The sequence below is a fragment of the Ceratotherium simum genome, chromosome 9, assembly GCF_057802395.1.
Source record: "Ceratotherium simum simum isolate JZ-2026a chromosome 9, ASM5780239v1, whole genome shotgun sequence".
In the NCBI taxonomy this organism is placed as follows: domain Eukaryota; kingdom Metazoa; phylum Chordata; class Mammalia; order Perissodactyla; family Rhinocerotidae; genus Ceratotherium; species Ceratotherium simum.
The window spans coordinates 61004742-61076830 of NC_141908.1; the positions used below are offsets into that span (position 1 = coordinate 61004742).

General features: G+C 36.5%; 1 protein-coding gene across 1 annotated transcript; it reads left to right on the plus strand.

The window, feature by feature from the left end:
• The first annotated feature begins 11562 nt into the window (after positions 1-11562).
• On the plus strand, positions 11563-51687 carry DNAJC10 (DnaJ heat shock protein family (Hsp40) member C10). Its single transcript, XM_087435461.1, has 22 exons — positions 11563-12169; positions 13293-13642; positions 15073-15238; positions 16814-16864; positions 21635-21717; positions 21959-22090; positions 22685-22778; positions 23890-23967; positions 26234-26277; positions 26959-27096; positions 30178-30267; positions 31027-31140; positions 32999-33113; positions 37816-37943; positions 38244-38360; positions 41727-41828; positions 43074-43229; positions 44208-44341; positions 45307-45360; positions 45629-45776; positions 49287-49406; positions 51478-51687. The coding sequence occupies exons 2-22, from the start codon at positions 13439-13441 to the stop codon at positions 51670-51672; spliced, it is 2463 nt and encodes an 820-aa protein (XP_087291587.1). The 5' UTR covers positions 11563-12169; positions 13293-13438; the 3' UTR covers positions 51673-51687.
• The last annotated feature ends 20402 nt before the right edge of the window (positions 51688-72089 follow it).

The following is a 72089-nucleotide window of genomic DNA, read 5'->3' on the forward strand; positions in this document are numbered from 1 at the left end:
CACCATGATCAAGTGTGATTTTTTTCCCTGAGATGCATGGATGGTTCAACATATGTAAATGAATAAATTTGATACACCACATTAAGAAAATAAAAGATAAAAATCATATGATCACCTCAATTGATACCAAAAAAGAATTTGACAAAATTACATCCTTTTATGATAAAAACTCTCAACAAACTGAGTATAGAAGGAACATACCTCAACATAGTAAAGGCCATATATGACAAGCCCACAGCTAACATCGTACTTAATGGTGAAAAGCTGAAAGCTTTTCCTCTAAAATTGGGAGCAACACAAGGTTGCCCACTCTTAACACTTGTATTCAGTGTAGTACTAGAAGTCCTAGCCAGAGCAACTGCAACAAAAAGAAATTTAAAAAAATCCAAATTTGAAAGGAAGAAGTAAAATTGTCTATTTGCAAATGACATGATATTATATATAGAAAACCCTAAAGACCTCACCAAAAAACTTTTAGAACTAATAAACAAATTCAGTAAAGTTGAAGAATACAAAATCAAGATACAAAAATCAGTCATGTCTCTATACACTAACAATGAACTATCAGAGAAATTAAGAAAGCAATCCCATTCACAACTGCATTAAAAAGAATAAAATACAGGGGCTGGCCCAGTGGCGCAAGTGGTTAAGTGCACGCGCTCCACTGCGGCGGCCCAGGGTTCGCCGGTTCGGATCCTGGGCGCACACCGACATACTGCTTGGCAAGCCATGCTGTGGCAGCGTCCCATATAAAGTGGAGGAAGATGGGCACGGATGTTAGCCCAGGGCCAGTCTTCCTCAGTAGAAAAAGAGGTGGATTGACAGATGTTAGCACAGGGCTGGTCTCCTCACACACACACACACACACAAAAACAGAATAAAATACCTATGAATAAATTTAGCCAAAGATGTTACTCCCATTTCAAAAGAGCAGACTCTAGAACCAAGCTGCCCAGATTCAAATTCCAGTTCTGTTCCCACTGGCTGCACAACCTTGGGCAAGGTAGTGAATTCTCTGTGCCTCACTTTCCCTTCTATAAAATGGGGACAATAATATCTACCTCAGAGGATTTTGTAAGAATTAAATGAATTATTACTTGAAAAGCACTTAGAACAGTGCCTGGCTCATAGTTAGCACCCCAAATATGTTAGCTATTTTCTGGTTTTCAATTTACTTGTTTCTCTTTATCTTTAACAAATTTTCATTCTTTTCACATTTCCTTCCCAGTGGCCCCTCAGATGTAGAAGATAATAGGAAGGGAGCATTTTCTCAGAAAGTAGAAAGAGAAACAGTTGAGAATAAGGTAAAAAGGAGATCGCCTCAGAGACCTGTCATATTGGCTAACCACAGAACTTACTTTTCCAACTTTGCTTTTCCCATCCAACAGGATCTGATATGTGCTCTGGATCTGGATATATGTGTTTATGTGTGTGTTTCCCATTACACATTTTTTCAAATATGAATTTTCACTGAAGCTATCTTGTGCCTTTTTCACCCTTGTATATTGGATGTTTGGGGTTCCTAATAATGATGCTCCCAGAACTCACCCCAACCACTTGTTATTCATTCTAGGCCCATAACAAGAGTTGGATCCCTACATAGTTCAAAGTCTCATAGCAATATAAGACCTGTTGTAGCAAGAAATAGCATGCACGCAAAAAGAGTTAAATGAACTCCCAATTATTAGCGGATAGCTGGTGAAATCCAAATAAAGTCTGTAGTAGAGTTTAACGATACTGTACTAATGTTAAAATCTTAGTTTCACAAATGTCCCATGATTACGTAAGATGTTAACATTTGGGGAAGCTAGGTGAAGGGCATACAGGAACTCTCTATCTTTGTACCTTTTCTATAAATGTAAAATGATTCCAAAATTTTTTAAAAATTTAAAGAAAAAAATCTTAAAAATTAAAAAGATAAAAGACTTCCAATTCATACTGACAGGACCCTGGGAAGCATGTAGAAGAATGAATTCTAAGGATATTTAGACCAAGAGGTCCAGAATATACAACTTAATAGGGCCAGATTCATTGACATAAGCGCACTCACTTAGGTTTCACATTTAGTATTTTGGTTCAGCACCTGAAGTGGTGTTAATAATCTGTTAGGTTAGCTAAATGAAGCCTAGATTAAATGGTGGCTTGCAGTTCATGAGGTCAAAATTCCAGAACTTTCCTGGAATAGTGTAGAGGAAGAAGTCTAAGGCTCAGGGAAAAGGGTAAGTTAAAATGGATCTATTATGTTCAACCAGCTCTGCCACTCCAAACCATCCCTTTAGGAGGACCGAAAGGACATTACCTTCACCAAACTATTAATAAATGCATTGGGAAGAGGGGTGTTAACATCCTTGAAGAGCTCTGTGGTGGCTATCTTCCACTGGTCAGAAATGGTGGTGGGGAATGTTGCAGTAGAAATGAGTTTCTTGATCTCATTGAGAATTATAAGATCCCAGAACTGTAGAGGCCAGGCGGTAGAGTTCAACTGGCAGAAATAGGAGAGTGAGATTATTAAAGAGATGGAATGAAAATCAAAGTGTTTTGACCTGCAATGATCTTTAGCAATGGCTAATTGACTACAGGGTCCCAAGAAACGTAAAAGATAGGCAGCTATTAAGTGCTGTTTGACATATGTAGAAGGAAAACTTTTAAGTCTGCTGGGCAGAAAAATAACTCAAATCACCCTAGTAGGGATTCACAGACTCTTACCTAGCTCTCAGACCTAACCAGCTTTCAGACAGAGTCCCTCAACTGAGAGAGAGGCCTGTGACATGACAATAGGAATATACTGTGACTTTTCCCCTTGAGTCTTCCCCACGGGGACCAGAGCCCTTTTGCCAGACTGACACTGCCCTTTGGAAAGGGAAATAACCAGACCTTCTAGGAATTTTTAGATACTAGTTCTGAATTTTTGCTGGTCATTGGAATCCCAAAATGGCACCATCATCCACTAAGCAGAGTAGGACTCATGGAGTTTTGGCCTGAGTCTCATAGGCCCAAGAGGATGCGGACCCAACCTGTGGTTATTTCCCGAGTCCTAGAATGTATAGTATAAATAGATATGCTTAGTAACTCACAGAATCTCAGCATTGGTTCCTTGAGGGGAGGTTGAACTTTTATGATAGAAAGGGCCAAACGGAAGCATCCAAAACTGTTCCACGCAGACGCAAAGAAAGTAAACAAAAGCAAGATCACATTTCTGGGTGAATTTCAGACAGTGCCACCATTAAAGGCCTGAGACATGCAGAACTCATGATTCCTAATGCATCCTCATTTAACTTGCCCTTTTGGCTGGGGCAAAAATCATTGGTTCTTGGAGAATAAAATTGTGATACCAAAGGAATCATTTCCAAATATGTTTTTTCAGCTGAAAAAATAGAGCACAGTCTTTGGCACCTGGTATGCAGCTATTAAGTTGTTCATTATTTCATTATTATTTTTTTAGTTGGATAAGAGAAAATAGAAGCAATTTGCGTGTACCTTGCACTGACAACAATATATTTTTATTACCTTATTCCAATACTATGTCAAACCTCTTACTATCATAATATGGTTTGGAGGCAACTTGATCATCCTGATATCCTAAAGACCATCATACTGATCCACCATATTGATGTGGAACAGATAAGCAGAATGTACCAAGCCTTACTAAGGTATACATATGCCAGAGAACAGGAGATAAAACTTCAGGATCCTGCTACATTGGTAAAGTTTCTAGAGATCCAGTGGTCTACAACATGTTGGAATATCTCTTTTAAAGTAGTATAATAGTATGAGTTGATATAAATTATAACAGTGTAAGTGGTTTAAATGATATGATAGTATGAGTTGCTGCATCTATCGTGAAGGAAGAGGTTCAACATTTGGTGGCTTCTTGAATTTTGGAGGCAACATCTACAATATTTAGATATGTTGTTCCAATTCATTTACCAAGTAATTCATGAGACTGGCCATTTTCAGTTGGACCTGAATTATGAAAGGGTCTGAAATAAGTAGATCTGAGCTGTCACTTGGACCTTACGACCAGCAGACACAATGATATTGAAAGTGCCCAGACAGAGATAGTATAAGGTGCTTCTGATATGCCCCAATAGAAGAATCACAGCCTAGGCCTTCAGAGTTTTGTTATATGGCAATGGTATCCTCTTGTAACAAATATTATCAACATGAAAGTAGCTCTCAGCTTTCTAGTAGACCCAGGCAGACACTGAATGCCCGACCTTGGGCTACCAAGTGTCTATGCAATTCTAACTGAATCATAAACTGAGTGTTATCTGATCTACCAAACCATAAACCAATTTCTCTGGAATCTAAGACTTCCCCTGTTGCCACCACTCACCCACCTTTCATAGAGATAAGAATGAGTGCATGAGTTATAAAAATGATAAGTGCAGTGTCCACACAATGGAGTGTCTGTGCCTGGAAGTGCAATATTTCAAGGGACAAGGTAGAGAGGGTAGACATGGCTCTGGTTGTGTGGCCACAACAGTGAGTCAGGAGATAGCAGTGCCTCCAGGTTGGTGTCCACCCACCCACCGGCACAGGATGCAGTCTGGGCTTCCTCACTGATTGATCAAGTCAGGGTAGGAGAGAAAAGGAGAGACTGTGAAAAGTCATATGTAGTCTTGGGTCCTGAACTGTATTTGTTCCACTCCAGATACTTCCATACCCTCAATTTTCTGGATCACTAAAAGATGGTTAAGAACAGATAAACCACTAAGGAGATATACTACAGCAGATACAGCATTAGGCAGGAGGTCCAGCCAGTCTAGCAACGGGATAGTGAGCAGACTGGTGAAATTTGTCTTTTTAAGGGGCCTGTTTCAGCACTTTATTGCCACACACTCTTGAGGTGATATGTGCTTGGAATAGCCATAGAATCCTACGCTAGGAGGCCCAGCTTATTATTTCCTGGGCCATGAAGTGTAATCTACTGTCTCATTGAAGGGTCCCTGGACAGCCCCAAATTAAACAGCATCATACCTCCAGTGCTTTAACTATGTATGTGAGCATCTGCAACTGGACAGCCAGTGCCTCTGCTTTAATATACGAATCATCAGAAGACTCTGGGGTCATGGTGGGGTGGGAGTGGTTAGCAGCTACCCAGAGGACACCCACCTTATCAGACAAACCATTTTATTATTTAAATGTCATAGGAGGGGATATAATTTTTAGTTCCTTCTTGTTCTCATCCTCCAAATTGTCTGGGCCCTCCCCTAATATTCCCTTTATCTCACACACTAAGCACTCAATCTGATTATCACAGGAAGGGGCCCCTATATCCTAATTTTTTTATAGAATATAGTTGGGGACACCTTCAAGGCTATTCTGTTTGGCCCCTTTATTTATTTATTTATTTATTTATTTATTTATTCCCCCCCAAAGCCCCAGTAGATAGTTGTACGTCATAGCTGCACATCCTTCTAGTTGCTGTATGTGGGATGCGGCATCAGCATGGCTGGATAAGCGGTGTGTCGGTGTGCGCCCGGGATCCAAACCCGGGCCGCCGGCAGCGGAGCGCGTGCACTTAACCACTAAGCCACAGGGCCGGCCCCTGGCCCCTTTATTTAAATGCCATAACTACATAGCCTTCCAAGAGGTGGCCTCATTGTGGAGGCCCACCCAGCAGTTCTGTCAGTTCCCTTGGTATGATTTAAGGTTATCATAAGGTTATCACCTTCATGGCGGGGGGAGGTGATCATAAGAGCCACACACTTTATACTTACCCCTCTTCTTGCTCTACATAGTGCCCCTAGCAACATTCTCTGTCTCATACTGTGTAGTTTTGGCAGAACACTATATACCCTGGTTACATGACAACTTACATTGCTCTGGTTATAGGAAGCAGATTAGGGAAATAGTCCACTTACTTGGTCTTACTTTATCTTAAATTCTTTATACATTCCACCCATCAGAATATTCAACTAGTGGTTTCACCTGCAGTTCCAGTTTACCCTTTCACTTCTACTTCACCTCCTATGCAACTCCTTCAAAAGCCTTAATAACAGCCATGCAATACTGGCAACCGATATCTCCCCAGGTCTTGATATTCTTAGCAAATTTGTTGCTTAAGAAACTTAGGACTTCAAAGGACTAGTTCCTGCAACCAGTTAGTAACTACCCATCCCAATCCTTGAAGCTAGTCATGCTGCCCTCTTTGGGCTGTTTCCACTTCCAGAGTAGGTCTTTGATCTGTGGTACCTTGGTAGGCTGGGCCAGCTGCCCTACTTTTGGCACCAGTTGTTAAGCAAACAATGTCAAATAACCAGGCATCAAACATGCCAGGCCTTTGATACAACTCCGGAGGAAGAAGTAGTAGGTGGGCAGGGCCTCCAGTGCCTATTACACTCTGGGCTACTACCCAGGCATTTAGAAGGCCAGACATCAGACTCAGAAAGAGCATCCTGGCCCTAGTGCTATGAGGATTTTGATTAGGAAAACACTAGCCCCTCTCTGTCATGATCAGCATTCTGGATTGAAGTCTTATGGCTGCAGATGTTGGACCAGTGGCTTGATCTATCACCCCAGGAGTCTACCAGCATTGAGGTCCTTAAATGCTCAGCTGTAGCTGATTTCCATGGAGCTCAGTAAAAGACATACCTTGAGTAAATCCAGTTGGTCATAGTATATTTCCGTTTTATATTTCCTTTTAAAATAGCAAATCTGAGACTGCTATCCCTGGGAAGTCCTGTTTGGAAGGTTGGTCCTTGCCTAGTGTCTGGGAATTTGGCTGGTAAACAATTTCCTGATTAGAAAAAACTTTCCTTACATGACAAGAATGGCTCACTGTGCCTTAACTCTTAAAACAATTTGGCTTGTGCTGAACTTCTACTTTCCTTCTGGGAGCCTAGAATTTTGGTGCCTGCTAAGCAGAGGATGCCTACATGTTCAGCTCCCAATAAAAACCTTAGTCACTTAGTCTCTAATGAGCTTCCCCTGTACACAACCCTTTGCACATGTTGTCACAACTCAATTCTGGAGTTGTGCACCCTGTGTGACTCCACTGGGAAAGGACTCTTGGAAGCTTCCACCTGGTTTCCTCCAGACTCTGCCTATGCACCTTTTCCCTTTGCTGATGTTGCTTTGTATTCTTTCCCTCTAATGAATCTTAGCCATGAATACAATTATATCCTTAGTCCTATGGGTCATTCTAGTGAATCATCAAACCTGGACATGGTCTTGAGGACATCTGACACAGAAGCCAACCTGCACAGCTACCCTCAAGGCAGTGCCTCAACCAACCAACATCTCCAAGTTACCTCATTCCCACGTCATTCTCTTCTTTACTTAAAAACATCCTGAGCCATTCTCATCTTTTGCAGCATTCTTCTCCTTTGTGATTTGCTCAGTGATTTCTTTTGTCAATTCAACACCTTCTGTCTCCCAGATTCCAGGGATGCCTCAAAATTTCTAGTCCATTGAGGGCACTTCTTGCTCTGTGACAATGATCTGGATTTATGTTTTTAAGAAAATAAACTTTTCTGGGGCCAGCCCAGTGGCGTAGCAATTGGGTTCACAGGTTCAGATCCCAGGTGCGGACCTACACACTCCTCATCAAGTCATGCTGTGGCAGTGTCCCATATACAAAATAGAGGAAGACTAGCACAGATGTTAGCTCAGAGACCATCTTCCTCAAGCAAAAAGAGGAATATTGGCAACAGATGTTAGCTCAGGGCCAATCTTCCTCATCAAAAAATAAAAAAAATAAACTTCTCTATCATCTCTAAAGATTTGGGATGTGAGTAGGCTGGCAGGCACATTTTATCAATTTATAATCTGATCTCCTGGTCCTTCTTGTTTATCCAGTAAAATGGAAAAAAAAATTCACCAGGACTGTCAACTCATATTTGCTTTTTGTTCACTCTCAATTCAATTTAGTAAGTATTTATTTAGGAGTTAGTGCCAAGGAAAGCCAGTGTATACAAGATATACATACATATATATGTATGTGTATACAAGCCTATGTCTCCTTGACTTTGACTTTTGTTAAAGTGTTTCATTACCACATAGGATTTTTTAACACTAAAGATTATAGTGTCAAAATAACTGGAATTTAGGGAAATAAGCATAAAAGAACGGTCAGTTACAGCTAAACGTAGACCTGTTTATTGGTTATGAAAATATGAAATTACAATTATCATAGAAATACAATCAATGCTGCAAATTCAACTTAATTCAACACATATATTGAATGCCAACTCCATTAGTAGGTGCTGTAGGTGACTTTAAGACATCAATCAATTTGTCTTTACAAATTAGGTGTGATCTAATAAAATATTACAATTAACCCCCCAAAATCAAGCACTTGTGATAGGTTATTATGTTAAGAAAAAAATGCTACGAAAATAATACCTTATCTAGCTTAAATAAACGCTGTCAAAAATACTCCAGGGCCAGCCCAGTGGCGTAGTGGTTAAGTTCACGCAAGCCGCTTTGAGGGGCCCAGGGTTCGCAGGTTAGGAACCCCAGGCACGGACCCACGCACCACTTATCAAGCCATGTTGTGGCAGGTGTCCCACATATAAAGTAGAGGAAGATGGGCACAGATGTTAGCCCAGGGCCAATCTTCCTCAGCAAAAAAAAAAAAAAAAAAAAAGAGGAGGATTGGCAATAGATGTTAGCTCAGGGCTAACCTTCACACACACAAAAAAAAAATCCAAAAATATTTCAATTAACTGATTGCAGTGTTCCTTATGGACTCCAGATCTAGACTGGATTGCACTCCAAATTCTACCACTTACTAACTACCCAATGTTGGGCAAGTAGTTTAACCTCCCTTTGTCTTAGTTTCCTCACCTGTAAAATTGACATAATAATCCCACTTACCTCACAGAGTTGTTGTGACAATTAAATGTGTTAATATAAGTAAAGTGCTTGAAACAGAGCCTGAGACATATAATAAATATGTAAGTTTTAGTTATTCTGATTATCATCATTTCACACTGGCTAAGAAAATAGCAGACAGGTTATACTTCATTTCATCCATTTACACTTGAATGTCTTTAGGCAAGTCACTCATTAACCTTCCTGGGCTTCAGTTTCCTCCCCTATGCATTTAAGAAATGAACTTCATGATCTCAAAGATTCTCCCTGGTTCTAAAATTCCAAATCTATTGAGGAATTCTTCTTTTATTTGGAAACACCTATACTGTCCTCTAATTCTACTTTAAGCACTTCAGCTCAAAATTAAGTCCCCATGGAACGTATTGTTTATATCACTCATTGCACATTTACTACATTATATTTCTACATGTGAATGTGTGTTCTTCATGCACCTCCCTCCAGGCCAAACAATAATGACTTTAGACACAAAGGGCCATTCTTTCCTCTTTTCACATAATAAATATTGATTCTTCATTCCATCATAATACATGTATTGAACAGATGCCAAACACTGTTCTAGCTAGGCATTGAGGAAAAAAATAAATAAAATATGATTCCTGATCTCAAAGAATTCATTATAGCAGACCAACCAATGAAATATAATTATAATATGGTGTGATAAAGGCAATAATAAAGGATGGAGTGATCAAATATGCTTGAATGGCTCACAGAAAATTATTTTTCAGAAGAAACATGAACTGGGTCTTGAAAGATGAGTAGCAATTCCCCAGGTGGAACTAAAAATGAAACAAAATAGTCCCTTGTTATAACACATCTCATGCATATATGATGGAGCTGTTGTATCAAGTTTTGATTTATCATACCAATGCTGACAAGGCTTTGGTTTCCCGGACGCAAGTGGTCATCCCTGATATCAATTATCTGAAGTAGAGATGTGTCTTCAAAGCATCTTTCTCTCTTCCCCATCATGACCAATTCATCACCAAATCTTGTATATATCACCTCTGACATTTTGCTCGAATTTGTTCGTTTCTCTAGATCTGCAGGAACTCCACCCTAATCCAAGCCATCATCATCTAACACATAGACCATTGCAATAGACTTAGCCGGTTTTCCTATATTTACTATTGCTCTCCTCCATTACATTCTTCAAACTATAGCTAAATGATTATTAAAAAATAATCATGGCCCTTCCTCATCCTGAACAATTCAGCCCAAAAGCCACTAGCTGGGGCTGGTGCAGTTGTGTCCATATTGGGCAGGGGTGGAGGCATCGGAGGGTGAGTGAGGACACATTGGAGCCTTTCAGGGAGATGTGGGTGTCCCTGTGGGAGGGCAGCCTGGCATAGGTTGGAACCTGAGTGAAGTGAGCAGAGCATGTAGAAATTGCGGGAACCCAAGTGGGATGAGGAGGGCGACAGCACAAGGGAGGCGACAGCACTAGCAACATTCCCTAATTCCTTCCCTATATACACTGAATTTCTTTTTCATTTTGTTTTATTTTGGTAATACCGTTTTCAAAACCTTTGCCCCCAGGAGTAGGTCAGTTCCCCGTTATTCATTCTCACAGCACTATGTATTTTCCCTTCATAATCATAGATTTGTTTGAATAACTGATTAACTGTTATCCTACTTCCTCAGGGCAGAGCTCCGTCTTTGCTCACCACAGTATGCCAAGTAGCCCAGTGGACGGTAAACAACTTTAATGAATAAATGAACCGTTTAAGATCAATCCATCCACCTGTGCCCCTGACTCTGTCCCTCTCTCCTATATCTGCAGCCTCCCTGTGTCTTTTTTGGCTCCTAATCAGCTTTTAAACACGTTCAAGTCATTTAGATGTAAAGGTGGGAGAGAAAGAGGAGTAGGGATAACTCCCCAGTTCTAGCTTGGATGACTAGAAAGCCAGGTAATACTGTAGAATGCTCAAATGTTTGTTCACACATACACACACGCTCATAAATATTTTTATTTCTCTCCAGTTTCCTACTGCCTCTTCAACCCTATAGTCTGACACTAGAATCAATGTCACTTCAGTCAAGCTTCCCTTTTTCTGCAAAATTTCACCTTTCTGCCCCAACCACCCACCAGAAATATGCCCTGCAGCCCTTCCTTTTAAGAACAGGGTCACAGGCAAATGGCACGCCTACACCCGCCCTCCGGGGGTCCCCGTCACCATAGCAACGGCAGCAGGAAGGGGCGGGCTTCGGCGCCCTGCATCCGGCCCGCTGCGTGCACCCTCCGCATTGGTGTGGGGGCGCGGGCTTGGCGGCTACAGCGTGTCCCTCAGCTCAGGGTTGGAGCGGAGCCGGAGCCGGAGCCGGAGCCGGAGCCGGATTCCGCGCGCACGGCCACGTCAACCTAAACCTACGCCACCCTCCCCAGCCCGCGCCCGCCGCCGCACCCGCTAGGCCTGCCGGCCGTCCTCCCGGGCCGCGTCCTCGACTCATTCCCCACAATGCCCCGCGCCAGGCCCCGCCCCAGCTCCCCGGGGAGACCGGCGCGCGAGGAGCCGACCGGAGGTGGCCGCGCTCGTTGCTGCCGGGGCGGCTTGTCCTCCCCCGTCCCGGGCGCGGCGGCCCGGCGATCGGAGAGCGCGTGTTTCCCTCCCGCACGCACGGCTTGCTCTCGGCCGGTGGGGTCAGACGCCGGGGATTGAGGATGGGGCAGTAGCTGCAGGAGGCGACCCCGCAACACCGAGGTGGGCATAGGCCGGGGACAGGGGCTCTGTTGGAGCCGGCAGCCTTCTTGGCCCTCCGGGAAGGGAGGGACGAAATGCCTGTGCGCTTGACTCTCCCCTCTTCTCCGCTCCTGCGGCCGGTTTGTTGTATTCTCGTTCCCCGTCGTCGTCTTCCCTATTACCTACACCACCCTTCCTCCGCCCAGCGGTTCCCCTCTTCTTGCTCCAGTTTCTGACTTCAGCCTCAGTTACTCAGGCTCCTTTTTCCCTTAGTCCAACCTGAGACTTCACCGACTGGTATACTTGACAGTCTGTTTCACCCCGTGTCTCCACCTTTCCCCTCTCCCCGCATCCGGTTCTGGAGTGATGGCAGCGAGAAGGCGTTCGATTTGCATTTACCTGCAGCTTCCCCCTGTCCCCGCAGCTCGGCGCAGAGCAGTTCAGCCACACCCACGCGGACAGAGAACCACCGCTAGGCAGGAAATGCCACTTGTCCCAAAGTGATGTTTGAGAATATGTTCTCTATTTTTTTCTAATCATTTCTTATCATCTAGTCTGGATATTTGTTAATCTCCATCACTGTGTTTACAACGGTATTTTTTGGTGGCTTGAAAAGGAGGGATTAGATATTAGCCAAAGCCTATTCACAGGTAAGGAGAAAAATTTTTAAATTTCATTCTAAATGAATTTCAAAATTCATTTAGAATTAAATGAAGAAAGTTTCTGGGAAGGTTAGATTTTTCAAAGCATTATGAGATCTTTGGAACTAAGTTTAAATGTGATCTGATGAAGTGGAGATTATTTTCGTCCTACAAAGGTGAGCGTGTCTAAATAACTGATTCCCTTCTCTTTTTGTTTCTTTTTCTATTTTGTTTATACCAAAGATAAACTTTGCAATAAAATTGCAGTGTTAACTTGCAGTTATTATTCTGCTGTTTTTATAAAATAGTCTCTACTTAGATGTAATGTAAGGGGCTGGCCCCGTGGCTTAGCGGTTAAGTGCTCGGCTCCGCTGCTGGCGCCCCGGGTTCGGATCCCGGATGCGCACTGATGCACTTTTCTCCAGCCATGCTGAGCCCACGTCCCACATGCAGCAACTAGAAGGATGTGCAGCTATGACATACAACTATCTACTGGGGCTTTGGGGGAAAAATAAATAAATAAATAAAAATTATAAAAAAAAATTATAGATGTAAGCGCCTTCTGAGAAGACTCGGGGGGAAAAAACGGCCTACTATATGAGTTGTCTGGTATAACAATATCAATTCACTGCGATTTTTGGAAGGGTTATATGAAAAATACAGACTTTTTGGAAGGAACCCTGTGCTTCTCCCCAAAGGATATTTTCTACAAGTGAAATCTAATTACAATGAGAACTGGATAGCCTTAAAGGGATGAAGAAGTAGCCAAAAAGGAAGCAGTATTACAAAAGCGCAATGTTTAAGCTGGGTAGGAAAAGGAAGAACACCCACCCTTGTGTTCTGGTGCTGATCAGAGCAAATCGATGAGTTTGTTTGTTTTTAAAGTGTTGTAGCTAGCTGCAACCACACACTACCTTTATCTTCTATGTGATATCTTGAGTGATTTCTCAAATCTGGCTATCTGGATATGGAAGCAGTGAAGGGGACCCCCGAAGAGTAGAGCCTGGGGCACTCACCCTGATTTGCCGTTTAATGGAGATTGTATTGCTAACCATGTTATTTAATAAATAATGTTATTGCTGGGTTTTGTGTTTTTTTAATGTACTTTGACTACCTGGTTTCCTCTCTTTAGATTAACATTTTGGGAGACAGTTTTCATGATGCTTGAGTCATCCTTGGAATAATGTGGACAGAAGTTCTCAAACTTGCATGTTACATCAACGGAACCAACGGCGTATCTTAATGTTCCCTTAAATCAGAACTTGTATAAAAAAAAGAATGGGAATCTGGTTAAATAAAGATGACGGTGACAGAGACATGAAGGGGGTCATTGTCTGTTTTCTACTAGTGTATGTGGCTGTTTTGGTGGCCACAGATCAGGATTTTTACAGTTTACTTGGAGTATCCAAAACTTCAAGCAGTAGAGAAATAAGACAAGCTTTCAAGAAATTGGCATTGAAGCTGCATCCTGATAAAAACCCGGTAGGTAAAAATTTCTTTTTAATATCTGATTAAGGTATCTTAGTAAGTTTTATTATATATTTACATTATTTTAAATAAGTGCTCAAAATGCTTAAGAACAATTACATGTCAAAAATAATAATTCAACTTCTCTACTAAAAACAGAAGAAGCAAAATGTTCTAGTTTAGAACAGTGTAAAAGAATGTCAATACCAAAACTGCAATTCTCTCTTAATTTGAAAACTAACTTCCAATAGTTCTTGTACAGACGTTAATCCCAAAGGAGAGAATAGTGTCTGTGAAGCAGTTCTCTTAGTAAAGTAGGTTAAGATCAAGTATTGTAGAAGAGTAACAGAAAAATTATTTCCTTACAACTTAGAGGGTATATCTTGCTAAAAATGGCAGTAATTGCTAATAATAGCATGCTTCAACTTTCACCATTTTTTCCCATGTACAAGTCTAAGACCAGTCAGAAAGTATTATAAACTAAAACTTGAGAGCAACCAAATTCAGTTAATTCCAATCATAAATATTTGATTATGTATTCAATAATGTAGTCTTTCAAAACTAAATTAGTTTTGTTTTTTATGATATTTTTATAATTTATCTAATTAATTTATTCTTAATGAGATTTGACACTCATCAAGGAGAAGGATATGGTTATGTTATAATTTTCTATTTTCTGGATAGAATTTTTTAAATAGGATTATTTTATTTTGATTGCATAAAGCTGAGCAGTAGAATCACTATTTCTCTTGTTAGTTGGTAATCTTTCCCTGATATCTTCGTTCTATTATATTTAGAGTTTTTATTTTTTCAGATTTTTCTTTAAAATTTCAGAATGTGATTTTTTGTTTCCATATGAAAGATGGTAGACTTTCAACAACTGAGTATTATTTAGATGAAAGCCTTCTTCAAAACCCAATTCTATGAAACAGTAACAAATGAGGAATATCTCTAATCCAGTTTTGAGTTGTTACTCTGATATTAGTTCTTAAATATGTGATGGATTGGGGCACATACTTTTTTTAGTTAATATGTTGGTTTTGCCTCAAATAGAAAAATAACCCACAAATTTCTTTGTAATTGTTTTAGGAGTAACATAATATTTGCAACGTTAAGGGTTTCCAAGGGTTCGTTAGTCAGTTTTTTCTCAGTTGCATTTCTTAGAAGGAATGACTTACATTGTATAACCACATCTGTCAGCCTTTTGAGGCATCAATTCTCATTTCTCTCTTACTTTTCTAATTTTTTTTTTTTTAAGATTGTAGTTCTTTAAAAATCCTTTTCTATTTCAACCCATGATAACCCATTTCATATTGTACTACTACTCCTCATCTGGGTATGTATTCTCCCAGAAATCTCAGAATTAAATTTAAATCTACATATAACTTCTGAAGACACTTGGTTGTGTATCTGAAACAAATGTTATATCTAATATTTTTTAATAGAATAACGCAAATGCACATAGTGATTTTTTAAAAATAAATAGAGCATATGAAGTACTCAAAGATGAAGATCTGCGGAAAAAGTATGACAAATATGGAGAAAAGGGACTTGCAGACAATCAAGAAGGAGGCCGGTATGAAAGCTGGAATTATTATCGCTACGATTTTGGTAAGATGATATGATATTCCCTATGAAATTCTTTTTTTATATGAGTAAATTTAGAAAACTAATTTTGTTTCACCACTTAGCGTATATAGTTCATATGTGTCACCTTGACTCGTTTTAATATAACATGGGAGCAGAATTCAAAAGGAAAGTCAGTGGTATGTAGGTATTATCTGCACAGATAGCAAGGGGTTTTGGTCATAGTCTCGTTCCTTTTAAAATAAGGATTGCTATTTAAAAATATTTGCATTAGAAGTTAAATATTTAAGCCTTTCAATATTTTTAGAGCATCATATTTTCAAAAAAGGGCTCAAGTTTCCTTTAGGTTTAATAGTGATCACTTCAGTAGAAATGCCATCCTTCTTAATTAATAATGGTTTAATAATGGTATTGACAGGAATAAGAAATGAGGCAAGAGCAGAGGGACCAAACACATTCAAGATATCAAGGGAGGGAAAAAGTAAAGACAGGTATCAAGGCAAGAGGGAGCGTTCAGATAGCCAGTATTTCTCTTAATCATTAATTAGCCTCGAATGCAGACTAAGAACTGATGCATGCTTTTATATCAGACTAAATAAAATATTTTAAATTTATATCTGGAGTATTTGTTTCTCAAGACTGACTTTCTTTTCAAAACAGTATTTTCAGGTATATTCACTACAGCTTGATAGTCTATATCAGGTGTCAGCAGTCTACATTTCACAGGCTAAATCTAGCCTGCCACCTGCTTTTGTAAAGTTTCATTAAAATCCAGTTTTGCTCATTTATTTACATATTGTCTATGGCTTCTTTCACGCTTCAGGGGCAGAGTTAAGTAGTTGTAACAGAAACCATATGTCCCACAAAGCCTAAAATGTTTACTAACTGGCCTCTACAGGAAAAGTTTGCTGATGCCTGGTCTATATCCATCACTAATATTATTTAGGTGTTTTATATAGTAATGAGAAATTTTCTCACATTGGTTTTAATTATTATGGTAAATAAAATTTATAGTTACTTAATAAGTTTGTCTCTACCTCTGCACATATTCTAATTACAAGACTTTTAGCAATAGAAAATATTTTTAAATAATACCACTTATTTAAAAAAACATATAATCTGAAAAGCGAATGAGGTCTGTACTCTATTTTACAGTAATGTAACAGTGCCAGTTTCCTGGTTTGGATGTTGTACTAAAACTACATAACATGTCACTATTAGGGGAAACTGGGTGAAAGGAACATGGGAGTCTGTACTATTTTTACAACTTCCTGTAAGTCTATAATTATTTCAGAATAAAGTTAGAAAACATAATAGAAATTTTCTGTGGAGATGAAATTATGTGAATTTTAGGAACCCGCACACACACACCCATGATAGTCCATATCAGGAAACTGATACCTTTTGATCACTCTTTAAATGTATCACCAGTGGTATCATTTACTCTTGGCTTTTCTCTTAATTTCTTGCATATTCTTCAACTTTGAGATTTAGTATAGTAATCTGATTTTTGGTGATTAAAATAAGAGTAACCTATTTTTATGTGGTAATTCATGATGAAGTTTTAATTTTATAATTTTTGTGTACTTTTAAAATTAGGTATTTATGATGATGATCCTGAAATCATAACATTGGATAGAAGAGAATTTGGTAAGTCTGTGTTCATATGATTTTCTAAAAATAGTCCTAAAATTCTCTAAAACTCTAGAGGACAAATGGATTTAGCATTTAGAAATATTTTGGATTTTAGCAAGGTAATATGTATGTAGTGTGTATTAAATAACATTCTAAAACTATAGTTAAGATTTTCTCTTAGTTTCTTTTTATTACCATCATCAACTTTCCTTCCATTATCTTAATGAACTTTTATGACATTCTTATGCAGTAGCTATAGTTATTCCTCTTATTTTGCAGATGAGGAGATGAACCCTTAGAAGGGCTAAGCAACATCCTCAACATTCTGTGCATGTGTGTTTGTGTATAATTGACACATTTGGAATAATAATGAACCAGTATCTGTTCTTTTTTCTATATAAGTATTTTTCCACATTATTAAAAAGTTTTTACAACATTTAAGAGAATGTTAAGTGAAAAAAAGCCTAATACAAAATTGCATATGCAGTGTAAAACAAATCATGAAAAGGTATACACACGTATGCATAGAGGATAAAAGCTGAACGAGAACAAAATAAAACTACCAGCACTGATAAGAAGTAAAGTCCTTAGCAGAATGTGGGGCAGTATACTATTAAAAAATTAATATTTCTGCAGCAAAATTCATAAGTATATATACTAAATAAAAAGTAAAAATAACGTACAGCCCGATATCAGTTCAGGACAGATGTGAATGCCAGGTGAGCTTGCTGCAAACTTGAGAAAAGCCTTCCAGTTTCAGAGCTTTTGAATTTCAGAGTTTTGGTTAAGTATGTGGTTATTTTGGAAGGAGATTTAATTTGATCTGTGATTTGTGTGAAAATGGATATAAAAATACAGTTCTGCTGCATTTTTCATTGCATTTTAGAAAACTTTAAATATTTGATTAGATTCTTATACTTTTAAACTTTGTACATGTATAATAAAATAGATTTATTCTTCCTTTTCTACTTCAAAACAATACATTTTACCTCAAATCAATTTTATTTTGCTGTTACAATCTTAATTTAGAAAACTAAAATAGCATATTAGCTGCAAAATATACATATATGTAATTTTTCATATTATTATAAAAGATATATTACAGTCACTTAATTTTGTACAAGTTTCTTCTAAGCAAGAATTGCATTTTATTCTTATTTTCTACATCATGTGGGTGAGCTCAGGCCTACAAAGTAGCTATTCAGTATATTGCTTTGTTAAAAGTGTACGTGAACGCTTGAACAAGTTCTAAAGAAAATGAATAGAAAACATACCTTCCCTACAAAGGAAATGGAAGAAAATTTGATTCATTTGTATTGTTGGTAGACAGAACTGATACCCATGTCACAAGCTGGCAGAATCATAACTTTTCTGCATGTAGCTATATGAATCTGTTGCTTTTCCTGTCATTATTGTCTCTCATCTCCTAGTCTATCAGTAAGTGCTTTGTGGTCCAGTGAGGCAGAAAACTTTGGAATTAGAGATAGAATTGGAGGAACTGAATAAAACCTGCAAGCTGACTAATCCATGAGTCCACCCAGAATGAAAGACTTTCCTGATGGTTATCCTGCATGTACGTTAAAACTTTTTCAGATGTGTCACTATGGAGAAAAGGTTAAGAACTGCTAATAGTTCATATAGGACCCCAAATAGAAGGTAAAAATAAATTATAGCCACAAAACCTTACAGATAGTTTTTCAGAAGTAAGTAATATTGATAGGTTCAATGCAGAGTTGCCACCATTCTATATGATTTCTAAGACTATTCTTCATATCTAAGATGAGCTAATCCTGTAGTTTTAGTTGAAGAAGCCGAGGTAAGATGGGAGGTGTGGCTAGTAGTATCAGTGTGTACTTACAGAATATCACATTAGCCTATTTGGTTGTGGGTCTCTTTCCATTACCAGTTGTTTCTATTGGTTTGGGTTACTTAACTCTTGTCTTTTGTATAACTAATTGTATAATTAATTATGGAGTTATTTTAAAGTTATGTATGTTCTCTTCCTCCAGAGAGGAGTTATGTTTTCTTCTGGCTAGGGTCACTAACAGTCTCACAGCAGCTTTATCCAGACAGAAATTGAAGTGATTCAAAAGCTGAGCTTGGACTTTGAGAGGACTGGTCACTTTCCAGTTCAACTTTATTTACAGGACCCTTCCTTCCTTGTGTCCTGAGCTCCATTTTTGTCCTCGCCTCATGGTCTGTTGAAAGCTCTGCTCAGTTTCTTGCCCATCAGCTACCTCTTCTAGAGGATGCAAACATTGGCCCTTTGATTTCCACCTCCTCCCATACCTTGGCCCGGTAATTCTTCCCTGCATTGGTAATTCTCTGCTGCTTTCAACAGAAGTTTTTTATATTTTTTCCAGTTCTGCAGTTGTAGTGGGAAAGTTAGTACAAATTACATAGTTTACTTTTATCAGGAGTGGAACTCTAGAATGTTCAATTATAGTACAGAAGAGAAAATGCAATTAATAAACTCCACTTTGAAAGCTTTAAAAACGTTCTCATCGGGGCTGGCCCGGTGCTGCAGCAGTTAAGTGCGTGCCCTGCTGTGGCGGCCTAGGGTTTGCAGGTTCGGATCCCTGGCGTGCACCAATGCACCGCTTGTCAAGCCTTGCTGTGGCGGCGTCCCATATAAAGTAGAGGAAGATGGGCATGGATGTTAGCCCAGGGCCAATCTTCCTCAGCAAAAAGAGGAGAATTGGCATCAGATGTTAGCTCAGGGCTAATCTTACTCAAAAAAAATAAAATAAATTAAAAAAAAAGTCCTCATCCTTCCCATTTTACATAGTGCATATTATCTTTTTATATGTCACAGAAAAGTATTATATCAGTCATTATAAACAAGTTCTGGATAGTATCTGCAAAAGCAGAGAACATCTCACACTTATCCTAGTCATTCTGAATAGTACCCACACAATACAGGCATCCTTTTGAAGACAGGCTCAAGAAGTAAAAGAGGAACTCTAAGCACCTGTGCCTTATTTTTACATTTTTTTCTAGGCTAACAAGCTATTAGCTGTAGTTGTATATTTTAGAAACCGAAAATTGCATTTTGAAACATACTCATTCTATTCTGGGTCACCGGATTATGAAAAAACATCCCTTTGAGCTTTGATAATATGGCATTAAAAATATTTTCAACCTTATTCTTATTATTCACCAACAGTGGGAACTGGGCAAATAGTGCTCTCTGAAAACAAAGCACCAAGATAGGAGACATTTTTTTCACTGTAAATAAGGTTTTGTGTCAAATTAAATGCTGTTCAGGTTTGTTGTACATCATGTTTTTATTTAAGATTTATGATCAGTAATACCTTGTCTAATTATTGCTTTCTCTTTTTATATATAAATAACACCTCATTACTTGTTTATAGCTAATAAAATAATCCCATTTCTATTGAAGTTTACACTAAGTCTATTAAGATTTTACCTCAGTTAGCACCAGTTGGTGGTCTAAGTCAACATGGCAGTTATTTCAACCACCTGGACAAAATGGTCTGTTTGTCAGACTTTTTAAACATTGCAAAAGAACAAGTGATAAACTCCTAAATTATACACTTTGCGTGTGGTGTACAGATTAACTGTTTTTCCCATCGATCTGTGTGTCTTGTAATTGAAATGTAGGTGAACACTGATTCAGGTTAACTAAATAACCTGAATCAGTTACACATATTTAGAATAGTATGCATGTTTTGATGTATTATTATAATTTACTTACTATAACTTGTGAAAATTTTATTTAAAAATTACTAATAACTGATTTTGATATGGAATTATATGGAAACTCTAACTAAAAGCAAATTGTCTTCACCTTTTTATCTTGAATGTTAGAGCACATCCTTACAATGTTAAAATTTTTAAATGAATAAATTTCGCTTAGCTGCATCATCATCTTATAGATTGTAATGTATAATGTATTGTTAGCTAGACATTATGGTGTTCAGATCTATTATTTTAGCAAATATGTATTCATGTTTTGAATTGTTAAAAACCTTGACCTAATAGTTTTAAAATAACAGTCTTCCAAGGTAAATGTCTTATTAAGGGAAAAGATTAAATTTAATCCCCACAGTCTTTATTATGTTGTGTAGGTCTCTTATTTCATTCTTTCAGAATTTGAAGTCAGAATTGATTGGCCACATGTTTAACCTAAGCTGCAGATGGTAGAAATGTTTAGATCTCAGTCTCTCTCGCTGTTTGTCTTCTTTTTTCTCTCACCCACGCAAACTCTTACATGAGGTTTGGCTGTTGCTTCCTTTCTTTTTACAGCTTCATGGTGACATACACCATGCAGTTCAAGGATGCTTAGAAGAGTTTTAAAAAAAAAAAAAAAAAAAGGTAGGGGCCGGCCCAGTGGCATAGCAGTTAAGTGTGCACAGTCTGCTGCGGCACCCCTGGGTTCGCAGGTTCAGATCCTGGGTGCGCACTGATGCCCCGCTTGTCAAGCCATGCTGTGGCGGTGTCCCATATAAAGTAGAGGAAGATGGGCACAGATGCTATCCCATGACCAATCTTCCTCAGCAAAAAAGAGGAGGATTGGCATCAGATCTTAGCTCAGGGCTAATCTTCCTCACACAAAAAAAAAGGTATTAGTTTGACAGTTGAAATAATATGTTTTCTTCCTATAGAAAAAATTGTACAGAAAATGATAAAGGCAGTATGAAAGATATATGACTGTATTTTTTTCATTCTAATCTCAACAAAAATCGTTTAACTAAAATATGCACAATATTTTTAATAAATTAGTAAATAATTCTAAGTTGTTTCGGTTTTATGTACTTTCAGATGCTGCTGTTAATTCTGGAGAACTGTGGTTTGTGAACTTTTACTCCCCAGGATGTTCACACTGCCATGATTTAGCTCCCACGGTATGTATTTTTTACATCCTGATTATTAAATATTTATTATTTCTAATTGATATGTCATTTGTTTGTTTTTTAATGTTAGAATTTTTCTATTAATAATAATTCTATCAGAAATAATTATGTATTTTCACATATGTATGATTTTATTTGATAAAAGTGTTCTCCTTTAAGAATGTATAGCTTGAAGTGTTCAAGGGAAGAAAAATTATCAGAGAAATACTTAAATTTTCCTTTTTTCTCATAGTGGAGAGACTTTGCTAAAGAAGTAGATGGATTACTTCGAATTGGAGCTGTTAACTGTGGTGATGATAGAATGCTTTGCCGAATGAAAGGAGTCAGCAGTTATCCCAGCCTCTTCATTTTTAGATCTGGAATGGTAAGGGATAAACTTAGCATTTTTTAAAGCTGTGAAATTTTCTAACAAGGGAAGTACTAGAGAAAACATAATATGTGAATTTACAGAATGTTTTGGTTTTTAAGTCTTATTTTAGGTGCTAACTAGATTTTAGTCACAATAAACATTTTGGATTATATTATGAATACTTTTAGATGCCATTACTTTGACTTTGCTCCATTTCAAAATTAAATGTTTGCCAATTTCAGTTTCTGTCTTAAAGAACATAATGTAACCCATATGTATACTGTACTTTACAGGTACTTACTGTACCTGTAAAATACTAAGTATTTTACAGGTATTGTCTCATTGAATATAAAGTTCTAATATCCCTTTTTTTTTTCCAGTTTTAAGTGGTAATACTGAGACTAAAACTATTATAAATAGTATTAAAAATGTCTTACGTGGAATTTGTGCAATCAAGAATCTCAGCATGTCATTTGGAAATACACTGTGCTATTGGGAGACAGATCTTACTGTATTATGTGAAATAAAAAGTACTTCGTATTATTTTTAGTGAGTTTTTAAAAGAAAAAGTAAAAGATGTTTCTCTTTTTATAAAAAAAAAAAATATAGGCTGCGGTGAAATACCATGGTGACAGATCAAAGGAAAGTTTAGTGAGTTTCGCCATGCAACATGTTAGAAGCACAGTGACAGAACTGTGGACAGGTAATTTTATTTTCTTAATTTGCTTGATTTTCAAGGACACTTTGAAATTGGTATTTTAAGTTTTTCAGTGGCCATATTAATATTTTGATCATAATATCGAAATTTTAAAATGTCTTTTTCCATGCTTCTTAGAAAGGAATTGTGTTGTTTGTTCTGACCTCTACTAAATAGTAGGCATTTAACAAATGAATTATAGTTTATAGAAGCTAAAACAATTAACATTGGGAAATGGATATGAGATACGGTTAGGGGAAAAGGCAACTTTTCAAAGTGCAACTAAATGTTTCCCTAGTGTTTTATTGCTTTCATAAGTACACTATATCAGGCAGTAAATTCATGCCTATCCAATTTAATTTTAAAGATTAAAAACTTTTTCTTCTAATCTTAGGCTTTTTATTTCAGGTGACTCTAGGCAGGTTATTTAACTACTCTGTACTGACCATGAAATCATCATCTAAACGGATGCTCATATCATTCATTGAATACCAGTTAATGTCTCTGAAACTGGTAAACACCACGGCTGCAGTGATATAATATATAATCCCTGCCTTCAGGGACCTCATTATTTTAGCGTGAAAGACATTAGTAAACCATTAAAATGCAAGTAGTAACTATGATGATAGAGGTAAGCTTAGGGGGAAGCATAAAGGATATGAAAGAACTCAGGTGGGGAAAAGAGGAAGGCTTAGAAAATATTTTTTGAACCAGGTCAGACCCAATCTGCCATGAAGGTGAAGAGGAAGCCTTAAAAGATCACTGTGTATTTGGGAAACGGGCAGTACTTCATGAATCTAAGAAAAAGACAGGCAATGGGATGGAGTGGGATGGGGAGAATACGGCTGGCTGAATGGGTGACAAAGCTCAGATCACAAGGGGCCTTACTTGCCAATTTGAGTTTCTTTCTTAATGAAATAATGAATTTAGATTTTACGTGATGAAAAAAATGGAGAGCCAGTGAAGGAATTTGACATACTGACGAAGATTTTTAGGAAATCTTGAATACTACTCAGAATGGATTGGAAGAGGGTGAGATTAGAAGGGAAAAACCATTTAGAAAACTTTCCATTATCAAGTAATAAGTGATCAGAAATTTGCTTTATTTTCTTTTAAGGAAATTTTGTTAACTCCATACAAACTGCTTTTGCTGCTGGTATTGGTTGGCTGATCACTTTTTGTTCCAAAGGAGGAGGTAATTTTATTCTTTATTTTGTTATGATGAAGAAATGGTGACATTTAATTTTTAGGTGACAATCATTTTTTTCCAGCTTTATTGAGATATAATTGACATATAACATTGTGTAACATTAAGGTGTACAGCATATTGATTTGATACACTTATGTGTTGTAAAATGATTACCACCATAGCATTAGCTAACACCTCCATCCTGTCACATAATAACCATTTCTTTTTTGTGGTGGGAACATTTAAGATAAACTCTCTTAGCAACTTTCAAGTATATAATACAGTATTATTAGCTATAATCACTACATGCTGCACATTAGCTCCCCAGAACTTGTTAATCTTAAACTAGAAGTATGTACCCTTAGACTAGGTGATAATCTTAAGTACATTACTATAATTGATTATTCAGGACTTTAAACTACAGTTTCTACCCAGGGTTACGATTTCTTATTTCATGAGTGTATACCATTTGTATTATTTTACACATAAGAGTTATTTTATTATTTTACACATAATTATAAAATTATTAATTTCTTAAAGTATCATTTATGGTTTATGTTCGGTGGCAAGTTTTTCAGCTTAATCATACTCATGATAAATTGTACTTTCAGATAGCCTCAGATGTATTTGACAGTTTGCAAAAATAATTAGTTGTTGACAGATATTACCCTCCCCAAACAATAATTTTTTGGAATTATTGACTTTGCCTCATACTTACACATATCAAAAATGTATACGTTGGGGCCAGCCCGGTGGCGCAAGCGGTTAAGTGCGCGCGCTCCACTGCAGTGGCCTGGGAATTGCCAGTTCCGATCCAGGCGCGCACCAATGCACTGCTTGTCAAGCCGTGCTGTGGCGGCGTCCCATATAAAGTGGAGGAAGATGGGCACGGATGTTAGCCCAGGGCCAGTCTTCCTCGGCAAAAAGAGGAGGATTGGCAGATGTTAGCTGAGGGCTGATCTTCCTCACACACACACACAAAAAAATGTGTACGTTTGCCTCATAAAATTATGTATTTAAAGATGACAACTTTCCATTTCCAGAAATCTTCCCCCTGGTAAATTAAGTTGAAAATTCAATATTCTACATACCAAACCAAACTGTAAACTGTATTCAAACAATGAGATTGTTTAAAAATTGGTCCCAGTATTACAAAATATTCTAGGGGCTGGCCCGGTGGCGCAAGCAGTTAAGTGCGTGGGCTCCGCTGCCGCGGCCCGGGGTTCGCCGGTTCGGATCCCAGGTGCGCACCGATGCACTGCTTGGCAAGCCATGCTGTGGCGGCGTCCCATATAAAGTGGAGGAAGACGGGCATGGATGTTAGCCCAGGGCCAGTCTTCCTCAGCAAAAAAAAAAAAAAAAAAAAAGGAGGATTGGCAGATGTTAGCACAGGGCTGATCTCCTCACAAAAAAAATATATATATATATTCTAATTCATTAACACATTTCCATATGTCTAATGCCAACATAGATCTTTTCCCCACACTTCATCTCTCAGCGTTTTTGCTACTATGTTGAGAAGGTATTGCCTTGAAACTAAAATCAACCATTCATCTTATCCTGTAAGACCTATGTTAGGAAGGTATTCCCTTGCAGCAAAAATTAGCTTTAAACTAAGTCTATCATCTAGGGCTTTTGTCTCATTTTGGCCTAATGCACAGATTTCTGTCCATTCCACACTTGAAGAAAACTTTTAAAACTTGCTGACATTTTTACTTTTACCCCAGGTAGATTGATTTTACCTGTCCCTGTAGGCTCTGTGATGCCACAATTCCCTTCCTTCTAATACCATCTGTCTCATTGTATCCTAGCATTCATATTTACAGAACTTTCATAAAAATAGTGAAGAATCTATTTTAAGATGGTATTGTGTTTTAAGGATTCTTTACATATCTTTATCAAATAGGTCCATTATATTTTATTTCCCCCAAATCATGAGGTCTCTTGGATAAAGGGATTGTTGATAGGAGGAGAGATTTGAGAGTAAGGTACTAAAGAGATGCTTGAGAAAAAATTAACTCCTTTTCTGTTTAGCTAGAAATCCTGGGAAACTAAGGGGAGGAAATAAAAGAATGAGTGAGAGTGTGTGTGTATGTATGTGCATAAAATGAGACTTTGACCTCAGTATCTACATAGTAAATAAAGGTCTCAATATTTACCGGTAGAGCCCAATTAATTGTCTTAGAATCAACATGATAGTTTGGGGGAAAGGCAAATGAAAGTATAGACTTAATAAAGCTGAAATTGCCTCATGAGTTTTTTTTCCCCCTAGATTGTTTGACTTCACAGACACGTCTCAGGCTTAGTGGCATGTTGGTAAGCATCAATTGTTTTATAAAACTGTATTGCCACGTTAAGAAACACATTTTAAAAGTGATTCCAGATATTTTCTTTGGTAGTTTTTTGAACACTTAACTCACTTATTTGTAATCTTTCTTATTTTCTGATAAATGTATTCACTACTATAAGTTTCTGTCTCACTACTTAGCTGTGTTCAGTGTATCTTGACATGTGGTACATTCATTGTCATTCACTTCTAAGTAGTCTGTAATTTAATTATGAATTCCTGTTTAACTAAAGAGTTAATATATATTAATGATTTTGTCATTTCCAAACTTTATTTTTTTGTGCGTTATTTTGTTGTTATTTTGTTATTTATTTAGCCCTCATCATATTATGGTTGGGAATATAGTCTGTGTGTGTTGTTAATACTTGAATACTATTGAAGGTGTGGGTTGGGAGTTTGCCAGATATGAAAATTCTGAAAGTTCTATGTGTGCTTGAAAGTAATATGTTTTCTACGTATGTTAGGTATAATTTTGACATCTATTAGACTAAATTTATTAATTTATTCAAATGTGTATCATTTTTTGAGTGTTCTTTAAAAAATGTTTGATTTACAGTAGAAAAGTTGTGTTTTTGCTAAATAAAACTAAATCCCTTTAAGTTTTTTTTCCACTTACAACCGACCTATTTTTTTGCTTCTTTCCATTTTAGGATGGTCTTGTTAATGTAGGATGGATGGACTGCGCCATACAGGAAAACCTTTGTAAAAGTTTGGATATCACAACAAGTACCACTGCCTATTTTCCTCCTGGAGCCACTTTGAGTAACAAAGAGAAAAGCAATATTTTAGTATGAATCATTTTAATTTATTTACATATAAATACACACATTAAAATACATTGTTTTGTAAACAACAAGCAAGAAAATGAATCAGTTTATATCATTTGATTTTGGAACATTTAATTATTTAGAACAGATATTTAATTTCTGGGATTCTGCTTAATACATAGTTCAGTTTGTAAAGTCTCCTATAAGGATCTTTTTTTTTTTCCATTTTCATTGAGAAATAATTGACATAGATCACTATATAAGTTTAAGGCATATAGCATGATGGTTTGATTTACATATATTGTGAGATGATTACTACAATAGGTTCAGCTAACATTCATCTTCTCATAGAGATATAATAAAAAGAAAAGAAAGAAAAAAAGAAAAAAATTTTTTCCTTGTGATCAGAGCTCTTAGGATTTACTCTCTTTTCCTGTATGTATCATACAGCCCTGTTAGCTATCTATAATCATCATGTACATTACATCCCTAGTAGTTATTTATCTTATAACTATAAGTGTGTACGTTTTGACCACCTTTCTCCAATTCCCTCTTCTCCACACCTTCCACCTCTGGTAACCACAAGTTTTATCTCTTTTTCTATGAGTTTTGTTTTGTTTTGTTTTCTAAGATTCCACATACAGGTTAGATCATACAGTACAGATCTTCCTCGACTTATGATGAGGCTATATCCCAATAAACCCATCTTAAGTTGAAAATGCATACCTAACCTATAGAACATCATAGCTTAGCCCAGCCTACCTTAAATGTGCTCAGAACACTTCCATTAGCCTATAGTTGGGCAAAATTATCTAACACAAAGCCTATTTTATAATAAAGTGTTGAATATCTCTGAATACTGTACTGAAAGTGAAAAACAGAATGGTTGTAAGTATATTAGTTGTACCCTCATGATCACGTGGCTAACTGGGAGCTGTGGACCACTGCCACTACACAGCGTCACAAAAGAGTATCCTATTACATATCACTAGCGTGGGACAAGATCAAAATTCAAGATTCAAGTATGGTTTCTACTGAATGCCTGTCACTTTCACACCATTGTAAAGTTGAAAAATCTTAAGTTGAACCATCATTAAGTCAGGGACCATCTGTATTTGTCTTTCTTTGTCTGACTTTTTAGCATAATGTCTTCAAGGTCTATCCACATTGTTGCAAATGGTAGGATTTCCTTGTTTTTTATGGCTGAATAATATGCCATTGTATATATATATACCACAACTTCTTTATCCATTCACCCATCAGTAGACACTTAGGTTGTTTCCATGTCTTGACTATTATAACTAATGCTGCTATGAACATGGGGGTGCAGATATCTTTTTGAGTTAGTGTTTTCATTTCCTTTGGATGTATTCCCAGAAGTGGAATTGCTGGATCATATAGTAGTTTTGCTTTTAATTTTTTGAGGATCTTCCATACTATTTTCCCTAGTGGCTTTACCAATTTACAGTCCCACCAACAGTGCACAAGGGTTCCCTTTTCTCCACATCCATGCCAGCGTTTATCTTTTGTCTTTGTGATGGTGGCCGTTCTAACAGGCAAGAGGTGATATCTCATTGTCGTTTTAATTTGCGTTTCCCTAATGACTAGTGACATTGAGCATCTTTTCATGTACCTGTTCCCTGTCATGTATCTTCTTTGGAGAAATGTCTATTCAGGTCCTTTGCACATTTTTTAATTGGGTTATTTGTTTTTTTGCTATTGAGTTGTATAAGTTCTTTATATATTTTGGATATTAATCCCTTATCAGATATATGGTTTGCAAATATTTGTTCCCATTCTGTAGGTTTTCTTTTCATTTTGTTGATGGTTTCTTTTGTCATGCAGAAGGTCTTTAGTTTGATATAGTCCCACTTGTTTATTGTGTATTTTGTTTTGTGTGCTTTCAGTGCCATCTGAAACATTATTACGAAGACCCATGTCAAGGAGCTTTATTTCTGTGTTTTCTTTCAGGAGTTTCATGGTTTCAGATCTTACATTTAAGTCTTTAGTCCATTTTGAGTTAATTTTTGTGAGTGCTGTAAGATATGGGTCTAATTTCATTCTTTTACTTGTGAATATCCAGTTATCCCAGTGCCATTTATTGAGAAGACTGTCTTTTCTCCTTTGAGTATTCATGGCTCCCTTGTCAAATATTAGTTGACCATAAATGCTTGGGTTTATTTCTGGGCTCTTGATTCTGCTTCATTAGTCTATTTGTCTGTTTTTATACCAGTTTTATACCATACTGTTTTATACCATATTGTTTTGATGACTATAGTTTTATAGTATATCTTGAAATTAGGAAGTGTGATGCCTCCTGCTTTGTTCTTCTTCCTCAGGATTTCTTTGGGTATTTTGGGTCTTTGTGGTTCCAGATAAATTTTAAGAGTGTTTTTTCCTACTTCTGTAAAAAATACCATTGGAAGCTTGATGGGGATTGCATTGAATCTATAGATGGCTTTTGGTAATACTGACATTTTAACAATATTAATTCTTCCAATCCATGAACACAGGCTACCTTTCTATTTATTTGTGTCTTCTTTGATTTCTTTCATCAATGTCTTGTAGTTTTCAGAGTAGAGATCTTTCACCTCCTTAGTTAAAGTTGTTCCTAAGTATTGTATTTTTTGATGCTATTGTAAATGGGATTGATATTTTTATTTCCTTTTCAGAAAATCTGTTAGTGTGTAGAAACAGCTACTGATTTTTGTGTGTTAATTTTGTATCCTGCAACTTTACTGAATTTATTGATTAGCTCTAACAGTTTCTTGTTACAGTCTTCAGGATTTTCTGTATATAAAACTATGTCTTTTGCAAATAGATCCTGTTTTACTCCTCATTTTCCAATTCTGATACCTTTTATTTCTTTTGCTTGCCTCATTGCTCTAGCTAGGATTTCTAGTACTACATTGACTAGGAGTGGTGAGAGTGGGCAGGCATCCCATCTTGTTCCTCATCTTAGAGGAAAAGCTTTCATCGTTTCCCCACTGAGTATGATGTTAGCTGTGGGCTTGTCATATATGGCCTTTATTATGTTGAGATATGTTTCTTCTATGAATGGATGTTGAATAAAACGATTACAATATGTTTCTCTTATTCTAGTTTCTTAATTCATTGGATGCTAAAGAAATATATTTGGAAATAATGCATAATCTTCCAGATTTTGAACTACTTTCAGCAAACACACTAGAGGTAATATTTTTATAATAATAAATGTTGGTAACATTTCAAGTCTTAACATTTTAAAATCAGCATTTGTTTTATTCATCGCCAGAGAGAAAGTAGCAGTTTCAAAAGATTGTATATCCGTCAATTCTAGGTTGAAGTCTAATTGCTGGAGTTGCTGGTGTTGCAACTTCAGGGAGGATCTGTAGTTTGGGAAAACCTAACCAATCCTAAAGGTGGGCTTCAGGAGGAGCATCAGGAAAGGCAAGATTTTGATCACAAAGCACCTTTGGGTCTGATTTGGAACTCTATGTTCTTGCTTACAGAACTATCTTTATTGTCACTGAGAATTAAGAAGCAGCTTTAGAAATACTCAGTTTGTAGAGAATCAATTATTTTTTTCTCTTTTTTGATCCCAAAGTTTTCTAAGTCTATGTCCCTATAAAACTTTTTGTTAGACCTGAAAAAGCTGACTTCCCCACCTCCCAACATTTTAGCTATATGTTGTTAAAGCCATGTTTTTTTCTTGGAACAGTCATCTACTATAAGATTTTATGATTTAGTGACTCATCCATCTATAATATTATATAATTGATTTACATAGCATTATTCCCAATAAACTACAAAATAAGAATATGAATGGTTCTGAATTTTAGACAATGTTTTGAAGTAATGGGTAGGGTGGTTAAAATTAACTTCAAGTCAAAGAAATAAAGATTAGAACTCTTAGAATTTCCCATCTCTGACATTTCTTTTCCTGGATCACTTTTTTTAATCACTTTCAAGGATCGCTTGGCTCATCATCGGTGGCTCATATTTTTTCATTTTGGAAAAAATGAAAATTCAAATGATCCTGAGTTGAAGAAACTAAAAACTCTACTTAAAAATGAACATATTCAAGTAAGAAAAATATTTTCTGCAGTATGCTTTCTTATTAATACGTAAAGTTATATTTTAAATAACATAGAAATGTTTATTTGAAATTCTAGGTTAAAAAAGCCCTAAGTGTTTTTGTTCTTTTATTGCGTTTTTCTGTTTTCTGTTAAAAATTGAAACACTATTTGAAAGTGGTTAACCTTCATTTCTCTTGAGTAGCTGGCATGTGATAAATCTGTATTATACAATTTTTCTGGAATGCATACTATAGAAAAGTATCTTTCCCTTTTTTTAATTCTTATTTCTTTATGGAAGTAATTCATGCTCATTATTTGAAAATTGGGATATATAAATAAGCACAAAAATGAATTAAATATCTAAAAATTACCAATACTCTCACCTACTAGTGGGTTTTAGTTAATAACCCTACTAAAAATTTAGTGTATAACCTGGCAAACTTTTTAAGTGTGTGTGTGTGGGCATATGTGTATGTGTATGCACATATCCATATTGTAATGGCCATTGTAATAAACACACATGTAAATTTATATGTAGACTTTTTAATCAAAATGGATTCACTATATTCTCTTTTGTAAAGTTTTCCATTCAACAATATCATAAACTTTTCCACATGCCAGTATGTGTGTGTGTGTGTATATATGTACATGTATATGTAGGTATCAGTCATCATCCCTGAAGACTAAGTATTTCACTATATGGTTACACTGTAGTTGTTTAACAAATCTGTTACTGATGACTTTAAGTTGTATCCATTCATTTTTATATCAAAGATATATACTGCAAAAATGCAGTATGAAGAATTTTTTGAAACAAAGTTTTATATATTTTAAAGGATTTTTATCCTCATTACCAGAGTCCTCCAGAAAGTTTATGTCAGTTTATATTCTTACTGACAGCATGTGAGTGACCATTTCTCTACACCTATCCCAACTGTGGTATTATCATTATTTATAATCATCACCATTCTGATAGGCCAAAAGTGATAGGTTAATATTCACTTTCATTTATTTGCTTTCTAATGAGGTTGAAAAAAGTTTTTTAAGATTATTAAAAAATCATAATTCTTCTCTACATTATTTTCTATGTATGTCTCTGGCTCATTTTATTTCTCTTGATGGGATGTTTATCTGTTTATTTTTTAACGGATCCTCTGTCTTAAATGCTACAAATATTTTTTCTTGGTTTATCATTTGCCTACTAGTTTTCTTCTACACTGTATGAAAATGTCAAACTTTCTATTATTTCTGCTTCTGGGGTCTTACTTAAAAAGTTCTCTCTCGGGCCGGCCCTGTGGCTTAGCTGTTAAGTGCGCATGCTCCGCTACTGGCAGCCCGGGTTCGGATCCCAGGCACGCACCAACACACTGCTTGTCAGGCCATGCTGAGGCGGCGTCCCACATACAGCAACTAGAAGGATGTGCAACTATGACGTACAACTATCTACTGGGGCTTTGGGGAGAAAAGGGGGGAAGAAAGAAGGAGGATTGGCATGGATGTTAGCTCAGGGCTGATCTTCCTCACCAAAAAAAAAAAAAAAAAGTCTCTCTCTCCTCCACCCCAAGGTTATATAAATATCCTCTATATTTTTAGAAGGGTGGAGCTCTTAAACAACATCATATTTTCTTGGAAATTTCCTCTCAGATTTTTGAACTCTCTAGGACCCTTTTTTTTTCTTTAGCTAAATTGAGTTTCAATGTTAAATGTAAATGAATTATTTCTCTCTCTTATTTTCATAGCCCATTAACCTCTGTTTAGAAACTGTGTTGTTAGAGCAATTTCATTTTTGGACTATCTTTATAAATATTTAATTGAATGGATAAGATTTTGTTTTCATCAAATTGAACCTTCTCTTTGTACTTCAGATTGGCAGGTTTGACTGTTCCTCTGCACCAGACATCTGTAGTAATCTCTATGTTTTTCAGCCATGTCTAGCAGTATTTAAAGGACAAGGAACCAAAGAATATGAAATTCATCATGGTAAGAAGGGAAAAAAATGATAAAAATTTATCTTCATTTTCAAATAGCAATTTTTTCATTGTACTTTTTACCTTGTTTTCTATGGACATGCTTATTGTAAATAATTTTCTCTCATTTATTAGTAAGTTTCTTATGGGGAAAGATATTTTGCATTACATATAGTTATTTTATCCTCTTTACTCTTCTTTTTTAAATATCTCTTTTCTACTAAATATTTTGATCAGTGTTTCAGCAAGAACTCTGGTGACATGTCAGGCTAGTGAAGAATTTAAGGTTCTTGCTTGTTGACAAAAGTAAGCAACACCTACAGTTTCCATTCCAGTGTGCCATGTGTAGCATTTCAGCCATTGTGGGCAATTTCCAGGCATTCTTTTGAATTTTTCCTCCACAAGACTACCAAACATCTCCATTAACTGCTATGTTATCTCTCTTGAATTTATAATTACATTTCTGCATTTCAGCTTTTTGCAACTTTAGCTCTCCATTCATGTAAGTACAGTTCCAATTCCTAGGATTCAGGATACATCATAATCTCTATTCTGAAAAAGGTCAAATGCAGCAAAACAGACACACAGACTACTAACTGTAACATAGTTAAGTGGATAACAGATATTGATGTTATGCCTATTATGTGACAAGCACTATTTTAGGTGTTAAGAGTGCAAAGTTGTAAGACATGGACTCTGCTCTCAAGTAGTTTAAAATGTCGTCTAGTGGGAGTAAGAGGAGGGAGATCTATAAGAAGAGATGAAAAACATTATAATGGCCATATGTATAAATTGCAAGATGAAATCAAGATAACTTCTGCATAGTAATGGTCAGGAGGTGATATTTGAATTGCGATGACATTTGAGTGCTCCATTTCCCAAAGCAAGTACAGAAAAACAAGATGTGAGGCCCTCTAGCTGAAGGAACTATGTGAGCAAAGGCTTGGCAAGACAAACCTAACAGTAACTACTGTTTATTCAGTACTTTCTATAAGACGTTTTTCTAAAGGCTTTGCATACTTTTGCATTTCCATTTTTATCTTCACAACAATCCAGCAAGGGACAAAACTGAGACTCAAAAGATTAAGTAACTTGCCCACGACAAACAACTAGTAACTGGTTAAAGTAGGTTTTATATCCAAATATGTCTGACTCCAAAGCCTAGGCTTATTATAGCAGCACTAAACTGTGCCACCTCCTGAAAGTGCTAGAAATGACCAAGTTTTAATAATAGAGTTCTATTCTTTTTTACCTCTGATATATTTCTCAGATTCCCCCTCTTCTCTGTAGTTGCTGCCTTATTTCAGGTCCATCATCTCCTTCATCTACTATATCTTCTGATACGATTGCCTGTCTTGTAGCCTTTCCTCTTTATAATTGATTACTTGTTTTATTTGCAGAGTTATTACCCTAGAGTATTCTCCTGTCACTTTTCTGCCTTGACTCTCTTGGTTTCTTTTAGAATAAACTTCAGGTTCCTTAGCATAGGAGCAATGACTTTATCTGTTTTGCTCACCACTCTATCTCCAGCACCTAGAATGGTGCCTGGTGCGTAGTAGGAACTCGGTAAATAGTTGTTAAATTAATAGGGTACATTCATGATCTGCCTCATTTTTCTAGCCACTTCTCTCACCTCTGCCCCTGCAAATAATCTTAGCTCCAGCTACTTGTGGATCCTTGAAAATACCATATTCTTTCACTCCTCTGTGCCGTCACACGAGATTTTTCTTCCTCCTGCATTGTGATCATTCCTTCCTGCCCCTCAAAATATTTGGCAAACTCCAAATCACCCTTCAAAACTTAGCTAAAGCATTTTCTATCTTGAGAAATATACCATGAATCTCCAAGTACTTCCTTTTGTGTACTGCCGCTAACTTTATAGCATAATTTGTATTATTTCTTTGGATTTAAATAGTGAGCCATCTACATGTGCCGGGTACAATGCTAGGGAGTAGGGAAAAATGTGAACTATATCTCTACCTTAAAGAATATTATGGACTACTAGGGAAAACAGACAACCACTTGGACAAATTTAAGAATGTCTGAAGTGAGGAGTATGATTCTATTTTTGAGTAGTTAATTACCCCAAAACTTAGCTGCTTAAAACAACAAACATTTATTAACTCACAGAGGTTTCTGGTGTTCAGGAAGTTGAGAACAGCTTAGCTGAGTGGTTCTGGCTCATGTTTTCTCATGAGGTTGCAGTCAAGGTAGGCAAGGGCTGTAGTTGTCTCAAGGTTAGACTGTGCTGGAGGATTTGGTTCCAAGCTGACTCATGGGCCAGTCAGAAAGCTTTAGTTCCTCACCACGTGAGCCTCTCTATAGGGCTGCTCACAACATGGCAGCTGGCTTCTCCCAGAATGAATGATCAAAGAGAGACACACACCCACACAAAGAAGCAACAGTATCTTTTATACTGTAATCTCAGACGAGACAGACCATCACATCCACCATATTCTCTTGGTCACATACACCAGCCCTGGTACAATAATGGTTTGAGTCCATGAGGTAAGGACTATTGGGAGCTCTCTTGGAGACTGACTGCTAGAAGAGATAAGCATGGGTAACACTTAGGAAGAATAATTTTCTGAGGTTAGAGAAAGCAATCTCTTCATTGAGATCTAAAGTATAAGTAATGGTTACCAAAATAAAGAGGTGGCAAACACATTCCAAGCACAGGAACCAGCAAATGTATTCATGGACTCTGAGATAAGAGAGAACTTCATTTATTCTTAGAAAGCAAGAATTTCAGGATACCTCAGTGTTGAAAGTTAGGAAAGAATGAGACTTGAGCCTGGAGAGGGCACCAAGGGTCCAAATTATGTGTTTCATCTGTTAGGTAAAAGAATTTGGACTGTATCCTCAAAGCAAAGGTATTTATGGATTTAAGTAGAGATATGATTTAACTAGTTTTACATTTTAGAAAGGTGACTGGCTGCCTGGAATGGATAGAAGCAAGATTGGAGGAAGGGAAAGAGGTAGAATCCTGATACAGTCATTTATGTAAGAGAAGATGGCTGCCTTATCTAAATCATGGTAATGTGGATGAAAAGAAGCGGACAGATTTTTAAAATAGCAAGAATACAAAATCAATGTAACTTGATTATTTAGATGTGAGAGAATAAGAAAAGGAAGCCCAAGTTTCTGACTGGTGAATTGGCAGTTGAGTGACTGACTGCGCCATTCAGTGAGGAAGAGAACACGGGGGAGGAGTTGATATGGAGTAGACACTCCTGGTTCACAGTTGAATATAGGCCTCAGTTGAGTGTAGGCCTGGGCCTCAGGAGAGGAATTTGGGCTGAAAATGTAGATACAAATAATCGTCATGTCAATGGTAATTGAAGCCTTGATTGAGGATGAGCTTGTCTGAGAGTGAATACAGAGATAGATAGGATCAGGGCCCTAAGGATCACTTTTAAGGGGTGGTCAAAGATGGAGGAATTCATGAAGCAATTCAAGAAGCAGCAGCTAAAGAGTAAGAAAACAGCAGGAGAATGTGGTGTCATTTATCACTATATTTAAATAGTTGTGAAAATTCTCTCCTACTGAGCTATGAGCTCAAGGAGAAAGACTGTGTCGTTTTTTTTTTTTTTTTTTTTTTTTTTTCCTAAAGATTTTATTTATTTATTTTTTCCCCCCAAAGACCCAGTAGATAGTTGTGTGTCATAGCTGCATATCCTTCTAGTTGCTGTATGTGGGACGCGGCCTCAGCATGGCCAGAGAAGCAGCGCGTCGGTGTGAGCCCGGGATCCGAACCCGGGTCGCCAGCAGTGGAGCGCGCTCACTTAACCACTAAGCCACGGGGCCGGCCCGACTGTGTCGTTTTTATTTTTGCATGCCATCTGGCATGTAAAACAGGGCCTGACACATAATGGGTGCTTGACTTAGTATTGACTATTGAGTGAGTAAGTCAAAGGGACCGTGGGAAAATGGACTATGTGCTGTTTGAGAAAGCTACATTTGCCAAGCCAAGAAGTATATTCTTTAGGCAGTGGCAAATCATGAGAGGCCTTTAAGCAAGGGGACAACGTAATCAGATTAATGTTTTTGTAAATTGACTGTAGTACAGTGTAGAAAATGGATTAGTTAAGGAAGACAGGGCAGAAAGACCAGCTTGGTTATTGCAGTAGGAAAGAAGAAGGCAGGAAAGAAGGCAAGTGTCACTCGGGGATGTCTTATTTAGGCACCTAGCAGATGATTATGCCACTGCCAAGATAGGGAAGGTGAGAAAAGGAGCAAGTTTAGGGGAAAATAACTCAACTTTGATTTGGATATATTATGTTTGAAATATATATATGACATCCCAGGTAAATATTTCCATGGGCAGGCAGTTGGTAATACAGGTTTTGAATTCACAAGAGAAGTCTAGGTTGAAGAAGCAGATTTAGGAGTTAGGCCATAGTAAGAGTTCAGGTAAGCATGAGGAATTCAAAGAACACTGCAAGGAAGTTACTGTTCTGCCTCTGAGGATGAAGGAGCATTTCAAAGAGATCTTGACATTTTAACTGGTCCTCCAAGGCACAAAAGAGTAAAGGGTGCTCCTCTCAGAGCAAACCTATGTATACGTAGTATATAGAACACTGAAACCTCACCAGACTCCATTTGTTCATGAGCTTATGTTCCTTTAATATTTTTAAGCATGAAAACTTTGAAATGTTTCTATGGATAAAAAGGCAGAATGTGGATTTTAATTTTTCTCTTCCTCAATTTCAAAGGAAAGAAGATTCTATATGATATACTTGCCTTTGCCAAAGAAAGTGTTAATTCTCATGTTACCACACTTGGACCTCAAAATTTTCCTGCCAATGACAAAGAACCATGGCTTGTTGATTTTTTTGCCCCTGTAAGTTATTTTTATCTGTCAAATTTCAATATTGTCAGATTTTCTTGTAACAGCAAAAAGACATTTTCTAGATAACCTTGAACCATGAATATGAGAATTCTGTTCTTCAGTTTTGTCCACTGTCACATATTGCTTCTAAGAGAGTGCTGCTGTACTTGCCCCTCTAAGATTTAAGTATATAAACACATAAGATTTGCAATTAAGTATGGTTTGTCTTACTTAGCATATTGCTTGTTGCAAAAATGATGTGTTTTTTTGTTTCATTTGGCTTGGTGCTTATGAATATTTTTTCTTTCGTAGTGGTGTCCGCCATGTCAAGCGTTATTACCGGAGTTACGGAAAGCATCAAAGCATCTTTATGGTCAGCTTAAGTTTGGTACTCTAGATTGTACAGTTCATGAGGGACTCTGTAACATGGTAAGGCAAAGTATAAAAAATTTATTCTAATTAATATTTTTATAAAATAGCTTTTGGCAGTCTAGTATTAAAATGATAAAATAACATTCAAATGTACATCTATATTTAGAGTAGTAACAAATTATTTAAACAAGTAATTTCAACAAAATGATAGAAAATTATGATTGGATTAAAACATGAATAGATAATATATATGGCTGAATGTAGATGTAGTCTCACTTACTAAACTTAGGAAAATATTTAGTTGACTTGATGAAATACGTGATTTTTCAATTATTTAAGATCTTTATTTTTTTTTAACTTAATATTACCTTTGGGCAGTCTATAGTTTTTATTCTTTGGCTACCCTCATACTTGTCTTCTAAGTATAGTTAATAGAAGGAAATTAAAACAAAGAATGAGATTTTTGAAATCTTTATCTACATAAAAATATTTTCTGAGCTTAATAAATATTTACTCTTCAATTCCAAGAAGAACTAGAAATTATTATCTCATCATGAGAGTATATAATACCACCTATAAAATACTCTCGGGGAAAAAAATCAAACCTAAGTCAAATCTAGCCTCCAGATCTATTAGTGTATAGGAAATCTAGTGACAGAGGAACACGAGTGGTACCATGGGCATGCATGCTGTGAATCCCAGCACGTAGAGGACTTCACAGGACTAATAGCCAGTTTATTGGACAAATCCAGTGAAAGGGGGAAAAAGAGATTAAAGAGGCTTAAAAGACATATCATTCAAATGCAGTGTTTTAGGCCTTGTTTGGATGAAATTCAAACCAACTGCAAAAAAAACAAGATAACTGGAGATATTTGAACACTGACAGACTATATGATGATTTTCAGGAATTACTGTTAATTTTTAGGAGTCAACATGATAGTATGGTTATATTTGGGCGAAGTGTTTATATTTTAAATACACTAAAATATTTATGGATGAAATGATAAGTCATCCATATTTAAATTAATCTTGGGGCAGGATAGAGTGGCAGGGGGTATAGATGAAATCAAAGTAGCCATGAATGGATGATTCTTTTAGCTTCAACAGTACATCAGAGTTTATTGCTCTCTGCTTTTGTGTATATTTTAAATAATTCATAAAAACAAACTTTTTAAAAAAGATAAATGGAGAAGAGACGAAGAGAAAAAAGAAGAGGGAAAAGAAAGAAAGCAACGTGTTTTAAAAATATAATAGAAGGAGGTATAAGCTGAGATCTTTATGGCATCTGTGTGAGGAATAATTTTCACTCCACACACACATACAAACAAAGGATTAAACAATTAATGAATCTGGCTACATTAAATGTTAAAACTATTGCCAAAGAAAGAGACACTATAAAATTAAGACAGACAACAGACTGAGGAAGTATTTGCAGCACATATAACTGACAAACCTTAGTGTCCAGAATATTTAAAGACCACAAATCAATTTTGTAGTCTTTAAAAATAAAAAGAAAGTTTACAGACATTTCGTAAAAGAGGAAATCCAATAAACATGAAAAATGTTTGACTTCACTAGTCATCAAGAAAGTACACATTACAACAATAGTCACATACCTTCCTCATCCATCAAATTAACAAAAATTTAGAAATCTGACAATAGCAAATATATGGATAAATTAATTATCCTGTCACATAGTAGAATACCATAGAGCATTTAAAACTAGACCTCTTTACCAGCATGGGTAAATCTCAGAAATACAATGTAAAATAAAAAAGGAGGTTGCAGAATAGTATAGAGGGTATGATAAAATTTCAGCAAGTTTCTAAATGCTTAAACACTACAGTATACCATTTAGGGATGCATATGCAGGTAGCAAAACTATAGAAACATCAATGGATTGGCTACACACTGACTGCAGGATATTGGTTGCCCTTAATGTCAGGGAGGGAAGGATATGGGACCAAGAAAGAGAACTTCCAGCAATCTACCAATATGGCAAAAAAGTTAAATTTCCTTAAATATAGGGGAGGGATATGTGCGTATTTACTAGATTATTCTCTCATCTTTTCATTATGTTTGAAATTTCATTAAAATAAATTTTAAAAATGAAGTAAGACCTTTTGTTTTGAATGTCTTTTATGTGACTTTGAAAAGATCCAAGTCACTTAGTCTCTCAATACCTCAGTTTCCTCATCTATAAAGTTGACTTAGTAATTTTAGCTTCTCAATAGAATTGTGAGAAACAGGTAAGAAAATACATGTTTAAGTGCTAAAAAGGTGCTCACACGTAGTAAGCATTTGTTAAATGTCAGGTCTAATTGCTGTTTTGTTAATCTAATCAGAGATTTGAGTTTGCACTCATTTTACAGAAGTTTGATAAGTGTTCCTATTGTTTTTTTAAAGTTATTTTTGATGGGCCGGCCCCGTGGCTTAGCAGTTAAGTGCGCGCGCTTCGCTGCTGGCGGCCCGGGTTTGGATCCCAGGCGCGCACCAGCGCACCGCTTCTCCGGCCATGCTGAGGCCACGTCCCACATACAGCAACTAGAAGGATGTGCAACTATGACATACAACTATCTACTGGGGCTTTGGGGGAAAAATAAATAAATAAATAAAATTATAAAAAAAAAGAAAAAAGAAAACAGCTTCATAAAAAAAAAAATTAAAAAAATAAAATAAAATTATTTTTGAATCCTAGCCAATGATTCCAATTTGCTAATGAGTCCTTGTCAACTTGAAGGATGCAGAGTTCAGCTACAGCAAATCCACGGACAGAGATCTCATTATAACTTTTAAAAAACTAAAATTAAAATTAAAACTTTAGAGAAATGCTTCCTGGGCTAGTGCTCATGTTAATTTTGAGAAGGAAATTATAGTATTTTGTACCATAAAAGCTATCTTGAATAAAGAATAATAAATGACCACGTTCTTCGGGCATGATTCATATTTCTTTAACCTAAAATATGGTTATGTATACTTTATTAATTTATTTTCATATTCTTGCTATTTTGTTTCCTTGATTTTCTTCTACTTCTAGACAAATTGGAGTATTTATTATAATTTCAAAAAAAGACTCAATCTGAGATTAGCCTGCTCTGTACAGCCACATCCACCTTGGTTCAGAAGAGTAAAAAGGGACCAAGCTCATAATTGCCCATCATCACTTCTCAGTGTTTCAGTGCCTATGGATTTTATGGCTAATGGAGTAGCTATAAATAAGGGTCAGGTACTCATCAGTACAACTGTGAATCCATTTCCTTTGCTAAATTTGGCCAGGCTAAAGTTTCTCAGTTACTAGCAATTTAGCAATGAGTTTTTTTAATCTTATTGTCACTGTTACTTAAAGGCAAGCTGGTTATGAATTTGAAAGCAGTAGGTAAAATGTATAAATCTTTGTTCAATTTGTATTCTTGTTCCTAACAGCATAACATTCAGGCTTATCCAACAACAGTGGTATTCAACCAGTCCAACGTTCATGAATATGAAGGACATCACTCTGCAGAACAGATCTTGGAGTTCATAGAGGTATTTTAAATTACAGCCTGTGGCTGTAAATCCTTCTGTGTGTGTACACTTTCTATGACTATTTAATAACGTTTAACAACAAGATTTATTCTTTTCATGCCAAAACATTATTTTCTAAGAAAATGAATTTTTTTTAATTTTTCTAATGTTTTACTCATTATATACTACTGTAAACTCTGAGAATAAGTCTGTGTTTTACTTGTTTCCTAGTACAGTGCCTTGTACTTAATAGACACCACTCTTTACTGAATATGTGAAATTATGCTGTTACATAAAGTTTTGTCACCCCCTTCCCTGTTTTCTCTGATAGAACCACCACAGATTATTTCTTTTAGGTCTCATATAGATGAGATAGGAGTGAGCCCACTGTTTTCCAGGAAATATGTGGTTAAGGGCAGTCTTACCCCACCCCCCAGTGGAGGGCCTCTTCAAGCCTGGGCAGCTTATGCCAAGCCTGCTGCATTAGTAACACAGAAGTACCCTACATCTATAACATCTCCTTTTTTCTCACTAATAGTCTGGACTGAATAAAATAGTTACAGGTGCCTCCTAGGAAAGAAATTAAAAATTCTAGTTTAGTATCCATGTAAGGACCATTCTGCTCTCTGTTCTACTCATCTCTTCCTCCTCCTACAAGGTAATAGTTTTTTGTTTTGTGTTATTTTGTTTTTGATTGTTGCCCAGCGAAGCTAACATCTTTGTTAGTATTTCCCAATCATGATAGACTGAAGGACTGGGCATTTCTGTGTTAGAACAGCATTTGGAGCACGTGATCTGTAGAGAGATTGTGCAGTATCTCCAGTCAGAGTGTCAGAAAAATAGAATAGTAGGCTTTCCATTAATAATTAAAGGGTTATTTCCAAATGAACCATTGGTTCCAGAAAGAACTGTATAGCCTATGTAGACATCTGGGCAGCTCTTAGAACTCTTGCCTTATCTCCCTATAACTTTGAATAAGGTTGCCTCTTTTCCCTACTTAAGATGACTGGTGATACATAGAAATAAGAAGAAAATACACCTTGATTTAAGAAGACTGATGGACAAAATCCAAACTTAAAAAATAAATTAGGGATCATTTCTTCCTGTTTAAAATAATTCACTATAGATTCTCTTTAAATATCTTTAAGTATCTTCTGATTATTCAAAAACAGGAACTTTTCTAAATGACATATACCAACAATTTGCCAAGAATATATGAACAACTCTTGTTTATATCTGTTATAATGAAAGCTGTGTTCTGTTTAGGATCTTATGAATCCTTCAGTGATCTCCCTAACACCCACCACTTTCAATGAACTAGTTACACAGAGAAAACATGATGAAGTATGGATGGTTGATTTCTATTCTCCATGGTGTCATCCATGTCAAGTGTTAATGCCAGAATGGAAGAGAATGGCTCGGGTATAGTAAAATTGTTTATTTTAAATCTTAGTATTTACTAAGAATGTTTACTTAACAGAATTATTTCAAAACTGGTATGAGTGAACCCACCTCTAGATTATCATTTAGTAACAGTTCTGATCATAGCACTTACATTTCAGCTCTGTTTCTGTCTCGTATGTGAATGGTATAGAATAATCTGCTCTTTTTTTCTGTGTCACTTGGTACATATTTGACCAAATTTCTGCCAGCATCACCCAAAGATCCACTTTATTTGCTATTAAAATTTTTTCTACTTCTTTATTTTTAGACCTTAGAGATATAGTTTCTTCACAATATTATGGGACTTAAAAATAAGAAAAAAATAGCCTTGATCAATAAGACATTTAAATTTTTAAAATTTCCTACCAGTAGACATAGTGTTATAAATCATGTAAGATTGGAAACAGATTATTTAATACCAGAATGAAAAATGTAATCACTGTTTTATATTTATTTATAAGATGCAAAATGAACAAATCTAAGAGTTAAAGTGATTTCTAGTGTCTTAACATTTATGATAATACAATTTTGTGCTTTTTTCAATAAAATTTTTAAATTCTGGCATGAGTCAATATGCTACCTGCAACCTATGTCTCCATTTGAAAAGGTAACTCTTTGAAATACCATTGCGAAGACCTTCATTAGTTCTTGGTTTCTAACACTTTGAATTTTAGAAATACATAATTTTCCCCATGTAATAGATGAATGAAATCAGTTGTTTAATCTGCAATAATTGTAGTGCGTTCTTGACTACTAAATTAGATTTCTAGTTCATTACTTCAAATGTTCTCTTATGTTTTAAACCCTTTCCCATTTTTATTTGGTGAAAATCACTGATAAATAATATAAAAACCATCTCACAGTGATGATTTCTCTATTGTAAACATATAAATAGTTATGGAGGTAATTTTATTCTAATCTCTTTGATCTATTTATCTCCTTTTTTTTCTTTTATAGACATTAACTGGACTGATCAACGTGGGCAGTATAGACTGCCAACAGTATCATTCTTTTTGTGCCCAAGAAAATGTTCGGAGATACCCCGAGATAAGACTTTTTCCCCAAAAATCAAATAAAGCTTATCAATATCAGTAAGTGTTCTCTAAAATTTGAAGACATTTATTATAATCATTTATTTATACAGTTAAAATTTAAAAGTTATCCTAACTAAATAAAAGTTAACCCAACAGATATTTTTTGGGAGCCCACCATGTTTACGATAGTGTGCTAATGAGAACTTGAGAAGATGAAAAGTGAATTGAACAGTCCTCCTGTTCGTGAAGCTGACAGTCTAGTAGAGAGGAAGAACTAACGTTTATTAAGTCCCCATTTGGTTTCAGGTACTATACTAGACACTTGGCTCACATTATTTCTACTAGTCCTTACATATATCCTGAGAAATAAGGATTATTACCCTTCCTACTGTTACAGATAAGTAAACTGATTCACAGACCTTAGGTAACTTTCCTAAGTCTCACAGCTGCTAAGGTTTGAAGTTTGGGTTTGAACTCAGGTCTGTCTCAGTGCCTATGCCATTTCCACAACACCACTTGATATTTCAGGTTGCAAATTCAAATGCAAGGCAGAATATAATGCATATTATTTAAAGTAAAAATGAATCATGGATTTCAAAGGAGGAAGGAATCACAACTACGAGAGGACATCATGAAAGGCTGCATTTACGAGGTGGCTTTTGGCATGGGTCTTAAAAAGTGGGTAGGAATGTGGCAGACAATGATAACTGGAGTAAAGGTTCAGAAACTAAAGCCTTGGACATTTTGAGTTTTGCCTTACCAATGTGTCTGTAGGAGATATCCAGCAGGCAGCTAGACATTTAGGTCTGTCTGGAGCACAAAAAAATATCACAACTAGAGAAAAATGTATTTGAGAAGCCATGTAAGCAGTATTTTTAGATAGGTGTATTTGAGAAGAGAGATGCTAGATGAAGTCAGTAGACTAAATTTATCTTTTAAATTGCTGCAATGAGATTGTTTTCTCAACTTAATCCAATAATAGAAAATACTATTTACACCTTACATATTTTTTCTTCTTTCAGTAGTTACAATGGTTGGAATAGGGATGCTTATTCCCTAAGAATCTGGGGTCTAGGGTGAGTAATTAAAATATGTATTATTGTGTAAAATAGTTGCAATGCTATTTATCTTTCTTTTATGTCTATAGCTAAATTTACTGTGGGTTGTTTAAGGTTCTAGCATTTTAAAGTACTTAAAGAATTATAATTTACCAGGTTATGGTTGTGGTTTATTACATTGTCATTCTTTGAAGTCATTTTTAACTTAGAAAGTTTTGCAACATTACATTGTAGATGTTTGCTTTGGTTTTGTATAATGAAACATAATTTTGATTGCTTGCCACAGATTTTTACCTCAAGCATCCATAGATCTAACACCTCAGACTTTCAATGAAAAAGTTTTACAAGGGAAGAATCACTGGGTGGTTGATTTCTACGCTCCTTGGTGTGGACCTTGCCAAAATTTTGCTCCGGAATTTGAGCTCTTGGCTAGGGTAAGTCTTGTCTATCTGCTTAAATACGTTTTGGTCACTTGCATGTTTTGTAACTAGAAAAAACATTGCAAATACAATTTTTTTTTCTTAAAAGTTTGCTCTGAATTTTAAAAAACTCTATTCCATTTCTATGACTGTAATCTTTGCAGTAGATTTCTTCCTTTTTTATTAAAGCTTTTAGCTAACATCATCTCTGTGTTGGTTGACATCATCTACCTATCCCTAACAGCCAGAAACCTCCCTTCTCCTGCTTGTTCCTATTTTCCCTCCCCCTTACTCTGCTGCCCTCCAGGCAATCACTACGTCCTATTAGTTCTGTCTCCTAAATGCCTTTCAAATCTCTCATCTACCCATCCCCCTGCTAGCCTCTTTGTTCAAGCCTTCATCATCTCTCACCTAAGCATGTCATATGTGCTTTTAACTAGTCTCATACTGGCAGTCTGCCTTCTTGACTTCTGCCCTGATGATCTTCCTAAAATATTGCTTTCTCTGGCTTCCTGTTAACCAAGTTTCTTGACATGCATCCTTGCCTACAGGTCTCTCATCTCTCCCTTCCTGCCTCTTCAGCTTTATCTCTGTCCCCCACCTCACACTTCACACCCCAGGCACAACGAAGTCCTCCAGGTTCATTGAACTAGTACCCCTGTGTACATGCTGTTCCGTCTCTCTAAAATTCCTTTCCCTTACCTTGGTCATCACGATTTTTTTCTCCTTATCCTACAAAACCCAGCTCTAACAGCACTTCTGTGTTCTCTGCTCTTCTCAGTTAATCAATGTCACTTTGATATCTTGTACTCCCTCAGTGTACTTATCAATATGTGTTAATTATTTAGATATCCATCTCCTGTATAAGACTATGAGCTGCTTGAGGGCAAGGCACATGTCTTATCCATCTTTATATCCCCAGTGTCTAACTCAGTAAATGCTTATAAAATTAAACTGAATGCAGTCAGAGTTTTTGGTGTTTCTGTCATAACAGACCTGTTAATGACCTAATCCAGATTGATAGCTTCCTTGCCTCTATACTCAAGGAACTTTGCTGTGGGCTACGGAACACTCATTAGAAAGAGAAAGTCACCTCCAGTTTCCCCAGTCTCAAACAAAAGCTGAACATCCCAAGCCATGGGAATTTTTTAGCAAAGGGATTTCAAAGCTCCTGTGAGTCATAAAAGATTATTTTAGTTATTGCCTGGTCCTTCAGATAAAAGGTTATTCATTTTTTCCACTTATTATATCTTCTTTTCCTCTTATACTTCCTTTTTCCCCAGTAATTCTAATAAAATGTTTTACTCCCTCATGTACTGAAAAACTTAGCTTAGTTGTATATTTTTTAATGCAACTATATCTTGAATATAGCAGAAAATTATTAAACACGAAAAAGAGCATTCATTCAGCAAATCGTAAACTACCAAGTGAAAAGCATTTTGCTAAATACTGGGGCTACACAAATGGAAAGACAAAAGTTCCATGTCTTTAAGAAGATTTTGTTCTAGTGGGAAGATAAAACGCAAATAAATGAATATAATACAACAGGATCATTGCTTTAGTGAAATGAGAGTGAAGCAAAAACATGGGAAGAAGCATGTCAGTCATGCCAGGAGGAGACAAAAGTCTCCACAGAAGTTAGTGTCTGAGATGAGAATTATAACATGACGAGGAGTTTGGTACTTGAAGGGGTTGGCTAGAGAGTCCCCTAATCAGAAGACAATATTTGCAAAGATGCAGGGACACGAGAAAGTGGGGCCTGTTCAGGGGTCTCCGCTGTTGGTCCAGTATTACCAGAGAGTAAAGACAGAAGGGGAATCGCAAAAACTGAGGCTCAATATATTAATAGGCGAGGAGGAGGAGATTCAGTCGTCTTCCTCACACTAGTCCCATTGCACACTCTTCCTCAGGGATTTCATAGTGTCCAGAATGTGTTCTATATAAGAATTAGAGGAGAACTGTTGGATATGGCAGGATCCATTTTACATTTTAGAAAGATCACATTGGATGTACTGAACACAGGCCAGCAAGCCCAGAAAGATATTTAGAGCACCAAAAACAGTGTGGTGTCCTCCTATAAGTAACTGAAAATACAAGCCAACTAATATATAAACATTTTGGAAATGACCTAAAACTTAAAGTAACATTTCTAGATTTCTCTGACCTTCAATGTGAGTGTGAGTGTGTGTGTGTGCACGTGCGTGTGTGTACATGCTTCTGCAGGCAGCTTTGCTGATGCCCTAACACAAGTTAGTCTACCTATTGGGTACCCCAGCCTTGGGAACAAAACTAGAGGCAGCAAAGATATTTTAATTGTCCTGAAGTGAGAAATGATAACCTGAACCAGGATTAGGGCAGTGGTGTTAGAAAGAATGAGACAAATATAAGAGAGACATAAGAATAGGATTTACTGTTCGTGATAAATGTGGGAAAGAAAAGAATCTAGGATGGCTGTAGTTTCTGGCTTAGTTCAAGTGAGTGAATAGTAAGACGGAAGGAAGAGAAAGTTGAGGGGAGAGGATTCATTTTAGAAACATTGGGGTTAAGGTGCTTATAGCCAGCACATCGCTGACTGAAGTCGAGGGGAGAGCTCGGGGCTCCGCAGCATATAGGTAGATGAAACCTCCCTGGGAGATTGTTCACAGTGAAAAAATCGTTAACCACAGATGAAACTGTGTGTGGATATTATAGTTTGAGGGGCAGGTGTAGAAGGAGGTCCCCATGCTAGAAATGAGGAAGAACAGCCAGAGGATGGGAAAACCAGGAGAGAATAGTGATAAATACCAAGGGAAAAGAGAGAGAGGAGACAGGAGTGGCCAGCGCTGTCAGGTGCCCATTAACAAGGCTGGAAAGCGTGCATTCTGTCGGGCGAAGCAGAGGTCGTTGGTGAACTTAGAGCAGTTCCAGTGGAGGGAGCAGGAAGAACAGAAGCTGGACTAAAATCTGCTAATAAATAAGTAGATGACGAGAACAAGTGATAAAAGAGTAAACCACTCAAAAAGAGAGAAAGAAAGAGAAGCAGGGTGGTAGCTAGAGGAATCAGTGCAAAGAAGAAATCCTTCTTTGATCCTGTGTGTACAGTGCTGAAGAGCGAGAAAGAGACCTGACGGGCAGGAACTGGGGAATGGAGGTGGAGGAGTCGGCCTCCACGAGACAGAGTGCGCCCTCGGCACGTGAGACCAGAGAGGGGGGGAAGGTTGAGGACAGAATTGAGATGTTTGGGGTGTGACAGACCAGCTGTGGGTACCAGGAAGAAGCTGAGGGAAGTCGGGGTTAAGCGTCTCGATTTTCTTGCTGAGGCAGAGGAGAGGCTATTTGCTGCTGGAGAGGTGGTACTCAGTAAATAGGAGTTTAAAAAGAGCCAGTAAGAATTTGGAAGGAATGGAAAGGATTAAAACTAAGTTTTTTCTAAATAACAAATTCTTAGATTTATAAAGATTTGAAGTTTTTAGTATCATATTGCTTTGTGGTTGCCAAAATAGTTTATGCCAAAGAGAATGGCAAACCGTATTTTTCTCTTTTCAGATGATTAAAGGAAAAGTGAAAGCTGGGAAAGTAGACTGTCAGGCTCATGCTCAAACCTGCCAGAAAGCCGGGATCAGAGCCTATCCGACTGTTAAATTTTATCCCTACGAAAGAGCAAAGGTACGCACAGGCTTTCTTCTATGTTCCTTTCCGTGAGCAGGCCCAGGGCAAAAGGTTTATTTTTAGTCTGAGTAATGCTTTTTCTAGTTTCTTCTCCCTTTGTAATTTTTTGTTTTATTGCATATTACTAAAACAAGCTTCTTTTTACAAGTAAAAGTGATTTTAAAAGGCTTTTCTGTCTCACAGTTGATATGATCTCTCCATTGCCTTAAAATTTTTATAACCATGAATAGGAAAACTACTAAAGAGATATACCAAAATACTACTACAGTCATGTGCCACGTAACGACATTTCAGTCAATGATGGCCCACATGTATGACGGTGGTCCCGTAAGATTACTATCACATAGCTTAGGTGTATAGTAGGCTATACCATCTAGGTTTGTGTATGTATACTCTATGATGTTTACGCACTGGTGGAATCACGTAATGCCTCCCTGTCGTTAAGTGACTCATGACTGTAGTGGTTTTCTGTGGGTGATAGAATTCAAGGTAATTATTTATTTTCTGTGAAGTTTTGTATTTCCTGCTTTTATAGAATTAACATATATTACCTTTATAATTAATTTTTGAGGAAAGAAAAAATATTAAGAGAATACTATCATAATACTTTTAAAATAGCCTTAGTCCCTGAGCATTTATCTTGAGGAATATTTATTAGTGGTTTAGGCTACGAAATAAAAATTTAGGGTTCCTTGGTTCGGTCATAATTCCTTTTTTGGGCCACTGACAACATGCTTTATTTTTTTCAACAAGAAAACTAAATATCTAAGAACGGGTCTTAAAATTCAGGTGATAACCTCTATGATCATTGATACAAAAGCATATGTCGTTCAGCCAGTATAATTGCTGACAGAAAGTACTCATACCTTTGCTCTCTTCTCAGGTAAAAGAATGACATTTTTGACCCTAGAATTGTGATAAAATAAATATTTGCCACGTATTCGTGTTTTCTGGTAAAACATTTGAAATAAATAATATTAAATATTTTAATACATACTTTTTGAGGAAGAATATCAGATTAAGATCTCATGTTGTTTATTGGTAATTATAATACACTTTGAAAAAGAGTTAAAGAACTTAGATGATGAATTTCAGAAATCTAGAATTGTGAGACATGTAAATTTTTCAGTGAAAGCTTTTGATTTGTCAAGAGGCTATCTCTGTCTTAAGAATGGCCTGGGGTAAGCAGAACTCAGTGAGAGTAAAGGGGCTTGTACCACAGCCTGACTCTGCATTCCTTTGAGATCACTAGTTCTACTTCCCTGTTCTCAGAACAGCGGAGAAATGGGTGACATAAATAGAAGTCTTATTCCAGTAGAATGATGTTGCGGAAGTATCAGTATAATGAGCAGCCACAAAATTAACCAGGCCATAGAGGGAACTGTTTGAAAAGATGATGTTACCATTCGCCCAGAGGACAAGAATAGGACTCAGAATATCCCTGTCAAACTGAAAGACAGAGTTGGCCTCCAGAAGTCCAGGCCAGATGAAAAGGCCAAAGCAGAATAATGAGTGGAGTAAACAGAAATCCAAGCAGGTGGGCACTTTATACACAGAAACAAAATGCTAGCATACAGTGTGGGGTTCCCACCAGGAAGAAGGGAACAGGTGGCTCCAGATCCAAAATAAGCAGACCTGGGTATATTGACCTGCCCCTCCCCTACTTTTCAGCCACCTTCCTGCTGTGGGCAGATGAGAACAAGGAGATATACATTGCTTTCCATTGTTGCAGTTGGTCAGGCTTTTGTCTGTGCCAATGACTATATTAGATTACAGTGATTTGGTCCTCTGGGGACATCTTTTCTTATACAATTTAGATGTTTTGAGGCATTTGGAGTTAGCAATGCATTTTTTCCAAGGAATTATTTTACATGTTCCTGTAATAGCATTGTTAGTATTTCATGTAAAGTATGGGTTAACTGTACTTTTGCAGCATTATTTCTTTGGAAGAAATTTGAGTTTCAAACACTTGGAACTTTAAGGAATATTTAGTCAAGTTTCTTAGATGGCAATGTCATGTTTTGATTAGATGTTTAAAAGATTATAAGAAGAGTGTTTTTCATTTTAGAGAAATACCTGGGGAGAGCAAATAGATGCCAGAGATGCAAAAGAGATTGCTACCTTAATATATGAAAAATTGGAAAATCTCCAAAACCATGGAAAGAGGAATAAGGTAAGAACTAAGTCTAGAGCTGACTTTGGCAAACATTATTTAAATTTTTTCTTACTATACATTATATCTATGAATAAACAGGTAAAATGAAGCTTCAAAAACTAGTAAGGTAGTTGGAAATTTCTTCTTTGGAAAATATGACAGTCAGAATATAGCCTCTACATACTGAAATGCTTAGAAATTTGGATGAGTAAAACCATTTAACAAAAAATAGTGACTATGCCATAAATTATTTAAATTTTGTTCAAATGTAAATAAAGTATTGACTTGTTAGAAATAAATATACTGGAGCCTCATAACACATTATGGATAGCAAATTTTCTTTTGTTCTTGGTATAGTCGGGATGTGTTGGAACCCATGTTCCTCTTGGCCCTTCCTTGAGTTTTTAATCTATGAAGAAGCAGTGCAACCTCTTTACTGCTATTCTCTGAAAGGGCTGTTCATTTTTTCCTTTTTTAAATTATTGTCATTCTAGGACATACTTAGAAACAGACCAAAGCGTCCATGAACGCTAGAGTGCTTTCTGAATGGCGTTTAATACCATCACAGATGAGGTTTTTTGTATTCTTTCCATATAAGGTGAAAGAAGGACAAAAACAGCAGACTCTGGAGAGGGCTAGAGACATCTGGCTTTACAGAACCACATTGCGACTTCCATCCCAAGTTAAACACTTGAAAAAGAAAACATTATTAGTCACATATCAGAATATCATAAGTGATATTAAGTTAAAGAGCATACCAAGATATGACTTTGAAAGTGTGTAAACTGTAATTGGTACTATCTGTTGTGGGCACATAAGAACTATGAGATATCCTTTTCTTTTCTGTTGTTATAATTAGCAAGGTATATTTCATGTGATGATCCATTAAATAAGAATATTGAGTAATTATTTTTGAAAAGGTAAAATTTTGGTTAGTTTATATTACTTTACCTTGTTTTCAACATTATAAACTCATACTGCCTTTGTCTTTGAATGACTTGTACATTATTATTGTAGGATGAACTTTAATGATGTCAAGGATGAAGAAACAATTGAAAAGAAATTCTAACAAATGACCTCAGAAGACATCTTTTTAGAGTGTTACATTCTTGATGGGAATAAATCAGCATTATCTTGGACTTGTAATTGCACTGTCTGAATTCTGTACAACATTGCTATAAAGGAAAGGTCTGTAGACCATGTATGGTTTTTTGTCACGTATTCTTCTTTGGTTTTGTTTTGTTTTGTTTTGTTTTCAACTTTTTAAAAAAATGTAAAAACGATTCTTAGCTCAGGGCCACACTCAGCTCATATACAAGTAGGCCACAAGCCACATTCAGTCCCTGGGCCATAGATTGCTGACCCCTGGAAACATTTGGTCTGGCTGGCTCAGACATGAGCCTGCTCTGCTATTGTCTACATCCATGTCTGAGTTGTACGAAGTGGACTTTATCACTTCAAGATTTATGGCTGGCCTGAAAGCAGATAACTTGGTTTTTAAAAGTCACCTGTTTTCCTAAAAATTTTCTGAAAACATATTTTATTTAAAAAACACTCACTATGTGACAAAATAAACAGATATCTTATTTTCATGCTTTATTATAGTGAAGAGATTCTTCATTTTCTTTCCTTACTAAAGGTTGAAGAATAGATTTAATTTTTCACAATTAAGAAAAATTTTTTGTGACAGTAAGCAAATAAATCCTATAGATTTTTATAGCATCCAGAAACATCTGAGGAAAAAAATATTTACAGCAATTAACTGGGCATTGTAGAGTATCCCAAATATATCAGGTATTTAGAGTTCTATGTTTTAAAGATATGTGCTCATTTATTTTCTGAATTGGCTTTCATAAAAGCTTTCCCTGTAGTAGTAATTGACTTTTGAAGCCTCTTTTTACTATTTATGGTTTTGCCTTCTGGACTTTCTTTTTTGATGTGTATCCTTTATTTATATTTGCCTTTTTTTTTTTATAGTTGTGGTTTTTCACTTTTGTCCAATGTCTTCATTATTCAAATAGGAAAAATAACTTTGCAAGTTTGTTTCACTATTTCTCATAATAATACTGTGGTTATTCCCATTAGTAGTTTACTGTTGGAGACTGCCATTTTCACATAAATATTGGCATAATAACTAAAGTTATTTTTGTAAGAAAATCAAGTATATAAATCTAAAGATGGAATCTTTTAGTTTCTCGGTTATTCAGACTCAGAGAATCCAAAAGGTTTTTCCTTCCATTTACACAAGACATTGTGTATAACATGTAGTTGTTTAGTTACAATTCAGAGCATATGGAATAGTAAAAATCCAATTGATCAAAAGAGGTCAATTAATTTTTTAAAAGCTTCAGTTTTCCCAAAAACCCATTAGGACTATGTTTTATTATATTGGAAGAGTTTTGTGGGGATTTTTTTGTGGTGAGGAAGATTAGCCCTGAGCTAACATCTGTTGCTAATCCTCCTCTTTTTGCTGAGGAAGATTGGCCCTGGGCTAACATCCATGCCCATCTTCCTCCTCTTTATATGTGGGACACCTGCCACAGCATGGCTTGCTGAGCGGTCAGTAGGTCTGCACCCAGGATCCGAACCTGCAAACCCCAGGCCACCGGAGTGCGCAAATCCAACCACTGTGACACCAGGTCGGCCCCAAGTTTTGTTTTTTTTTAATACCACTTTACCCCTTTCCCCAATATTTCCTCATAAAGATTATTTTATAATCTTTTTTCATAATCTATAATACAAAAGCTGAAAGATTTTTTTCATTTTCAAGTCTAACCCTATTCATATTCTCTCCCATGTTGTTTCTAGTGTATTCTTTAACTCCTTCTCTTGGATTCTACTTTACATACGTGGGCACATACAGAACAATCACCACTTCTAATGTTAATTTAACACCACCTTTTTGAATTATGTTCACTAACATCAAGTGCCTTTCATTTATTAAATTTTCAAAGCCTAGAAAATTTTTGAAATTGGCTTGTTTCTACAAGAATTCCCAGATGGAATGCTTAAAGAAATCTTGGTAAATATTTACTGAAAGTACCAGTTACATGAACACCACTGTGCTGGAGACTAAAGAGTGTACCAAAGGAATCCAAGGCATATCCGTGTCTCCCAAGTGTCTATAATTCACAGTGCTGACACTGACCCCATAAACAAGTTTATAGGTACCTACACTACTACCTATAAATATAATTCCAAACTTACTAGTTGAGAAACATCTTGGGCGGTAAATAAAATAGTAAATATCATGTATCCTGTAACGTGGCCTAAGTATGTGCCTGTGGAATTGGCTCTAAAGTCAGGGCTACTGGGAGTCATGTTAAGTAATTTGTATCATAAGTAATGCACATCAGGAGGCTGTTTTCTGCAATCTTATTAGTGTCGTTGGGTATTTCGAAAATAGCTGGCAGAATTAAAGCTTTTAACAGCCATGTTAGTGCAGTAGAGCCCCTCTAAAGAGTGCTGGGTAAAACAGGCCCTTTCTCTCACCATTTTGTGTGCAACTCGCCTTGGGTCACAGCACCATTTCCAGCAGACCAGAGTGCATTGTATCAGGCAGCTAGATTTGAAAGTTAGTTAGGTATATTTAAATATGTGGCTATGTGAAACCACTTGGAGTTTGTGTTTTTGGCATTTATGATGCTTTATTCCAATTCCCAAATTTTATTTAACATCTTTCATAGCTTTTTTAAAGTATATGATTAAGGTAAAGGAAAAATAAAATGAGGTAATTATTGTATAATAACTATTTTTATATGTGAAAGTTTTCTTTAAATTTGTTCTTTGTTTTCTGACAGTATAATTGTCAGAAAAGAATTATTACATTGTTTTTTGTGGGATGCATTTACAAAGACACTTTGTATAAGTTTTTAATGAGGAGGTAATATTTTTAAGCCAATTTAACAGAATTTTTGTATAATAATTAATCTAGTCTTAGTCCTAAGGTCTACCAACAAATGCAGATAGATGTCTTAAATTAGACATATTCAGTCCATCATGACTGTTAAGAAATAGTACAAAGATTAAATTAACAAAATGCCTTTTAAATCTTCTATAATGATACCTACAGGATAAAATTGATTCTGAAGATGAAAAGGAATTAACCTTTCTGGTAGTACACTACGTTACATGTAGACCAAAACTTTTGTTTGTTTGTTTTTATGTTTTGTTTTATTGGGGGTTTTTTGCTGAGGAAGATTCACCCTGAGCTAATATCCACTGTCAGTCTTCCTCTGTTTTTGGCATGTGAGCTGCCACCACGCATGGCCACTGACAGACGAGTGGTATAGGTCCGCGCCCAGGAACCAAACCTGGGCCACCAAAGCAGAGTGTGCCGAATTGAACCAGTAGGCCACCAGGGCTGGCCCCAAAGCTTTTCAACATGCCCAGATTCTTCAGGCTAATAAGCTTGTTTTAAGTAAGAGTAATGACAAAATTTAGGTTAACTACCAAGCTAAGTATAAATGTGTTATTGATCATCTACAAAAATATTAGTGATTCACTGGGTTGAGTCATTTGTTTTTCTATTTAACACTAGATTTGCACTTAGATTCTTGTACTGTCACCCAGTCCCTTTGTTAGCAGTTGGATATATTTTGTGAGAGGTTAGTGACCACAATTAGGGCTGGAGGCGGATGCCAAACTGGCCCGTATCTGTATTGAATCCAAGAATGCGGTATCTTGACCACTGATTGCATTATCTAGTCACTTGAGTGAATTGCTTAGTAGCCTGCTGTCCTGAAAGTTAGTAATTATACTAGAAAAAGTCTGTGCTAATGTCCACAAAAAGCTGTTCCATGTTAACTAACTACTGATAGAGAACCCTTCATTAAACAACTACTATTCCAAACATTTTATTTGAGAGGTAAAATATTTTTTTAAAAAAGAATGAATAGGTTCCCATACAAGATGGTGATGTAGGAGGCTCTTGAAACTCACCTCCTCCCATGGACACACTGAATCTACAACTACATGCAGAACAGTTCCCTCTGAAAGAAATCCAGAAACTAGCTGAGTGACTCTTAACGCATCAGGTAAACGAGAAAAATCCCACATTGAAATGGGTAGGAGAGGCTGAGACACAATCTTGCCATAAACCCCACATGCAGTACAATGACACAACCAGGAGGGAACTCCCAACTCCCATTTTCTCCCTGAGGAATGAAAGGTTTGGATCACATATCAGGTGCCCTAGCTTTTAAGACTTTGAGCTGAGAAGCAGGCCCCCAAAACATCTAGCTTTGAAAGGCAGTGGAGTGGGACTTGTGTTCATAAGACCCACAAGGCTATAGCAACGTAAGTAACAGTTTTTTTGTTTGATTTGTGTGTGTGTGAGGAAGATTAGCCCTGAGCTAACGTCCGATGCCAATCCTACTCTTTTTGCTGAGGAAGATTGGCCCTGGGCTAACATCCATGCCTAGCTTCCTCCACTTTATATGGGACACCACCACAGCATGGCTTGGTAAGCAGTGTGTCGGTGCACTCCCAGGATCCGAACCTGCGAACCTGAGGCCGCTGAAGCGGAGCACACGCACTTAACCACTACTCCACTGGACCGGCCTAAGAAACAGTTCTTAACAGGCTCACGTGAATTCACCTCCAAGGCCCAGCACAGAGGCAACATACTGAAAGTCACCCTGTCTTTCCATGAAACAGGTTCATTTGCTTATCTTAAATACTTCAGGTTAAGAGGCAGGCTCCTAATTAACACACATCTAGGGGTGGACTGCAGTACTCGCCAACAACCATAGAGGCTAGAGGGCACCATCTTCATGCTCTCCCTCTGCCTCGCTCCAGGTTGCCATTACCTCCCAGGAAGGAGGTTGTGCATACATCTGGCTCCCTGGCTTTTGTGACTGCCACCCAGGGTACACCCCTTGATCTCCAGGCTGTGGTGGCCAGTGGTGATTAAGCTTGCAGATACCACAGGATTGTAGCAAAAAATGAAACAGTTCTTAAGTGGCTATCCTCCCAGGGCTCAGTGCAGAGGGAGCAGAGAGAAATGCCCATCTTCCACTCTTCCCCTGAAAGAGACACATTTGCTACTTTAAAAGCTGCTGCTTGAGGGTCTGGCTTCAAATCAGCCTGCATCTAGGTGCTGACTGAGATCCTCCCCTTTGGGACACTGGCAGGTCTTGGCACAATTTCAACTACTTCTGAGAGCCACTAAGAACTAAGAAGGCCGCTTGGACAATCACAAAAGTTTGAGAGACAGACAAGGGCTGGGGCCGGGCTGAATAATAGTGTTCATCTCCTACGTGAAACCACTCATTTAAGACTGGGAGAGGTGGCTATTTATCTATTGCATAGAAACCAACACAGAGAGTCAAGGAAAATGAAGAAACAAAGGAATATTTCCAAACAAAAGAACAAGATAAAACTCAGAAAAGACCTTCATGAAATGGAGATAAGTGATTTATCCAATAAAGAGTTCAAAATATGTCATGAAGATGCTCATCGAGGTCAAGTCTCACAATGCATGAACAAAGTGAGAATTTCTCACAGAGATGAAAAATAGAAGAATACTAAACAAATCACAGAGCTGAATAATACAATAACAACTAAAAAATTCAATAGAGGGGTCCATAGTTGACTAGAGGAAGCAGAAAAAAGTTCAGCAAACTCAAAGACAGGGCAGTGGAATTCATCCAGTCAGAGCAGCAAAAAGAAAAAGAATGAAAAAGAGTGAAGATAGCTTATGTGACACCATCAAACAAACCAATATTCACATTGTAGGGGTCCCAGAAAGAGAATGGAGAGACAAAGGGGCAGAAAACTTATTTGAAGAAATAATGGCTATAAACTTCCCTAACCTGGGAAAAGAAACAGACATCAAAATCCAGGGAGCCCAAAGAGTTCCAAATAAGATGAATCTAAAGAGACCCACACCATGATACATTATAATTAAATCATCAAAAGTTTAAAACAAGGAGAGAATCTTAAAAGCAGCAAGAGAAAAACAACTTGTTGTGTACAAGGGGACCCCCATAAAACTATAAGCAAATTGTTCAGCAGAAACTTTGCAGGCCAAAAGGGAGTGGCATGATATATTCAAAGTACTGAAAGAAAAAAAAACTGCCAACCAAGAATACTCTACCTGGCAAAGTTGTCCCTCAGAATCAAAGGAGAGAGAAAGTTTTCCAGACAAGCAAAAGCTAAAGGAGTTCATCACCACTAGACGCACCTTACAAGAAGTGTTAAAGGGACTTCTTTAAGCAAAAACCAAAGGGTGTTAATTAGTAATGAGAAAACATGAAAGTATAAATCTCACTGGTAAAGGTAAATATATAGTTAGATTCAGAATACTCTAATGTTGTAATGCTGATGGGTTAATCACTTATAAATCTATTATGAAGCTTAAAAGACAAAAGTAGTAAAAAACAATAGTTTGTTAATAGATACACAAGATAAAAAGATGCAGATTGTGACATAAATATATAAAAGGATGGTAAAAGGGTAGAGTTTCTGTAGTTGACTAAAGTTAAATTGTTAGCAGCATAAAATAGATTGATATATCTAAAAGATGTTTTATGTAAGCTTCATGATAACCACAAAGCAAAAACCTACAGTAGATTCACAAAAGAAAAAGCATATCACTACAGAAAATCAGTTCACAAAGGAAGGCAGCAAGAGAGGAGGAAAAGAACAAGGGAACTACAAAACATCCAGAAAACAAGAGATGGTATTAATAAGGTCATACCTATCAATAATTAATCTAAATGTAAATGAATTGAATTCTCCAATTAAAAGACATAGAATAACTGGATAGATAAAAAACAAGACCCAACCATATGCTGCCTACAAGAGACTCACTTCAGCTTTAAGGACACACATAGGCTCAGAGTGAAGGGAGAGAAAAAGATATTCCACACAAGGGGAAACCCAAAGAAAGTTGGGATAGCTATACTTATATCAGATAAAATAGACTTTATTTTTTTTTTATAATTTTATTTATTTATTTTTCCCCGAAAGCCCCAGTAGACAGTTGTATGTCACAGTTGCACATCCTTCTAGTTGATGTATGTGGGACGCGGCCTCAGCATGGCTGGAGAGGCAGTGTGTCTGTGCGCGCCCAGGATCCGAACCCGGGCCACCAGCAGCGGAGCGCACGTACTTAACCGCTAAGCCACAGGGCCGGCCCAGACAAAATAGACTTTAAAACAAAGACTGTAATAAGTGACAAAGAAGGTCATTATATAATGATAAAGGGGTCAATCCAATAAGAGGATATAACATTTGTAAATATTTATGCACCCAACATAGGAACACCTAAATACATAAAGCAAAGATTAACAGACTTAAAGGTAGAAATAGACAGCAGTGCAATAATAGTTGGGTACTTCAATCCCACTTTAATCAACGGATAGATCATCCAGACAGATGATTAATATGGAAACATTGGACTTAATCTGCATGTTAGACCAGATGAACTTAACAGACATTTACAGAACATTCCATCCAAAAGCAACTGACTACACATTCTTCTCAAGTGCACATGAAACATTCTCCAGGATAGATCATACATTAGGCTACAAAACAAGTCTTAATAAATTTAAGACATTTGAAATCATATCAAGCATCTTTTCTGACCATAATGTTGTGAAACTAGAAATCAATTACAAGAAGAAAACTAGAAAAATCACTTATATTTGGAGATAAAACACATGCTACTGAACAATCAATAGGTCAAAAAAGAACTCAAAAGAGAAATTAAAAAATACCTTGAGGGGCCGGCCCGGTGGCACAGCGGTTAAGTGCGCACGCTCTGCTTCGGCGACCCGGGGTTCACAGGTTCTGATCCTGGGTGTGCACCTACACACCGCTCATCAAGCCAGGCTGTGGCAGCATCCCATATAAAGTAGAGGAAGATGGGACAGATGTTAGCTCAGGGCCGATCTTCCTCAGCAAAAAGAGGAGGACTGGCATCGGATGTTAGCTCAGGGCTGATGTTACTCACAAAAAAAAAAAATACCTTGAGATAAATGAAAATGGAAATACAACATACCAAAACATGGGATGCAGCAAAGGCAATTTTAAGAAAGAAGTTTATCTAAGAGGCAATAAAATCCTACATTAAGAAAAAAGATCTCAAACAAACAACCTAACTTTATACCTCAAGGAACTAGAAAAAGAAGACCCATCGAAGCCCAAAGTTAGTAGAAGGAAGGAAATAACAAAGAGCAGAGCAGAAATAAATGAAATAGAGACTAAAAAGACAATAGAAAAGAACACTGAAGCAAAGAGCTAGTTTTTTGAAAAGATAAACAAAATTGACAAGCTGTTAGCTAGACTCACCAAGAAATAAAGAGAACTCAAAATCAGAAATGAAAGAGGAGACATTACAACTGATACCAGAGAAATATAAAGGATCACAAGTGACTACTATAAACATTATGTGCCAACAAATTGGACAACCCAGAAGAAATAACTAAATTCCTAGAAACATACAACCTACAAAGACCAAATAGTAAAGATATAGAAAATTTGAACAGACCCATTACTAGTAAGAAGATTGAATCAGTAATTAAAAACCTCTCAACAAACAAAAGTCCAGGACCAGATGGCTTCACTGGTGAATACTACCAAACAATTAAAGAAGAATTTATACCAATCCTTCTCAATCTCTTCCAAAAAATAGTTGAGGAGGGAATACTTCCAAACCCATTTTAGGAGGCCAGCATTACCCTGCAGGACACTACAAAAGAAAAGAAAATTACAGGCCACTATCCCTGATGAACATAGATGCAGAAATCCTCAGTAAAATATTATCAAACTGAATTCAACAATACATTAAAAGGATCATATACCATGATCAAGTGGAATTTATTCCAGGGATGCAAGGATGGTTCAACATCTGCAAAATCAATCAATGTGATACACCACATTAACTAAATGAAGGATTAAAATTATATGATCATCTTAATAGATGCAAAAAGAACATTTGACAAAATTCAACATCCATTCATGATACAAACTCTCAACCAAGTCAGCATAGAGGGAACAAACCTCAACATAAAAAAGGCCATATATGGCAATCCCAAAGCTAACATCATATTCAATGGTGAAAAGTTGAAAGCTTTTCCTCTAATAACAGGAAAAAGACAACAATGTCTACTCACCATTTTTCATCAGCATAGTACAGGAAGCCCTAGCCAGAGCAATTAGGCAAGAAAAAGAAATAAATGGCTTCCAAATTGGAAAGCAAGAAGTAAAACTGTCTCTATTTGCAGATGACATGATATTATATATAGAAAACCCTGAAGACTCCACCAAAAAACTATTAGAACTAATAAATTCAGTAAATTTTCAGGATACAAAATCAGTACAAAAATCAGTTGCATTTCTATACAGTAATAACAAACTATCAGAAAGAGAAATTTAAAAAAACAATCCTATTTATAATTGCATCAAAAAGAATAGGAATAAATTTAACCAGGAGGTGAAAGACCTGTACACTGAAAACTATAAGACAGTGATAAAAGAAATTCAAAACACAAATAAATGGAAACATATTTCATGCTTATGTAATGGAAGAATTAACATTGTTAAAAAGTCCATACTACACAATACAATCTATGGGTTCAATGCACTCCCTATCAAAATTCCAATGGAGTTTTTCACAGAAATATAACAATCCTAAAATTTGTATGGAACCACAAAAGGCCCCAAATAGCCAAAGCAATTTTGAGAAAGAACAAAACTGGGGCATCACATTTCCTGATTTCAAACTTTATTACAAAGTTGTAGCAATCAAAACAGTATGGTATTGGCACAATAACAGACACACAGATCAATGGAACAGAATGGAGACCCCAGCAATAAATCCACACATATATGGTCAATTAATTCACAACAAAGGAGCCAAGAACATACAATGGAGAAAGGAAAATCTCTTTAATAAATGGCATTGGGAAAACCAGACAGCCACATGCAAAAGAATAAAAGTAGACCATTTTCTTACAGCATACACAAAAATTATCTCAAAATGGATTAATGACTTGAATGTAAGACCTGAAACCATAAAAATCCTAGAAGAATTCATAGGTGGTAAGCTCCTTCACATCCATCTTGACAATGATTTTTTGGATTTGACACCAAAAGCAAAGGCAACAAAACCAAAAATAAACAAGTGAGATTTCAAACTAAAAAGCTTCCACACAGCATAGGAAACCATCAACAAAATAAAAAGACAGTCTATGGAATGGGAGAAAATATTTGCAAATCATTTATCTCATAAGGGGCTAATATCCAATATATATAAAAATCTCCTGCAACTCAATAGCAAAAACCACAAAGAAGCCAATTAAAAAATGGCAGAGGGTCTGAATAGACATTTTTCCAAAGACATACAATTGGCCAACAGGTACATGAACAGGTGTTTGAAATCACTAATCATCAGGGAAAAGCAAATCAACACCACAATGAGGTGATGTCAGCATCATGGCAGAGTGAACTTTCCTGTAAACTCTTCCCCCCATAAGATACAACAAAAGGAACAATCACAGACCAACAACAGACTCCTACACAGTGAAAAGCAAGATCAGAAAGATCCACACTGCCGCACATCTGAGAGAGGAGTGTGCTGGGCCCCCGGAGGAAGTGGGGAGAGGTAAGGAGAACTCCTCTCCCTCCCCTTCAGATCAGCAATCCCAGTCCACGGGGCTCCCAGAGAGTGGGGAGGGGCAGCCCTCTTAAGGGAAACCGTAGCTCTTCGGGCTCTCTCAGCCAGTGGGAAACTCCCACACAGAGGACTCAGAACAGCTACAGGGCTACCATCAACATCTGAGCACCCCAGGAGAGCAGATAACGAGGGGTGAGTGAGAAGCCCCCCACACCAGGGACCCAGCGGGCAAAAGAGAGAGACCCCCCACTCCCCGCATGCCAGACACTGCAGCTCAGCCGACCAGACCAGACCAAGTGGCTGACAGATCGCAGCGAACAGCCGGGGCAGAGCGCAGGGGCCTCAGATTACACAGCCCTTAACCCCCACACAGTGGTGGCTGGTGGAAATTACAACCAGATATTTCCAGGATGAGGAAAAATAAAGCCAGTACAGGAACCACAATTCAAAGGTACATGAAATCACCAGACCAGAAGGAAAATGACAAGCACCCAGAAACCAACCCTGAAGACACAGAAATCCATAACCTAAATAACAGAGATTTCAAAATAGCTATCATAAAAAAACTCAGTGAAATACGAGATAAAACAAACAATTCAATGAGATTAGGAGTTTTTTCACAAAAGAGATTGAAATCATAAAGAAAAACCAATCAGTACTGATGGAGATGAGGAACACAATGGAGAAGATAAAGGAGAATCTGGAATCTTTAAAGAACAGAGTTGACAATATGGAGGAAAGAATTAGCAGTATAGAGGATAGGAATACAGATATGCTCCAGCTGGAAGAGGAGAGAGAATTAAGACTACAAAGAAATGAAGAAAGTCTCCGAGAAATATCTGACTCTATTAGGAAAAGTAACATAAGAATTATAGGTATTGCTGAGGACGAAGAGAGGGAAAGAGGAACAGAGAGCCTATTCAAGGAAATAATAGCTGAGAACTCCCCAAATCTAGGGAAGGAGGAGGAAATACCAGTAAGTGAAGCCAAAAGGTCGCCTAAATACATCAACAGGCAAAGGCCCACTCCATGACATGTAGTGGTAAGGCTGGCCAAAGTCAATGATAAAGAAACAATATTAAGGGCAGCTAGACAAAAAAAATAAATAAATAAGGTACAAAGGAACTCCCAGCAGGATCTCAGCGGATTTCTCAACAGAAACTTTACAGGCTAGGAGAGACTGGAATGATATATTCAAAATACTGAAAGACAAAAACTTTCAGCCAAGAATACTCTATCCAGCAAAAATTTCCTTCACATATGATGGAGAAATAGTAACTTTCCCAGATAAACAAAAGCTAAGGGAGTTCATGGCCATGAGACCCCCCACTACAAGAAATACTCAAGAAGGCCCTCAGGCCTGAAAAAAAAAAAAGAAAAGGAATAGAAAGCTTAGAGCAAGGAGAAAAATAGGTAGACGAATTCAGAAAAATAGTAGATCTTTACCGGAATAGGTTAGCAACCACTTAAATACCAAAATCAAAGATCAAAGGAAGGAATTCACCAAAAATAAATATAACCTCATCACTGTAAACACACACCCACAACACAAGACAGAATAAGGTATAACAAGAACAACTTAGAAGGGGAAGAGGAAAGTGATTGAATTGACTTAGTTTAAGAAAATAAGAGGCCATCAGATAATGGACTATCTCATACACAAGATTTTTTATACAAACCTCAAGGTAACCACTAAACAAATAAGCAAAACAAAATCACATATGATAAACAAAGAGAAAACTAGAAGAGTCATAAGACAGAACAACCAAACTGAATTGGCAGTCCGAAACAAATGGGACAAGAAACAAAGGAAATGCAAAAGAACCGGAAAATAAGTGACAAAACAGAAACATTAAGCCCTCATATATCAATAATTACCCTAAATGTAAATGGATTGAACTCTCCATTCAAAAGATACAGAGTGGCAGGATGGATTAAAAAGCAAGACCCAACAATATACTGCCTCCAGGAAACACATCTCAGCTCTAAAGACAAGCACAGGCTGAGAGTGAAAGGATGGAAGAAAATACTCCAAGCTAATGGCAAACAAAAGAAAGTAGGTGTTGCCATACTCATATCAGACAAAGTAGACTTCAAGATAAAACAGGCTAAGAGAGATAAAGAAGGGCAATATATAATGATAAAAGAGACACTCCACCAAGAAGACATATCAATTATAAATATATATGCACCCAACATAGGAGCACCAAAGTACAATAAAGCAACTATTAACAACCCTAAAAGGAGACATTAACAACAACACGATAATAGTAGGGGATCTTAATACCCCACTTACACCGATGGATAGATCATCCAGACAAAAAGGCAATAAAGAAACAGCAGACTTAAATGAAAAACTGGACGAGATGGACCTGGTAGACATATACAGAGCACTCCATCCAAAAACAGCTGACTCCACATTCTTCTCAAGCGCGCATGGAACATTCTCCAGGATAGACCATATGTTGGCAAACAAAGCAAGCCTCAATAAATTTAAGATTGAAATCATAACAAGCATCTTTTCAGACCATAATGCTATGAAACTGGAAATCAACCACAAAAAAAAAACTGGGAAAGTGACAAAAATGTGGAGATTAAACAACATCCTACTGAACAACCAATGGATCATTGATGAAATTAAAGCAGAAATCAAAAACTATCTGGAAACAAACGAGAATGAAAATATGCCATACCAAATCATATGGGATGCAGCAAAAGCGGTCCTGAGAGGGAAACTCATAGTGATACAAGTCCACCTTAACAAACAAAAAAAAGCCCAAATAAGCAACCTAAAATTACACCTAACAGAACTAGAAAAAGAACAAACAAAGCCCAAAGTCAGCAGAAGGAGAGAAATAATAAAAATCAGAGCAGAAATAAATGAAATGGAGACCAAAAAAACAGTAGAAAGGATTAATGAAACAAAGAGTTGGTTCTTTGAGAAGATAAACAAAATTGACAAACCCTTAGCCAGACTTACTGAGAAAAAAAGAGAAAAGACTCAAGTAAATAAAATTAGAAATGAAAGAGGAGAAATTACAATAGATACCATGGAAATACAAAGGATTATAAGAGAATACTATGAGAAATTATATGCCAACAAATTGGACAATCTAGAAGAAATGGATAAATTCTTAGACTCATACAACCTCCCAAAACTGAACCAAGAAGAAATGGAGAATCTGAAAAGACCAATCACAATATATTGAAATAGTAATCCAAAACCTCCCAAAAAATAAAAGTCCAGGACCAGATGGCTTCTCTGGTGAGTTTTACCAAACATTCAAAGAAGATTTAATACCCATCCTTCTCAAACTATTCCAAAAAACAGAGGAAGATGGCACATTTCCTAAATCATTCTACGAGGCCAACATCACCCTGATACCAAAGCCAGACAAAGACAATACAAAGAAGGAAAATTACAGGCCAATTTCGCTGATGAACATAGATGCAAAAATCCTCAACAAAATATTGGCAAACCGATTTATACCAGGGACCCAGGGATGGTTCAACATCCACAAATCAATCAACGTGATACACCACATCAACAAAATAAAGAACAAAAACCACATGGTCATCTCAATAGACGCAGAGAAGGCATTTGACAAGATACAACATCCATTTATGATAAAGACTCTCAACAAAATGGGTATAGAAGGAAAGTACCTCAACATAATAAAGGCTATCTATGACAAACCCACAGCCAACATCATACTCAACAGGGAAAGGCTGAAAGCCATTCCTCTGAGAACAGGAACGAGGCAGGGCTGCCCACTCTCACCACTCTTATTCAACATAGTACTGAAGGTTTTGGCCAGAGCAATTAGGTGAGAAAAAGGAATAAAAGGAATCCAAATAGGCAACGAAGAAGTGAAACTCTCACTATTTGCAGATGACATGATTTTATATATGGAAAACCCTAAAGAATCCATTGAAAAACTATTAGAAATAATCAACAACTACAGCAAAGTCGCAGGGTACAAAATCAATCTACAAAAATCAGTTGCATTTCTGTATGCTAATAACGAACTAGCAGAAAGAGAGCTCAAAAAGATAATACCATTTACAATTGCATCAAAAAGAATAAAATATCTAGGAATAAATCTTACCAAGGAGATGAAAGACCTATACAATGAAAACTACAAGACATTATTGAAAGAAATCGATGATGACATAAGGAAATGGAAAGACATCCCATGCACATGAATTGGAAGAATAAACATAGTTAAAATGTCTGTATTACCTAAAGCAATCTACAGATTCAATGCAATCCCAATCAGAATCCCAATGACATTCTTCACGGAAATAGAAAAAGAATACTAAAATTCATATGGGGCAACAAAAGACCCCAAATAGCTAAAGCAATCCTAAGAAAAAAGAACAAAGCTGGAGGCATCACAATCCCTGACTTCAAAACATACTACAAAGCAATAGTAATCAAAACAGCATGGTACTGGTACAAAAACAGACACACAGATCAATGGAACAGAACTGAAAGCCCAGAAATAAAACCACACATATACGGACAGCTAATTTTCAACAAAGGAGCTAAGAACATACAATGGAGAAAGGAAAGTCTCTCCAATAAATGGTGTTGGAAAAACTGGACAGCCACATGCAAAAGAATGAAAGTGGACCATCTGCTATCACCATTCACAAAAATTAGCTCAAAATGGATCAAAGACCTGAAGGTGAGACCTGAAACTATAAAACTCATAGAAGAAAATATAGGCAACACTCTATTTGACATTGGTCATAAAGGAATCTTTTCGGATGCCATGCCTACCCAGACTAGGGAAACTAAAGAAAAAATAAGCAAGTGGGACTTTACTAGATTAAAGAGCTTCTACAAGACAAATAAAACCAGAATCAAGATGAACAGACAACCCATCAGCTGGGAGAAAATATTTGCAAAACATATATCTGACAAGGGGTTAATTTCCATAATATATAAAGAACTCACACAACTGAACAACAAACAAACCAAAAACCCGATCAAAAAATGGGCAGAGAAAATGAACAGACACTTCTCCAAAGATATACAGATGGCCAATAGGCACATGAAAAGTTGTTCAATATCACTAATCATCAGAGGAACTGCAAATCAAAACAACACTAATATATCACCTCACGTCCACTAGAATGGCTATAATCACCAAGACAAAAAACAACAAATGTTGGAGAGGATGTGGAGAAACAGAAACCCTCATACACTTGGTGGGAATGCAAATTGGTGCAGTCTCTATGGAAAATGGTATGGAGATTCCTCAAAGAATTAAAAATAGAACTACGCTATGATCCAGCTATCCCATTACTGGGAACCTATCCAACGAACCTGAAATCAACAATCCAAAGCGGCTTATGCACCCCTATGTTCATTGCAGCATTATTCACTATAGCCAAGAAGTGGAAGCAACCCAAGTGTCCCTCGACTGATGATTGGATCAAGAAGATGTGGTATATATATACAATGGAATACTACTCAGCCATAAAAAAAGACAAAATCGTCCCATTTGCAACAACATGGATGGGCCTGGAGGGTATTATGTTAAGTGAAATAAGCCAGAGAGAGAAAGACAAACACTGTATGATCTCACTCACATGTGGAATATAAACCAACACATGGACAGAGGAAACTGTATTGTGGTTACCAGGGGCAATGGGGGTAGGGGGTGGGCACAAGGGGTGAAGGGAGACATATATATGGTGATGGACAAGCAAAAATATACAACCCAAAATTTCACAATGTTATAAACTATTAAAACATCAATTAAAAAAAAACCACAATGAGATATCACCTCACACCTGTTAGAAAGGCTATCATAAAGAAGACGAGAGACAACAGGTGCACAATACAAAATGGAATATCATTCAGCCATGAGAAAGGAGGATATCCTGCCATTTACGACAACATGGATGGAACTTGAGCACATCATGTTAAGTGAGATAAGTCACATAGAGAAAGACAAGTACTGTATGGTATCACTTATATGTGGAATCTAAAAAAGGCAAACCCGTAAAAAACAGAGTAAAATGGTGGTTACCAGGGGGTGCGGGATGGGAGGAAAAGATTGATGTTGTTTAAGGGTACAAACTTGCAACAAGTAGTAAACAAGCCATAGAGATCTAATGCACAGTATAATGAATATAGACAACAATATTGTACTATAATAATGTAATGTGATAAATATCATTACAATGGCAATCGTATTACAATATAGAAATGTACCAAAGTAAAACTTTGAATTTACACAACGTCGTATGTCAAATTTATTCAATTAAAAAAAAAGGAACTCATAGATACAGAGAACAGATTGGTGGTTGCCAGAGTTAGGGAGTGGGGATAGGTGAAATGGACGAAGGCGGTCAAAACGTACAAACTTCCAGTTATAAAATAAGTAAGTCTTGGAGATGCAATGTACAGCATGGTGACTATAGTTAACAATACTGTATTGTATATTTGAAAGTTGCTCAGACAGTACATCTTAAAAGTTCTCATCACAATAAAAAAAATTTATAACTGTGGGGTGACGGATGTTAAGTAAACTTATTATGTTTAACCATTTCACGATATACATACATCAAATCATTATATTGTACACCTAAAACTAATACGATGTTCTATGTTATTACATCACAATTAAAAAAGAAGAATGAATAGGTGTTGGTTTTTGGAAAATATGAATTCAGATAGTTAGAAAACTCAAATGCTTAGTGACTATTTATATTACCAAATGGTAAAACTCTGGCTAATAAAACATGATTCTGAAGCCCATTAACCAGTAGAGCTCCACCTACGCATTAAAGTATCTGTGTCAGGTCATTAGGTAAAGTATTTGGCCTAGACACTAAACATATATTATATATATGTATGTAATATGTGTGTATCTATCAAGAGCCACTGCCAACTGAAAGTCAGGAATACAAGAAAATAAAACAATGTAGTGGCTTTAATGTATTTAGGACAAATAGTTAATTTACAAAACATCTATCTTCTCTTTCTCTAGTTAGCATGAAAATTATGAAGGTAAGGTAAAGTCTGTACCAACTTTCCTCTGTTTTTGAGTAAATTTAGACTTATGCTAGTCTCTAACCTTGCTTTCCTTAGTTTTGTGTTTTAAATATCTTTTACTTTTTATATTGTTAAAGGAGTGGAAAATTTTTTTTATGATTGGTAAAAGTAATATATGTATTTATATAATAAATTTTTCAGGCTTGGATCAGCAACATCTCAGATGTTGTAGTATAAAAACTGAGGATATTACTAGATCAACTATATTGCAATTTTTAAAAATATCTCAGCAATTCACTCTTTCTCAAATAGTCAGCAAAGAACACAAGACTCAATAACATGATATATCAAAAGGCCTAAATGTAAATCACCACATTAGGGCTTTGGAAAGTTAATTTAATATGTATTAACTATAATAAATTCAAAACGCAAAAAAATACATATTTTACTACAGAGATTAAGTACATTTTAGAATTCATTTTGTTGATGTGTTTTGTACTAACTTAGAAAAAATCTAAATGAAAAGAAATTTCTTTCACCTCCTCCCCCCAATATTTACAATTATCCTCTCTAAGGATAGAAGCCGTGTCTTATGTTCTGCTCTGTTTTCAGAACCTAGCACATACGTGTATAATGCGTATTCTAATTAACAACCAGAAGTGTTATACTATATCATTATATTTGTTTAAAATTGATTTGCTAGTAATTCAATTGTGATAAGAATTGTTGCTTATAATTTACAATTATTTTATGAGTCAAAAGTTGTAGCTGATGGTCTATAAGTTTAATCAGCAACCTTATAATGCTTAGGGGGTATTATAATAGATATTATGGAAACTTTTTTAGAAGTTAGTAATTTTTATTGTACACTTAAGTATCTAAGCTTTATCTATCAAGAAAGCACCTATTCCTTTGAAAGGAACTTTCTCAAAAGATTTTTATGACCATAATTTCTTTTTTTCTCTATATAAGTCCCTGTGATAGACTTCTCTGCAGGATTTTAATCAGAAACAATATCAGGCACCAGTAGATGGCAGTAAAAATAAGCAGAGACATAGAAGCTATTTCATTACTCTTAGAAAATGCTATTTCTACCTCACGAGTGAATGAGAATTCACAGGCAGACTAGTTTGCCTTTGTTTTTCACTAAAAACATGCTGAATATCAGTCACATACATTTGACTATGAGAAATTGCAAAGAAACTAACACTATCTTGCATCCAAAAGTTTATAATCTAGTATAACAAATAAGACAAAGAAATCCTCAAATGTGAATGATATGAAAGAATAAATTCAAGGAAGTCCTACAGGCACACATACTACTATAGACATGTCAACAGATATATGTATATTGAGGCTCGACCAATTCTCATTTGTGAAAAATAGTGCCTAGATAACTTAGTGTACATCGATTACTTTTAAGAAATCATAAAACATTAAATTGTACTATTAATACCTTATTTATTTTATTCAAAAGTCTTAGGATTTTTGGTGTTTTAGTACTGCTTTAATTTATGAAATGAGAGGCCCACTGTTTGGGTAAAAAGAGCTCTCTGGTCTAAGAAATGGGTTTCCTGGATTCTAGTCCTGGTTCAACTACTTGCTAACTCTAAGTTTGGACAAACTGCTTACTTCGTCTCTTTACCCTAATCAACTCATTTGCTAAAAGGTAAAAATATCTCTTCTACCTACTTCATCGGGTAGTCATGTAGATAAAACGAGATCATGTGGTTTTTTACAAAAACAAACATATATGCAGGCAACAAAAATCAAGTATGTCAGAAATTTTACAGGACAAATGACATGGTTTCTTGAAAAAGAATGGTAAGAAAAAAATAGGGAAGGGTAATCTACAGATTAAAAGAGAAATTAAAGAGAGGTTTTCGAGTC

Excerpts from the sequence above, each read along its gene's own strand:
- DNAJC10 (XM_087435461.1), top strand. The coding sequence starts at position 13,439 with ATGGGAATCTGGTTAAATAAAGATGACGGTGACAGAGACATGAAGGGG. Across the intron at positions 22,091-22,684 it reads TCATTTTTAGATCTGGAATG|GCTGCGGTGAAATACCATGG; the intron begins GTAAGGGATAAA and ends AAAAAAATATAG. Across the intron at positions 23,968-26,233 it reads TTTTTGTTCCAAAGGAGGAG|ATTGTTTGACTTCACAGACA; the intron begins GTAATTTTATTC and ends TTTTCCCCCTAG.